General features: G+C 37.4%; 1 protein-coding gene across 1 annotated transcript; it reads left to right on the top strand.

Annotated features, from left to right (window-relative positions):
• The first annotated feature begins 41,088 nt into the window (after positions 1 to 41,088).
• LOC124155984 lies at positions 41,089 to 65,260 on the top strand. The gene is made up of 9 exons (XM_046530236.1): positions 41,089 to 41,512; positions 42,168 to 42,350; positions 43,304 to 43,719; positions 48,933 to 49,209; positions 51,852 to 52,133; positions 59,853 to 60,034; positions 60,962 to 61,227; positions 63,023 to 63,288; positions 64,923 to 65,260. Exons 1-9 carry the CDS (start codon positions 41,270 to 41,272, stop codon positions 65,016 to 65,018), a joined length of 2,211 nt encoding a protein of 736 aa, XP_046386192.1. The 5' UTR covers positions 41,089 to 41,269; the 3' UTR covers positions 65,019 to 65,260.
• Positions 65,261 to 72,089: the final 6,829 nt, after the last annotated feature.

Here is a 72,089-nt window from a genome sequence, read left to right as displayed (position 1 = left end):
CCAAATCTCCTTCCATTGTACCGATGTGCACGAGTATGGAGGACCTTACCCTGTGTGAGACCCGAAAAATCTTCACTGCCATTGTTCGCCGGGAAAAAAGATATTACAGCACATTGAAGGCCTTTACAAGAGGTGATTCTATGAGTCATCAACAATGTGTAATCACAAACCGATACCTCCACTGCAAATACGCTCAAAAAACGCCCACCGGATCAAATCCGCTCATCGAGTACTACCAGGGCTACTAGATGAGTGGATTTGATTCGGTGCGATGTCGGCGATTGCTGAGCGTTTGTGAAGTGGAGGAACAGAAACACCCTGGATAGGGGCAAGATACCCAGGCAGAACTCCGAATCCCCGACCTTTGGTTTGGTAGGCGAAGACTTTACGCCACTTCCACCGAGGCCAGCCTTTCACATTCACAATAAAACCTAATCTCATTCTATCAGTAAATCCTTCACATTCCCGGATTTCCTAAGATATTTCCCCCTAACATGGTCTCTAGCCTTCCCCATCTAGTACCTTGTACTTCTCCAACCAAATCCCCCAGCCTCTCGCTTGTCTCCTCGACCTTTCCTTTACTTTTCCTTCCCCTGCGTCCATTTCATGCATATCAAATAGTTGTAATGAGCGATAATGATCACGATACTACAGTAAGAGAGGGTACTACAGTCTAAGCGTAATAATGGAAAGTAGTGAGTGAAATAGTTTCATTGTTGATGCTTGTAAATGACCTTGCCTTAAAATAGAGACATCGTGTGATCGATGCAAATACATGCTAGTCCACTAGCATCAAAATAAGGCAGAGAACTGCATTGAAGGGCAGAATGGCAGGAAAATGTCAGAAAAACGAAGTCTACTAGCAAAAAAATTACCAATGGATTAGGGATTCTTATTCATACTTAGCGGAGGTAAGTCGCTTTTCGACTCACAATTTTGCAATCCAAGTGGTAATCTGAAATGCCGAAACTTACATTTTTGCAACACTGTCCAGTCATCAACCTCCTTCCTTTATCGGCATGTGTGAATTACTTCGCATTAGCAAAAATGGCTTTCCTACCAAAAAAGGATGCTTGTTTTTCGATTTTTCAATACTTTAATAAAACTTCAAACTATGGGGAACCCTGAAATAAATTCTCCACCAAGTGCTGACATGTAAATAAATTAAATATGTTTACTCAGTTTGATAATGAGATAATTAAGTCATAAATTTTATTTTCCCACCTCTGTTTCGACAGGAAAAATTAGAGTCGATTTGATCTCAAGAATGAAAGAAAAAAAACTGAAAAATTTGCAACGCACGAGGCTTGAGAAGATCGGTATCCTCGAAACCGGTTATTGATAGAAGCTTTAAGGTGAGGATCAGGTGTTGTGTCAGCAACTCCCTCATCGAAGCGCTTGCCTGCTAGCTTCATCGTGCGAAGCAAAGTAAACGCTTTAATCCTGTGTCGCTTGCGAGCAAACGACGCTCCATTTCGCCTCGCTTAGCTATCTGGGATTTCAGCAACAGCCTATCCAAACGTCGACACTTGCTCGCGCGGGATGACGTGGTTTTTTTGTGCCTCTCATCCTTATGGGGTGCTTAAACACATAGTTTCCCCTAGAGGATCTTCCGATGTTCACGTACGGAATGTATTTTATTCCGTACCTCGATTGGCTCTCATATTTCTTGATTTCTGCACCTGAAGATTTTAAATATGGTTCTGTAATTATAATAGATTTTATTTGCTATGTGTGCGAATAATGCAAAGATTTTACCATATTTTTCTTTTCATTATAAATAAATGATATAGGTTTTCTTTAGTATTTCTGGTTGAGGCGCGATAACCAAACTTGTGAGGGTGCAAGAGCAGTAACTCAAACAAGACTTTAGCATATATTTCATATGCTATTCTTTTCATAGAATACTTTCCTTTTTTAATTACTTTTTCAATCATTTTAACCATTTTCCAAGGACTTCGCTTAATTTACTGGGTCAATTGATCAGAGATTTTAAGTGTAATTTCTTTTATTAACAAGAATTATAAAAACTAGTTTATCATTAAACATTACTGATTATGACGTGATACGTGCTTATAATTAAGAGTTAAAAATATCTCGCAAAGAAATTATAAAAAGGGTTTTTTTAAGTTTTTGTATGTTGGACTAAATTTTTATTCAAAACATTTTCCAGTTCTTTTAAACCTCATCTTCTCGTACTTTGATTAATTTAATAGGACTATTTTCTATTTTTAAGGCTATGCCCATTGATCTTCAGCTACTCCTCCATCATTTAAGAAAAGCTTTTATAATTTTGAGCGTAGTTCTCCAGTGATTAGAGTAGAACACTAGACAAAAGTGGAGAACGATTACATCTGTGCGTAAAATGAGAATCGTGGTGAGATATGCTTCGGATCATCAATTTCTCTGAATAAACAAGTAAAGCATGAAAAAGAACTGAGCCTCTTGCTCTAGTTCATGAGACGTTCTCGCTCCAATTACTTTAATAATTCATAACCTACCATACAATTATAAATGAGCATTATTATGCATCTCCTCTATATTACGAGTATTTGTACAGAGCTTAAAGGTTTCAGTCACGGATTCTGTTCTTATGGATTAAATTCATAAACAGCGTTTTTGCTGTTCTGTGGCAACTTTGTAGGCAACTAGGCAATTTCTTCAAATCGTTAGTGGAATGAGTATTTTGCTATGTACAGGTAGCTAATTAATTTCCAATTTTAACAAACAACATCTCGAATTTTATAAAATATAAAATAAACTGAATGATTTTCTTCTCGCTCTTCCAGATAATAATGCACATCACATTAAAGTAAAGAATGTTAATACGTTACTTTTGTTAGGCGTTGATGGTTGAAATTTGGTAAATATCTTTCAAGCATACAATCATTAGTTAATTCAATAGATTGATGCGTGAATGAAAGGTTTCAAAAATCGTTACAGGGAATATTTGAGAATATTTCCTCGAATTCTTCTGTGTAAATGTGGATACACAAAGTCAATTACATACTTCAACGACTCTTACAAGTACTTTCATTAATAAATTCATTAATATGTTACCCAAGTGATTTTAAATCGTGTTTATCTTCATCTTGTTTGTGTTTTTCCATAAATAGGTTTTGATTTCCCAAGTGTTCATGGATTCACATTACGTTTTCAAGAGTTTTACTGCACTTTTGATGGCCATCACTTTATCAGAAGGCTTTCTAGACGCTTACATCTGATGTTATTTTCGATTTCCCGATACTTAATGCTTTAATAAAGCCTCAAATTATGGGGATCCCTGAAATAAATTCTCCACCATATTACTGATATTGAAATAAATGAAATATGTTTTCTCTATTTGATTATAAATTGCAGGAATGCCCAGTTGGTACACATAATTTCCGAGATATATAGACATCTAAAATGAATTCACGACTCCGAACTCGTCATTAAAATCATCAGTATAAAGAGTGGGGTAAGCGACCATATTGAGAGACAAATGGATTCTTTAATGCTGGATATTACCAGATAACTTGATGAATGCTTCAAATCCTGGGCATCAAAGCTCGCCTTCACTAATGAGTGTTTAAGGGTACCTTCAATTACAGAGAAGGAATAATGAATGCCTCACAAAGTTGCTTTTTTCCCAACTAAAAACCATTCCGCATATCCATCAAGACAAGTTCCTCAACTCTATCTTCTTCAAAATTTTGATCGCGTAAGATATTGCAAGGTATTATGAGTAGAGCAGCCAACCACCGGGGCAAAAAAACAACAAACCTCGTTGATATCCTCCCTTACGGGATAAAATCGCGGGAAATACTCTAAAAATTAATTAAAGCCTCCGCACTGAGGCAGTCGGGCCAAGGATACGCCCTCATTTTGCATTTTCTGGAAGGACCAAGGGATGAATGATAGGAAGGTCCTTCGGCGAGACGATTAATAACGAGCGCTATTCGCCTCTTCCGCTTCCACCGGGGCATTAAGAGAGCAAAGTTAGCGATGAAATAGCAGGGGAAAGAATATATATATGTATATGTGCAAAAAAATAAGTAGGTACTCATACATATATGTATTAACTGAACACCGTCGGAGTTCGATCTTCCTTTTTTTGGTGGAATCATGCAAGCGACATCGTCTTGGAAGGAGGGAAAAATCTTCCTCCCTCGTTTCCAAAAAGAGGCGGTCGTTAATCACTGTCGTGCATAACATCTTTAACGAAGGATTTTTATATTTTCGTGGAAAAAATGCCAGCTCCTCCGACGAGACATCCCTTTTTCGCCCGGAAGGAAAAAATAAGCTCTTCATGTTTTTATTTATATCCGGTCTTCACTTATCCTTCTTGTCTCCTTCCAGATCTCATACGACAAACCCGTCTTCCGTAGGAAGGTCCAGAATTTTAGTCCTGAGGGAATAACGCGATCTATAAATTTTATGGAATTCTCTACGATGTTATATAATTATGCCGGTTGTCACCAGCAATGATTGATGGAATAAACAGGCGAGTTTTTTTTTAGGAATAAATATTTTCCGAGAAGAAATTTTACACCAAAATAGGATTTTTCCATTTATTTATATAGGTGTACTTTTTATTTTTCAGCTAAGCTGTGTGAAAACAGTGTCAAAGAGATAAGGAAGTGGTGAAACCAACCAACAGATTTTTTTTTACTAATTCATACCTAAATTTTAATTGAAAAATGGAAATTTGAATTACAAAAAAACCTTGATTTTTATTTGAACATTACAGCAGGAACACTTCTGTTATCTCCAGTTTCAGGGAAAATATGGATTACTTCCTTTTATCCAGGTAAACATGTTATTCTGAGTTTAAAACAGAAATTAATATTTAAGGTAGATTTTTTGCCACTCAGTAGTTTCTTGTCTATGGATTTCTTAAGAAATGACTCTGACTTATCTGATTCTTTGTTTAGGCGACGTTTGCATTTTAGCCCGAAATATCTTAAAACACTGTGGTGACGCAGTTCAGAGGTTGGGCTTAGTTCAGACAGCTTAGTCATATCATTTAGGAATAATTTATTAAGGGGCCTGCTAAAACCTATCGGTGACCTCCATGACCACCATTAAATATATATTTTTGATTGGCATAAACTTTTGCCAACATTAATGGCTATGCATCGGGATATTGGTACTCTTCACTTCATTTTACTCGTATTTAACTGATTTATTCCTCTGCGGGTTTTCAGTTCCCCAGTAATACTCATGGCAAATTTTCTACACCGAGCTAAAGGTGAATTATGTGCATATATATCTCCGTTTAGTCCGATACGACTGTAGTTATATGAATTCTCGTTCATTAATACTCTCCCCTAAATTTCTCCTCTTTTACCATATTTATCAACTAATTTGATTGATAATACTTAATTAGCCGTCTCTCCATACGTGTAAGAGAAGGAGTACATTTAACCCACCACGAATCATGTTGCAATACTCATTGTTTTGTATCCTTTCATTCAGTAGTGAAACCTTTGGTTTCCTCATGTAATTGCAAAGAATTTTGAGAAGATTTAAATATTTTAACGAGACATTGTGGAAAAAGGGAAGTGCGGTTGCCTAGTTGGTATGTTCTTAGCCATTTATCTGTGAGTCCCGGGTTGAAATCCTAGATGAAACCTTCGGACTATGCCCACATATATACTCGACGTGCGAGGTGGCCCAAGGAATGGAATCGGTCTCCTTGCCGAGGATATGTGTAATTTACAAGCCTGAAGAAAATCCTCAGGTGAGCTCTGCCCTAACCTATCCAAACCAAAGTTTGAATTGGAACACTGAGTGAGTGATGGTTGTGAGGTGAAAGTTTTAATTTATCATTGACATCATTGATTGCATTTCATTTTTTGTTCAAGAGGAATAATTAACCCCTTCATTCTTCAAAAGCCGTTCCCCATCATCTTACCTCCCTCCACCGGTCACTGTTGTGTCCTTAAAGAAATTGATGCACCCAAATTGCATTTCCAAACTCGTTATATGATGATCCCAATCGTCAAAAAAATTTCGTGGGAATAGGCGTGAATATAGTTCTATACCGCGACACCCCGTGGGGGAAAATACCCTGTCCAGTGAAAGATCAATCAACGACGGGCATGTCTTGAGTTTTTGGAACAGGCGCGATCCCCAATACCGATGCCTGGATAAAGAAAAGCAATGCATCCGACGCTAATGAGCCGACAGTTAAAATCCCCATATCACGGTGTACCGTAACAACTTTGAGGAAATTTATCGCCTTCATCTCGGCCGGCATCCTCTGCAGAATTCAGGGCAGCGGAGAAAAATATAGGAGAGTTGTCTTCGGTTCCATAGATGGTTTTTTTTAAGCGGTGGACGAAGACGAATTAGATTTTCATCGAGTATCCTTACCGAGGCGGCTGCAATATCCTGATCCTCAAGTGTAATCCTCCAGTATCACTGCAGTGTGGACGAGATTACCCTAATGCATCTCACAGTGGTGGTTGATCGCTCTTCACCCCTTTTATAGGTCATTGAAGCTGGGAGTAAAGTAAAGAGAATTCTACCACTAAAAACTGGAGGCACCCCTGCATAAATTATTCTCGGGCCGAGGAGAGGTTGAAGATATCAAATTTTAAATGCAAAATTTCGGATATTGATGGTGATAAATAGCATCGAGGCATTTGATATTCATCTTTTTCACTTAATTTCCTGCTCCGTCTTTTTTTAAGTTAAGGATGGAAATTTATCTCCCAGTTTTAGCGAGCACCGCACTTATTTTGAAATGAGCTCGTAATCTATGAAATGGTTTCTGTAAATTTAAACCATTTTAAAGCGTTATTCAGTTGAAATGAGAAGCTTTTGTACAGCAAGAAATGAACAAAATACGTCAAAGACATTATAAATGGTACTAAAAATCCGCTGAATAAAAGTAATTTATCAAAATAAGTTGGTCCAAGTGAAAATGAAAAGCAAATTGTAAAATTTAATTGATTATAAGAATCCTCAAAGTTCGATAATTTGATTCGAAGTTCAATCGATTTACATACCATCCAAATCAAAAATATTTTTCAATTTCCTCTGACTTATCCTTTTCCAACGCTCATGTCACTCTGATGTTCCATCAAGCATTGAAAATAGGGCGAAAAAATAAGCTGAGAACAGAAGAACCACTTTCTTTGACAAAAATGAAAATAATTTTTACGCAATTAGTATGCACTGAAAAATGTTTGTCTCCGTCTTATCTTTTTCACACCTTTGACATTATCAGAAAATATAAATTCTACGTTAATTAAGTCAGGCGATATCGAATAAAACAAAAACGTATTCACGGCATCGTGGTTTTTAATTATCAATAGTATTTTCTACAAATATAAGTGGCAAATGGCCCGATATATTTACATAACAGCTTTTTACGCCGTGCAAGCAAATCTTTGAGCCGTGGATTGACACATAAATTTTAATCGTTATCTACCATTGTGGCATATACTTATTTCAACTCATCGGAGTAATCGTATCGTTTTCATTTCATTAAATAATATGATTATTATTTGATTTAAATCTTGAAATACTATATAAACTATAGTTCTCCTAATCCTTAATTTAAAAACTATATTAGTCATTAATACTTCCATTCGAATGTTCATCTAAGCTCCTTCATGATGCAGGTATTTGTGAATCGTTTAATATATTATGTAATTTTTAATGCAACCTATATTATTTTTCCATGGAAAATAAGTTTCATTGTGACATTTTACTAAGTATAACAACAAAAATGAGTGAGTTAAGGTATTAATATTTATACAAAGATAGGAAGTCCCTTAAATTAAAAATGGCAAATAATTGGAACTTCCAACATAAAACTGCATTCTATTATTTTTTGGTTCAACTTTGAAAAGACATTAGCTCATTTGACTGCCAAATGAAAAGGAGAAGAGCTTAAACTGTGAAATCAATTTTTAACGGAAAATAATGGAATGATAAAATAATATTATATTATATAATGATAGAATATATAAAAAATTGTACTCTAAATTAACCTCAAATGCCCAAAACTGGGTTATGGGGTAGGAATCATGCAAGTCCGTATGTTAATATTTATCTGGTAGCCGAACATAAGGTCCAGCATCTCCAATACCTCACTTATTGCGATAAAACATGGTGTTTCCAAAAAAAATCTCCCAGCAAAATACTAGACTCTTTCTCACGCTGCCCCCACCATGTTTTAGTTTCTCAAGGCTTGAATGTCGATCGCTGCTCGTGGGAAAGATGTATTACCACCATAAGCGCTGATCTGGGCCCACAATTTAAGCCCATCATTCTCGCAATAAAAACTGGCTAGCATTGCTAAATATATGGCGATAACCTAATGATAGGGTAGATTTTTATGTTCTGGTAAAAAATTACTGAAATAAATACACATAATAATTTTTAAATGTAGTATAATAAATAAACAGATAATGATAAAATCCAAGAGTTAATACGACCAAAACTAAGATAGATATCAATGTTACACATGTGATATAAAATATGTGAAATATTTAAGGGTTTATTTTAATTTATAGTTGGATATCACTACTTGCTGCTATTTAATAATAGATTAATTACAGTGTTCGAAAGTATAGGAATCCTTTAAATGGCTGGTGCTTCTGTTTTCAGCTCCCTGATACGATGTATAATTGAAAATGAAGTGCTTAACTAAGGATACTCCAACACTAAGGATAGCAAATTTAATGCCGAATTTTAATACAGTTGAAATCATCGGAAAAGAGAATCAATATATTTCTTAAAAGACATGTCACTCATGAAGACGATTGAGGGAAGACACATCCATGCCAGAAGTTTTTGTAGAACCACTAGGCGAGTGGCGTTGGAAGAAAAGTCAACGTCGCCAACTCCAGCAGTGGAAAACTACCGATAACACACTATTTCGAGACAACGGAGACGCACTGAGGCGTGGAAAATCCTTTCAACTCCCCCGATATATAATTTTTCGAATCCCACAAAAAAAATTGAGTCATCGAAGTAGCGGCTATGGAATAGGTGGAGAACAAAAGTGCGTCATCTATAAATAGAGACAAGCGTTGTTAAGGCTGGGGGGGGGGGGGGGAAGACTGGCGTGGAGGTAATAGAGAGGAACCCTAGCGGGGTGAGGGGAGCGGTGGAGAGGAGCAGAGGCGCCATTTTGGTGCTCAGCCGAGCTGAAATAAGGCGAGAGGGAAAAAAAGGAGAGAATGAAGAGATGGATAATGTGTGCGACGGGCGTGGGTGGGAGGGTGGACGCAGGATGACGCTTCGAGATGGATGGTGAGTGGCAGGGAGTGGGGGAGGTTCCGATCGGGAACGGATTGGGGGTGGGGGAAGAAGGGAAGACCCCGGCGCCTGTGAAGAAGACTCCTTTACAGCAGAGACGGAGGAGAGCCACTGTAGGAATGTTATGATGCTTGCCCATCTTAATATCCTGTTTACAGAATCGCATTGGCTATTTCAGCTACAAAACATTCCGAGCCATAAAAGAATGTGCTTCAGGAGATATATTAACTCCTACGATGTAAAATAGGTACTAAGCTCAAATAACGGAAGAAAATGAGTGAGCATTCCCTGTACTTTTCTGCCGAAAAGAAATAATCACGGTTAGAGTAGGGAGAGAGGGATACAGGTGGCATTTGCGATTGCAGGCTTGCCTAAGAATAGTTATTTCCAAAATGTTGTAAGTGCATTGAAGCTAAATATTAATCTCTCAAAATGCTATGAAAATATATGAAATCAGTTCAGATATATTTATGAATGGATTTTAATAATTTTACGTGTTAGCTACAAAATATTTCGGACCATAAAAGAATGTCCTGGAGAAAATATTGTTGCTCCTACCATGCGAAATTGGTAAAAAGCTCAAATAATGGAAGAAAAAAGTGAATAACCTCTATGCCTTTTCCATTCTTGCCTTCCACTTGTCCGTCGACGATTGCCTTCATCAGGTCATCATGTCTCAAGATGTGGCCTACAAGGTTGTTTCGTCTTCTTATTAAGGTTTTCATGAGGCTTCTCTTCTCTCCTACCCTTCTTAGGACTTCCTCGTTACTAACTCAGTCGATCCATTTGATTTTCATCATTCTTCTGTAGCACCACATTTCAAAGGCCTCTATCCTTGCTTTCTCCGCTGCGGTCATTGTCCATGCCTCACTTCCGTATAGGAGCATACTTCAGATGTAGGTTCTTATAAATTGTTTCTTTACTTCCATATTTAAGTTTCCCGCTGTAAGCAGGTCCCTCTTTTGGTGGAATGCTCTCTTCGCCTGGGCTATTCTGCTGATAATTTCTTTCTTGCTTCTCCCGTCACTAGTTATCTAGTATCAAAACTATGATGGATTTTTTCGTGATCATTTGATTCCTGTATAAGTGATTTCTGGGCAAGAAATTGTAATACGCTGGTTTATGTATCATATATGATGAAAAATTTCGTTCCCGTTGGCCATTCAAGACAATTTTGAAGCAAGCTGATTCAGCAGTTGCCAACTTATTTCCGAAAATCACCGACACCGATTGACTATTTCGAGGAGAAAGCCTCGTGATCAACACATTATAAATCGGATTAATCACTGAGATGGAAAAAGTGCATGAGAGGAAGTGCGAAACTCAACCTTTTTCGTGAAGACATTTGCTCAGATGGATGAGTCAAGTCGTTAGGGAAGATTTATTCGGGAACTCGACCGTCGATGACTTCTCAGCTGGAAAAAGATCCGAGAACCATTGTCATCTGTCACCGACTTTAGGTTTCCCGACCTAGAAAAAATTTCGCAACATGAGTATTTCCACTTTGATATTCCCAAAGCGGGAAATCAATTCCTTCATCTTTTTCGCCTTATTCTTCTCTAGTCTTCAATCCATAGATGAGATAGTAGCAGCTCTTCATACAAGTAGTTGTTCCGTGAATTTTTGTAACAACCGCTTCAATTCTGCATTGGACTGAAGTGTACGACATACTAGGGATTGGATATGTAAACTAGATTCGATTTTAGATTAATCGACTTTCAATTTTGCCATTTAGATACGATTTTCTGAAATTTTAAATTTTTTGTCCAAATTAGTCAAAAAATCGAACTCGATTCTTTAAATAGAAAAAGTAATTGCCCGCTGGAATACGGAAGTGCTGTTGTAACAAAATGCAAAATATGGGTTAATTGAAGCACTAAAAATAAGAACTGAATACAGTTAATTTTATTAGTCCAGTATATTATTTTATAAATATTAACCCGAGGTAGCATCTCACAGTAAAAAATAAAATATTTTCAAAATTTTTATCTTTCAACTTAGCGAATAAAGTAGTTGTTATCTCACACTTATCTAACTCGCTGTCATTACTGTTCCTTATCTCTGCGATGTTCAGCCAGTAATTACTTCCATGTTGGCCATGATTTTATCGGCATAGGTATTGCCCATGTATAATATTTCGGCTCAGCAGCAAGCCAATATTCTGATCCCATACTTAGGTTGTTATAGGCGTATGAAAACGGAATCTGCATCTACTATGCAATTGCACAATACCTTACACTTAAACTACTTTGCTCTTACCTTCCTGAAAACTAGAAAATCAAATTGTATGGAAATTATGTAAATACCTAAGCGGGAAGAGTTTGTTTTTGTCTTGGACTCGTAGCATTCTTGAATGTTTTCAAATTTGGGATTCGTTGAAAAAAATTGAACCTACTTTCGCCCGTCAATTCCCAAATATTCATATCCCCATTATCTGCTGCACAAAGATCAAAAACAATTATGGCTTAATGTTTTACTCCACCTAAATGTGATAACCCCGAAAAGTTAAGTGAGGTATATTTTCCTAACGCAGAAAACCATTTTTCATTAAATCTAATTTATTGATCATCAGGGAGACAGTTTACCCAAGAACACAAAATATCAGTTATATTTCGTGTATTACCGATTATTTCGTGCGTTATCGTCAGCATGTCCAGGAGAATGTTTCAAAAAATTGCATATTTTTATCATGAGACCTATTTGACGTCTTCACAGATGGCAACTCTAATATTACGATTTTCCTGAGTAAGAAGCTTCTGCTGTGGCCGTATCCTACGAGTTTCGAAAATCGATTTGTGGACTGAATGGTATATAGGTAATTTACACACCTCATTTTCACTCACCGAAATCCTAAAATTCTTCTTCTTCTCACTTCGAGGCATTTTTGAGTATTTTCGGTCTTTATTTGTATTGCATTCGGTCTCAGTCTCACTATTATCGGCAAAGGAATGCTTATGTTTCAACTCCTTATCAAAAAAAAGATAAGACCAAACTATAGCCAACCTATAAATACTCGTATAGAGGAAGCAAACAATACAATGCGAGGTGGCAAAATTCAAATGCTGTACAAAGCCTAAAATCGAAAATAGATCGGTCAGAATCATTAGGTCAGTTCAATTTTGATCGATTTTAAAAAACAGACAGTCGACTTCGGTTAAATCTATAATTCGAGTGAGGTAATCGATTTCTGAATTCGTTTTAGACTTCACGTGGTGGAAATGCGATATATTCATGATAAAATATAAACAACAAATGGTAATTTCCACATCCACACTTTAATATAAGACTCCACTACCGAGCATGGTTTTCCACACACCATACCATTTGCAAGGCCTTGTATATTAATGATATTATATATTAGTGGAGTTATATATATTTAAGTGTAGAAATTATCATATGCTGGTAATATATTATCATGGATAATCACTTTTTATTACAATCTAAATAGATTTTCCAATCCCTTCCACTTAGTCGACTAGTATCTCCATTTATTACAATAAATACATCTGCTTTATATCTGATAATTATTATCTGCCTTGTGAATTGCAACCTTGACCTACCTCAACTTCTTCTTCCCGTCATGAAGCCCTCCCGTGTATTTTTTACGGCTCTCTCTTGTTGCAGGCTTTGACCGATAAGTGAGCTTCTTCTTTTTCACAATTCTTCCCTATTTTTCTCAATGAACAGGTTGTTTCTTGAGAACCTCATTATTACCTTCTTTGGTTCGTGATATTTCCTCCATTTCCCTAAAATAACTCACATCAAATGATTCAATCATTTTCTTCTCTTCTAATCTTATGGGTCATGCCTCACTGTGATGTTACAAAATGAGGAGGATACAAGCTGCCAGATATCCTAGCCATATCGCAAATTTCTGAAACCTATTTCTAAGTTCGGAACCCAGATAAATTCATAGCTGTCATCCGCAATCAGCACCAACAGTCGTAATAATTCACCATCAGTGGCAAACAATTAAGGAAAGTTTACGCAGCTCATGGACGATTGCCAAGAGGCATGGGCCAACTTCCCCGGTGCTGAATAGGTTGGAAAAATAAGCTTACCATCCAAAATTTTTCAGCATTTAGAAAATTTGTAGTGAAGCCGTAAGTCATATTAGCCGTTACCATCTGACTTATTTTCACTTTATTTTTCTATTTTTGCCGTCTATGTTCATCGTAAGTAGTGAATAGTGCTGAAGTAACTTAAGTTTACTTTTGGAAAATACATATGAGAACAAATTTTCGCAATATTAACATTCATAAAATAATTCTTTTTAGCTGTAGCGTAACTGGTGTGTCATTTAAGGGGAAATACAAAACTAATTCATAACACATGTTTAGATTCAATATAATTCAGGGCGTAAATTTATATTATATTTTAACAATTTGAAATACATTATTTAGTTCATACTAAGCACGTACAGAAGTCCTGCATTAACGTGGTAACCGAGGAATAGGCTTACTAATCGCGCAAAAAAATGGTTCCTGTGGCCTTCCTCAATAGCTCTCCTTCACTGCCTCCCAATTAAAATGGGTAGAATATATTATAGATGGATGGAATTTTCACATAGTACAATTCTGCCTTTCATTTCATAATTCTAGGTCAAAGTCCAAACTAACTCTCTCGTCCACTCTCTTCATTTACCCAACATCCACCATGGCTAATGAGCTGGTACCCATGGGGCTTCTAAGCAGTTTACGGTAATTTTCCTAAACTTGAGGGAGCCGATACTATCACAGAAGAAAAAAACAGGTTTTCGGAAGGATTAAGAAATAGATCTTGCTGGTTCAATCCATGAATTATTAGGGCGAATAATTCATCCATAATAGTGGAACCCACCTTCACATTCCACGAAACAAATCCTATCATGAATATTACATATCCGTAATACGTATAAGCCCAACCAAATTAGAAATGGCACAGATAATGCCATAGTTTTACTCGGCCATAAATGAATGGATAGAGCGAGATTTTTGCATCTGTGAGCTAATTTCCAATATCATTTTAATATTCCCAAACTTTTTAAGAATGCCATCTTTTTTAACTGGTAGCTTCAGACCTAACTGTTTGAAACCTTTCCATTTTGGAATTTAAAAGAATAAAACATTTAAAGGCTCACTGAAAATATTATAATTGGCACGATGCGGGTTTCATAACTTATTTACATAGGTGACCGATCATGCTTACATTCAAACACATTCTGACTCAGTCCGATTAGATAATCCTTCAAACCTTGATTCGCCTCTTCGATTTTAAGATTATTCCTCTGTATATGTAAGACATTAACCTACGAAAGCATAAACTTGACGAGGTGAAAGTTTTCTTACGTGGGAAGCCGAATTACCAACGATGGACGAAGCAAGAAAGAAATAGTCGGTAGGATAGTGCAGGCGAAGAGGGCTTTCTACAAAAAGAACAATATTCTTGCAGCTGAGAATGCAAGCATAGAGTAAGGAAACAATTCATTACATGCTACATATGGAGTATGCTTCTCTATGGAAGCGAGGCTTGGACGTTCACAGCAGCAGAGAAGTCAAGAATGGAAGCATTCGAAATGTAGTGCTACCGCAGAATGATGAAGATGAAATTGATCGAAGGTGTAAGTAACGAGGGAGTGCAAAGAAGAGTGCGAGAAAAGAGAAGCCTCCTAAAAACCTTGAGCAGAAGACGGGACAAGTTAATTGGCCACATTCTGAGGCATAATGGCCTGATGAAGACAATCGTAGAAGGACAGGTGGAAGGGAAGATGGGCAAGGGACGGCCCCGAATGAATTACGTAGGACAGGTAATAAATGATGTGAAAGATAATAAATACGTCGCTATGAAAAGGCTAGCGGGTAGGAGAGTGGAATGGAGAGTTGCGTAAAATTAATCTTAGGATTGTTGAGTAATGATGATTATGATGTATAAGACAATTATTTTTCGGTGTCGACAATTATACATTTTACGTCTCATGTTTTCCTTATGCGCACAACCCTCTGAAAGTATAATTGCTATCCATTTGTTCAAGGTACGAGCTTAAAACCGTCGGCCCGTTTTTGGTTCGCGATGCTCAATTTGGAAGAGAAGATGCTCACGCACATTTCCCTTACTTGCGATGGTCTCACGATTTTGCACGCGTATATTCGCGTGTCGTCCGATATCCGAAAGGGTCGGAAATAAAAGACGAAATTAGACCTAGCGGGAAAGTTGCAAACACATTGGGCAGGGCGGGAATGGGTCGAGAGGAGGTGGAGGAAAAACTTGGCGGAGCCAATGGGGATTGGACGAAGGGGCGAAAGGTTGGATATCGCAGCGTGTGAGAGGGAGAAGAGCATGAGGAGACAGTTGGCGAGGGACCGATAGGGAAGTTTCAGCAAGAGTTGTCCTTTTGGGGTGGTTGGGAGAGAGAAATTCGGACGAGAGAGACGAAGGATAGGAGAGAAACGGGGAAACGAAAGATGAGAAGCGGAAAGGAAGTGAGAATGGCTTCGAGCTAAAGAGAGAAAAATTATTTTCGCCCTAAGAGCGTAACAGGGAAAAGGATGAGGAAAAATGAAAAATGTTTACTTGGCAAACACGGAGTCTCTCCCGTCACCCCTTTCCAAATAAATGTTTATGTTTACTGTCTTCCTTCGATTTTTTCTTCGATACGAGCATCATGTGTCCATAAATTTCTTTTTTGCGGAAAATGGATGGCTTCCAATAACATCAGCAGTATCCATTGAGTATATAAAAGTCTTTCGAAAAATTTGTCCTTTAAAGCTGATTATTGCAGATGGTACTTAGGTATTTTAGGTATGACATTAAAAGGCGTCACACTTTTGTTTCCGGTGATCACTTTGGCCTTGAAATTTGAAGTGTTTTTTAAGTCCAGGATTTGTGTATTATCTGCTTTTCATTCACTCGAGATCAATTTCTTACGTGACAAAGTTAATTTTAAAAACTGATCCTTACCGTCTCGGAATCTTTTTTTTTTTTAATTGGCAGAGTAGAAATTACATATCCTATCAAAACTGAGAGGTAATATTTTTGCTTGGCATTAGCAGTTTTTAATGATGACATTTCAAAAGATTTAATGCAAATGAGAAGGGATATTTATAAGAATTGAGATTAAAATCTTCCGAGAAAATGGATAATCAGCGAAAACTGGAAGTGAATGAACATTAAAATTCTTGCTCCAGTTTTGATAACCGAAAAAATTAAAATTTAGCTTTACTGGGAGAAGATATAAGGCACGGATAATCATCCATAATTCTAATAAAACTCATTTCAAATTACACCTTAGCCATCAATTGGCGTTCAAGTAAAATCTTTAAAAATGCACACATATATGAACCTCTAAAAAGGAAAAAAACAATATTCCCTTGAAAAAACGAATAGCCTGTCCGAGCTGACGTCGAGAATTCATAACTCGCCCTTGATCCACCGAACTGTATGCCAAACTCCTCCGCCGGCTGGGTATTCCCCGAATTCGAGCAGCGCAGCGCCGTTTTCCACGTGTTTGGCGTGCACTCGAGGGAAAAAAGTTTGCCGAAGCGGTAGAGTGTGGTTGGAGCCAGCTTCCGATATCCGGAGAACACTTAAAACAAGTCCCCGTGGAGAGGTGGCGGTGAGCGGAGTGGACCCAACCGACAAATAGGCATGGGTCTGCCGGGAGCGGTGCTGAGTGGCGATGCGTCGCCATGCAGTCACGAGTCATCTCCAGAATTTGAAGCGCGAGCGTTTCACCACCAATCCACCCTTCTATGTCCATGGTTGGGCGCCACGCTTTCCCGCCGCCGGTATCCGAACCACTCCATTGAGAGGAATACGCTCTAGCCATATCTTCCATGCATTGAGGATTTTGCTACGGTACGGGGATATTTTTGTATCTAGATAGACGTCATCATCAAAGTCTTTCGAAGCGTTTCTTACTGGTTTCGCGGAAGTGTTTGACCGTGAAAGCTATGAAACAGAATACTGCCTTTGCCTGCTTTATAATTCATGCTTTTAGACAGTGAAGATTTTTTTACTTCGCCATACTGGCATACTTGCGAATTCCTGGCGTGTCAAATATGAGGCGGAATTATAAGTCGAGGTTAATTGAAACCGTTTATGCGCGCAAAGATTCATTGTTGGAATGTTTGGATAAAACTGAAAATAGCAGTAGACCAAGTAGTTTCATTGCTCAAGCAAGAGGATTACGCCTTAAGATTGAACAGCTAGTGTTTATGTTTTGGCTTAAAGTCTTCCATAGAGTAATGCCACACGTGAGTATACTCTACGATCAGCTACAGAGTAAATTGATAGACACAGTGTCAGTAAAGGCAGCCATTAAGGATTTCGAATACGCAGTAATGAATGTCAGGGAGAGCATTGACAGTATTTGCAATTACTCAGAGCCAAGACATAAGAAGAGAAGACGTGAGGACACTTTCATCTCAAGAAACCTAGCGGCAAAAGAGGTGTGTAATGTAATAATCCGTCAGGCTAAGGAGCTATTCTCTTTTACTCTTACTCTTAATCTTATGGCATCGGTCCGAAAATTTCCCGAAATTCTACGTATATAATCGTTTCAGGCTTAATTTTTTGGAATAATGCTATATCCATTATTAAAACACAAAATGGTAGTTTCCACACTATTTAATTTTACACTTAAGGACCGACCATGGTTCCGACACTTTGTGTCATTTTCAAGGTTTCAAGGGACCTTGAAAATGACACAAAGTGTCGAAACCATGGTCGGTAGTTAAGTGTAAAATTTAATAGTGTGGAAATTACCATTTTGTGTTTTAATCATGGATATTCACGAAATTCAACCAGGTATTCCGAGGAAAGTATTTGCATAATTTGCGCGATTCATACCCATTCATAGAACAAGATCGTCCACGGACTGAGCTTGAAATAATTTACATGCGCGAGGACTTCCGGAAAGTCTCCAGTGTCATTGCCCTACTAGGATTCATCGTCGGCAATAACATTCAAAACACATTCAGTGAAACAACTAAACTACTGATAATTCTTGCGACAATTCCAATGACAACTAGTGAAGCAGATAGAAGTTTTTCAACCCTTAAACGTGTTTAAACGTTCTTACGTAGCCATATTGACAAGGACAGGCTCCTTTGACGATGTTGTAAATTGTAAAAAAAAAAAAGTTCCAGGATGGTATCGAAGGTTTCAATGACAAGGTGATAGACAATTTCGCTCAGAAGAAGGAAAGGAGAGTGAATTTCACCTACCGCAACTTGTTAAAGTGTGGTTAGAATAAGTTTTTTCATTAGCATGATTATATTATTTCTTTACATGCAGTTTTAAGGGTAGAAAGTACTAGTGGTATGTCTTGCATGCTATGTATTCTATCACGACAAAATATGATTCCCATGAATTAGAATTAGCATAATATAAGTAAGTCATCCTGTATCTGCTCTTAATGCATACCCTGGATAAATTACCACCAGCCGCCACCAAATCATACCAAAATTTATCAACGCGGCTCCATCTCACCAAAAAACTTCTATGAGTACTTTATCCTTCAATTTACCTTCCATTTATTCCATACTCTTTAAAATATGTAGCTCTACGATATACGACTGCTCTACGTCAAAAATATCGTCACCATCTCGTATCCGCGGAATTTCACAAACCATCGCAGACCTTCTCTTTTCTTAAGTAGTGCCTGAAATTTTCTCACAAGTCTGAAGTCAGAGTGCTGTCTTATATGATGGGTTAACGAGGGTAGCATGCCTCCTCAATTTTTTAATTCGGCACACGTTTAGTACGATATAAAAACACAAACTTATTTCGCACTTCATGTCAGCCAGTTTTACAGAATATTAAGTATCAATTAATAATAAGGAAGAATAATTGGTCTTAATAATTTGAATTAACTAACATTTTGGGGCAAACCTAATTCTTTGGCGTCTATAATATGAAAATTTTTATTAGTAATTTTCTCTGTGCCAAAAATTTTAAAACATGCAAATTATAGGTAAATGTTAGCAAGAAAAGTTTCTACATCTTAAAAATTTCAAAATGAAAGCGAGGTTTTTTATGCTTGTCATATTATAGGAAAGAAAGTAAAATAAGACCGGTGGGAGCAGGAGTGATGAATCTTAAGGGGGCTCAATACCTCAGCAAGAAGCGTCGCTGCACACCATAATAATTTCTATTTCCTTACTTAACCTTGGCTATGGAGCTTTAACTTTTAAGTATATTCTGAGCCCAGGACAATTATTTTGCACTTTTGCACAATACGAAACATTGCTCACTTTGGCATCAAATCAAAGGAAAAATACACTTACAATTGACGTGATGCTCCGGTGTTACAGCAGATATTCATCCAATGTCGGCCTGAAAATTAAAAATTCACGTGATAATTGCAAATATTGGTCTTTTATCGTCGAGTGTAAATAGCGGGAATACATAAATTATGATTAAAGCTTTTTAATGTAAAATGCTTTCTTACATATTTGATTTTCTGATGATTATTGCTCGACGTTATAGGCAAAACTTAAAATTGTCGTCAGAATATTCTATATCGTACAGTTATGTTAAACATCTAAACCTACGACCGTGTACCGTGCAAGTCACCACCAGGGTGTGTGGCACGGGATGATTCCACACCAGGCACGCAGCACTCATCCTAGCCTTAATCAGACATAATCAGACAATGCCGGCCTGAATAGCGTTTTTATAAAAAAAAAATAACCAATGGGGTGTTTGCATGGATTTTTTTTAGCGATATATGCGGAAACTTCACTTCATCCTAGATACGGAAATGCTATTTAAACTTAAATTTAGGGTAATTTTGGCCATTTCTGGCTGCGTTAAAAATTACCCGGTTTGAACGTCCGCGAAAACAAGAAAAATGAACATGGCCGCCGGTGACGTCACGTGCCCGTAACTTCGAGTACTTGCCGTACGGGTATGCTGTAGTTAATGGTTACGCGCTCTCTTTCGAACGAAAGTCAGAGATAAACTGTGCGCAATGTCGGCATATAAATGATGTTTTGTACCAGAGTGTACAAATACAAGCAGCAGGAACCCTAGCAAAGTGTTTTTCGCGGTTCCGAAGGAAGAGAAACGGAGGAAGAAATGGTTTAGAGCTGCAAGAAGGGACTTCAATGTCTCTCTGAAATCAACCCTTTATTGCTGCGAGGACCATTTTAAGGTATTTTAATATTTATTGCTGACGCTAATTGAATAGAAGCTAATGTATGTATATGACACGTAAATTATTCATGATGAAGAGCCTTTAACATCTGCTGAATGAATCCATTAATCGTACAAAATAGCCAACGTAATGAAATGGAAAATAGATGCTTCCAAAAAACTGCAATGCAAAGGATGTAAATTGTTGACGAAGAAAACCTTGGAAGAAGCATCTAGTAGATCAGAAGTAAACAGTTTGAGCTATGATTTTGGTATCATCATCATCATCATCATCACTGGTCAACAATCCTAGGATTGGTTTGACGCAGCTCTCCACTCAGTTCTCCTATCAGCTAATCTTTTCACTCCTACGTATTTCTTCTCTTTCACATCTCTCTTTGCGTATTCGATTTTGTTCGATTCGATATTAATGTGCTAGATTTTTAATACGGTCCCATTATCATTTCGTTCGTTTTGTATGACGAGGTATCCTTGTGCCCCCCCCCCCCCCCTGCAAAAAATCCTGGATCTGCCCCTGTGCAACATTGAAGCCTAATAACAACAGAACAGTTAATATTTCTGAAAAATATTTCATATTAAAATGTGGCATCCATACTCTTGGCTTCTAACTATTGGCTACACTTGGATTCTAACCCCATCATATCTGAAATAAAATGGGCAAAATAATAAGCTTGAAAGTGAAATAAAATGTTGTTTATCATATATTTGATTCTATACTTATATGCCCAGTAAGAGTTTGAATATTTTCATATAAGCTCAAGTGATTATTGAAAATTTGAAGTGAAGAGTTTGGTGCTGCTCAGGTACTCAAATTTTTAAAAAATCAACTTGGTAATATGGAGATAAGGGTCTCGTTAAATGTATGTCAGTTACTTGTAAATTATTGCCTGAATTATACAACTCATAAAATATATGCTTTTCTTTTAGGTTGATAAACATATCCCTCCCCATATAACCAGTCATGATTTGGATGAGGAGTCAGTGGACATAGAACTAGACTGCTCTGAAGCTCATGAGGGTGGAAATGCTGCATCCAACTATGAGCCATTCACTCTTACTAAGACATTTAGTGATGGTAGTGTCCAAACTTCTGTTTCTCACAGGAGTAAGGGTATTAATTGCAATATGACAGAAAAGGAAGTACTTAACATTACCACATCACCCATCAAGTTACAGAGAGATGTGTCGACATCTCCACTGAAGAGAATAGGTGGGGCTGTGGATGAAGAGGAATTGGAGTCTGTCACAACAACTGAGGGTGTGGAAAATGGCAGTGGGAGTGAATATGAGCCATGCTCATCTGAGAGTGATGAGTCTGCTCATGAATTTCAGGACCCTGATGCAATTCTCTCTTGTGTAAATAGGAAATCCAAAATGTATATTGGCGTGCCAGATGAGTGGTTTCCTCATGCAATGTCTTTGATTATGAAATACACTAAACTTGGCCAGAGAGACATTGTACTTACTCTCATGAAAATCAAGGTAAATGATTCTTTTGAAAGGCTCGCGGATCAATTTTGCATATCATGTGGCCATGCATGTAAATTTTTTAACAGAACTGTGCCAATCCTGGCACACACATTGAAGGAACTGATCTATTGCCTTAAAGGGTGACTATAAAAAGGCAGCTTCCCATACCTTTCATTGAACTATGGAGATGAAATCATCAGGTAACTTACCGAAGTGCCTTCGTTCCTCTAACGTCCGGAATGCTGAAGCAGTCATTTCCCTTCAAATACTCCGCCACCATAAATACATCTACTTTTGGTAGATTATTTGTATTTCCTTTATCAAAATTTACCTCTAATGCCATGTTTTCGACAGTTTTCCCAGTCGCAATGAGGCCTCATACCGGTAACTACGGGCAAGTGACGTCACCAACCGTATCTTCTCCCGCTGATTTCCTTGGAATTTTAGCGATTTTATTATTCATTTAATAATATATTTCTCCATTTTACTGCATTTAAACCTATGTTTTCTTCATCTACTTCCTTTCCTCTATACGATGAAGAAATATTTAAGCGCAAAAAATTTTTATGCAAACACCCCATTGGTGCTGTCACTTTTCAAATGTTTCTCTTTCCCCCAAGGTTGTGTGCTCCCTTTAGTGGTGGATTGCAGACTGGGGAGGAATAAGCCCAGACCAAACAACCTTTATGTGACCACACATATCCCGGGTTGTACTCTATGAGAAGCCCGCTCACGGCCTTTCTTACGGTTATCGTCCTTTGGTCGGCCTTCCTCTTTCTCGCATCCCACGGCAGAGGATCGGAAAATGCCCGTGGACGTTCGGATGGGGGAGGCGAGCTACCTTGAGCCCTAGTCACCCTGCTTATGTCCACACAAACACGCCCTCGCCTTTTCGGGCCGTTTGCCTTTAATCGCGGCCCGTCAAATCCTTCGCTCCATCGCAAGCGCGACCCATTTTCCTTCCCAACATCACGTGACACATTCTCAACGCGCGCCTCATCGCTATATCACCTCTGTGGGGGTCTCCAAGGGGACCGCTCCCACGTTTACCTCATCCCATCGGCTCAAAACGATTTTCGTCATCCCTCGCCAAGGTTCCAGATCTGTACACAGTCCGATTCATACCAAAGGGAGAGACGAGTTCAAGTCTTTGCCATCGTCAAATGAGCTGGAAGGTGAGGTTGTTTTTATTTTAGTCTCAAATACTGCATGTAAGCAGCGTCTATTCCATTAACTAACTTCTCTTTTTAAATCTCTAATGATTATGAACCCCTTCATCTTTAAATTATATCCTGAATATCGTGCTCCTATCTTTTATTCATTTTTTCTGTGGTTCTTTTTACATGGAATGCCAGGTAATGATATGTATTTTTGTAGTTTGTAATCCAAGTATAACAGTGAAATAAAATGTGATTATTATTTCACATTGGTCATGAACTCTTGCCGTAAGAACATCGAGAACGCAGCTATCGCTAGTCGTATAAAACTATTTTATTCCTTCCAATACATCATATTAGATAATAAACGAGTTATTTATGAACATTATGAATGTTTTAACATTGTTGAACATCCAAAATATTTATGTTGTTTCCCTAAATAATGCTGAAATCATGATAATCTGATGACGAACTACGCTACGCATTGCGAGATTTGGCATCAGAAGTTCATGAGGAGCTAGACTCGTCATTTCAGCGCAAGGGGTTGAATAAGTAACATACAGTTTGAGGTAGCTTTACATGAATAATTTTGACATGCACAGTAGACTGTCTGCCCTCAAAAATTGGACTTCCGCGGTCAATTCACAATTTCACCCCATTCCTTTCACTTTTACTATAAATCACCATCTATATAAACTATCATACCCTCCCTCGCCTAAAATTCTGCAACATCTGGATATCGTTGGAAAATAAATGATCGAACACGCATATGATCTTCATTTTAATGCCGGAATATGAATTTTTATAATTTTCCGGAATTCATTCCGGTTTCGATTAGGAAACTGAATTTTTAATATATCACCCGGCCTAAGTGCCTGACTTATACCTTTACATCAGACTGCGCTTCATGCATCCACACTTGAACTAGATCTGGAACATATTGAATATGATCTAATTATTTTCAGCAGTATTATCGTCATACTATCCGGCATTGAACAATAGTCAATATAAGGGTTGATCTCTCTGTTTTATTATCTACACTTTTTAACCGCAATCAGTGTATGAAAGTTATCGCAGTATGATTTTCTGACTGCCCAGAGCTACGAAAGAAATTACTGTACCACAAGCCTTCTATCATAGTTAGCCTAGCATTACCCTTGATACCTTCAATGTACCTATAGGCAGTATTGGAAGTGGTATGAGAATTCACCTTACACTAAAACTATAAAATGGCATTAAAAAATTGAACTCTATAACTTTACATAATTCTTTAGTATAAGCCTAATTTTGCGGTAGCGTACCACCATCATATCAAGACAGGGTATAAATAGAATAAAATTCTACTTGATGAACCTTTTCTTGAATATTCTGCACCTAAACGTACACTTAAGCCTGATGAAGTTATTATCAGTTTTAATTCCAAAGTTCATTTTTTAAATTCATCATGTAGTGATTTTGTGAAATTTCATAAAAAACGTAGAGCTATTCTTCAAGCGGTTTTTGGATAGAAATATTCTAATTTCAGGTAATTTAGCTCATAATATCATGTCTCTTATTCATTTACCTTTGCTTTAGGAACTGTTATTTTTATTTAGAATTACGTTGAGGCAGCATTAAACTAGAACCACATACAATTAAATAATGACTTATAACGACTACGCTTTCAGCTTAGTCCGGCAAAAAGTTTTAGCTGCAGACATGATTCAAACCTGCGCGGGTAACATACATTGTATCTCAAGTCCAACTCCTTAACCACTCGGAAACCACAATTTTATGTATCGCTAATTTTATATATCCCTAAATACAATCGCAGAGTTTGATCCTCGCGTTTAACCTCATATGAACCTCAAAACAGTGTACTACAAGCCCTCTAATCGACGGATAGTGTTTAAAAATCAAAGACACAAAATAAGAATGTCTAAGATATAAGGAAATACAATTATGTGTTATATTTTCCGAAAATTCCACACGAAGAAAAATAATTTGCCTTGAACGTGCACGGTTTTTCTCCTGAAAAATCATTTCATATCGTGTGCACTAATGGGTGGCTGTACAGGCAGGCCGTTGGGCAATCTATTGTTATTTCCATGAAATAAATCCATACTCAAACACAAAGTTAACTCCCACTCAATATCTTTATTTAATCCCCCATACGACGCGTTTCAATGCTTTCACATAATTATTAAGTTAGCATTGTCGAGCATATTGGGTATCGAGGAGTAAATAAAAATATTTAATTGAACTCCCAAGATCTCACTTATTAATTACGGAAAGGCTCCAGAAAATCTTGCCTGAAACATCCAGTTTCACACGTAGCTCAAAAAGAAATGAATTTCTGCAAAATATAATTGAATTCCTCTCATGGAGAGAAAATATGTTGAAAATAACAAACATACACCCTGAATTCCTACGCCACGGTCACATCCACAGTCGTTTTTTTTTATTTGTTGACAGCAACATAAAAGTCAAGAGGGGTATCGATCAAAATACGGTGCTACCGCAGAATGATGGACTTTAAATGGATCGACCGAGAAAGTACTGAGGAAGTGCTAAGGAGAGTGGGAGAAAAGAGAACTCTTCTAAAAACCTTAATGAGAAGACGGATCAAGTCATTTGGCCACATTGTGAGGCATGAAGGCCTGATGAAAAAAATCGCTGAAGGACAGGTGGAAGAGAATAAGGGCAATGGACGGTTCCGAATACGTTACATAGGACAGGTTATAAAAGATGTTAAACAGAAAAAATACGTCACCAAGAAAGATTGGCGGAATGGACTGCTGCGTCAAACCAATCTTAAGATTGTTGACTAATGATGATGATGATTTATTTTTTGCTTTAAGTTCATAATTTAACATAAATCTGCTACACATTCAAGTCATGAATGTCATAGTGCCTCATCTTTGACATGAATATGTCTCTTCTTGATAAAGGTCTTCATAAAGCCGAACTACCCTGAATGAACCAAAGACTGGTTACCCTCGATTCCAGAAAAAAAGCTGAGTTAGCGGAAACTTTTTTCCGGGTCGAGCTAATGGTGGTGGGTACGAAAGAAGAGTCCGACAAGATCGTGTCCAAGGCCTCACGGATTTTGAGCCCGACGTGACAGGCGAAGTAAATGGGCCAGAGGGACAGGCAAGGACGGGGGCAGAAGGAGAAATCTTTACGTGCGACGGCTGCGAAACGGTGCTCACGAAGAATAATTTCAGTGGATAACAGCCTGGGAGTAATAGAACTGATTGAGTCCTCGGCAGTAAAAAAAATATCGACGCAGACTCGTAACGAAGGGGACAGTGAGGGAAAGTGGATTGAAGTGAGAGGATTGGATTTTTGTTGACGCACGGGGACAAGTATACGGGGTAACTTGCGGTTTTCAGTCCCCCTTAAGCGTAGCGTCCTTGCTATTCCCTCCCCTCGGTTTTCGAAAGAAATTAGTTTCAGGATTTTAAGGCATAAAATCTTCCTTAACATCCAACTTTCGTCATAAACGAAACGAAGTGATCATAAAATGATACATTTATTTAGAATCATAACATCCAACGGATTTAAAAGAAATTTTGTGTCTCTTTTGACCGATTGGTTATTCGCTAGAGCGAAAATGCTTATAAAATCAGTTTTAAACGATCGTTAAATAGTTTTCAGAGTAAATTCTAAGGAAAGCTAAAATCCAAAGAAAGAAGCTTCTTCCGGCTCATGTCAATAAAAAATCTCACGATACTATGCATAGTTTGAGTATCCCAACAACATAGGTAAACATCCACATGATTCTAATCATCATTCCTACGTAACCATTGACCCAACTCTTCCACCTTCGATAGTAATAAATACTCCGTGTTTTTTTCTAATTCCATGGCTGTGCATTCATTACAAAGGAATTAAAATTCTGAACCATTTCCATGTTATTTAATATATCCAAAGCATTTTTTACATGGAAGAAATTAAACTATATTCAAATACTCGTATTAATTGCATTGCTTGAGTTTAGTGGAATATCCTCGTAAACCTTACCGAAGATTTTTAAATGACTATTCAAAGTAATTTTCCCATACCTAGCGTAAAATACAGCAAATACTCATCGTGGTATTTATAAAAAATGCATGTTAATCTCTAAGTTTAAATAAATAAATTATTAAAAGGTAAATAATTAAAATTCGTTTGAAACTTTGAAAATTATAGCAAAACCTTAAGGTGCTAAACAAAGCCGTTTCCTCGAAAATTTCCCGTTTCGGGCGTGGCTAAGGTTATCGGGAGGTTCCGACAATTCCTATTGACAACACTTATTAAGGCTGCCAAGAAAAAAAACGATTGTCGCATTTATAGCTTGCTGTGTGCTAAAAAAACGTATCAACGCCGATAAGACTCAATAACGAATTCTTAGTTATTACTGAGCGAAAGTGAAATAAAATTACCGATGTGATTAATGAAAAATAATTACACTAAATTCTCTCATAAATAAATGAAGGAGGATGAATTTTTGTCATGCAATTACTTCCTCCGCGAAAATAACCACACATTCATTATATTTTCTCGAAAAATGGGCCAGAAATTAAAAGCAATAAAAACCTAAAATTAAAGTGGTTTTTCCCAATTTTATTTATCCCCACAACATGTTCATCTAAGAAAGCCTGCTCTTTGTTTCCTCAATTTAATTATAAGCGAAATGAGAAATGATTAATTATCTAATAATGGGCCCGAAACACATTAGAGCAAATAAAGTGAGTGTTCTCCTTGAATGTCTCTCCACTATCAATTAAATAGAGATGTTCCCCAGGGGGACAGAGGAATTTCGTCCACATTGTGAGGCTCTCACCAGCTTCATAACTTTATCAGATATTCGTAGCCACTGCTCCGCCCACGAGGTCAACACGGATGAAAACGTTAACATGCTTGCCTTTTCGTTCTTTCGGACCAATATGGTCGCAGTCGGCAACTCTGACCTTTGTAACTGTCACTAAACAACGTATTTTAAACGTAATTGCCACTGTCCGGCGATATCTTGTGGAAATGTTTTATCTCCGTGAGAATAAACTAAAATGGTAAACTTCCACACTATTTTAAACGTCCGATTGATTGGTTCCTAATTAATTTTGATACGATATCTTTAATGTACTGTAAGAGGTCAATGGTTTTCAGCGAGTATTTAAATGACGAATTTTCAATCCTTGCAAAAAGTCAAGATACCGATTATGAAAATTTAGTATCTCGGTGACTAGGTATCTCAGTAATCATTACAATTTGCTACTCTGGAATGTAAATGATAAGAGCTCGCTCTTCCATTGCATGGACACAAATATCCGTGCAAGGAGTTGTCGCAGCGTTCTAAGTGGTGATGCCGTTTTCCGATATTTCAAAACACCTCCTTTTCATGCAAAGGCGATTAAAAAATAATTTATTTTAAGATAATAGTTGGCGATGATGTAGAGAAAACGTACAATTTTTTGTCTTAAGCTCACTTCATTGCGACTGATCGAGCAGTTACCAAAAAATACTTCAAATTCGACTGTTGGCAAGAGCAGTAATTTCATTGTTTTTTCATTATTAATAATTTTATTTCATTTCATCAATATTCATTTATATGAGTACCATATCTATTGCTGTATTAATTTAAAATGGCATGATAATGAATAGAAATGTTTTCTGTATGCGATAAATTAATTTCAAGAAAAGAGTTGGAATATATACATACGGAATGCACTCTCACTGAATGCTTCCCCATTGCAACAGTAGAATGAGCATTCTCGGTATAAAATGATAATCAGCTTTTAAGAAATTGATACAGTGTTGTCTTCACGAAGCCCTGAGGCCGATTTCACACTTGTGTGGTTGCATTTTGAAGGATAATTTTCAGCGAGGCGAAAATTAAGTAGTTCACGCTAACGAACAAGAGGAAAAGACTGCTTGAGAGAAAAAAATGAATAAACGCCTTTGGCTCAATAAGTGAAGAACGTCAAAAAAAAACTCTCCGATGGGTCTACGAGACTAACATGTCCCCTTTGTTTCCATACGCAAACCCTTCCGCCTGCTTCAAGTAAATCGGGCAAGTGGAGCAGCTAATTTTAGGGAGAATAATGCAGAGTTCGTTGAACTGGCTGAGACCGAAAACATGGTATGAGGGAATGGAGAAACACCAGTGGCTGAGATTGTTTCAACAACCAACTCCTGCCGGGGAAATCCTTTTTTGAAAACTGTTTTTTCCTAAAAAGAAGGAGGCCCGTGAGCGTTTGCACCTTTTCAAATTTTGCTGTTAACTTTAATATTCGGGCATGGCCACCGAATACCCGAGTAATTTCAATAGGGTAGTTTCCTTCATCATAGAAAACGAAAGGCATTGATTGCGATTCGTTACCCACCACTAGTGTATTCATAATATACAAATTATTTCGTTTTAGAAATACCGGTTTAGACGAAAGGCAATGGTCCAATTTTATCCTTATTTGAAAAGGGCCAGATTGGCGCCCATGCGATGCCACTCCACGTGACGTCACAGGGACCTAGTTTCTATAGGAGAAGATAGGAGTTATACATCGTCTGAGGTAACCATTGCATGCATGAGGCGCAGAGTTCAGGGAAACATGTCTTAATAATCACTTATGAAAACTGGCTAAGGTCGGAAAGTTTTCTTCGTTTGATAAGGTATTAATTATCCTTATTTAAGCCAAGCGCTACCAGCTAGCAGGGTACTCAGCTACCCGCTAGCAGCCTGCGTCGTATCAGCGCTAAGCCTCGCCTCAAGGTCACCTCACAGGGCGGCAGCGGGAACCAGAAATACGTCACACGGAGAGATTTCCCGGCATTCATACTTACGCGTCGCGTTTTCGCGCGCTGTAAAATTTTCACTTTTCATTTAATCGCGAAAAATAGATATCGTCATTTAAAAATCAAAAAGCGTGAAATACGTACTCCAGGAGTAATAATCTTTCGATTTAGTGAATAAAAAAATAATTGGAAACCACCCTATTACAAGCCAAGCGTAGGTGCGGTAAGTTTAAGGAAGGGGAAATAATTTTGGTAAGTTGGCAGTTTTTTTTTCGAGAGTTAAAGTATTAAATTCATTTTAAAGTATGACTCCATTTTTTCAGGGCTCCACCTCGTATGTGAGGTGTGTTAAAAAAGTTAAGGGATTTTTTAAAATTCCGTGGGTTTGCAGAATCCGATTGTCAATATTCTATTATGCTGGAATAGATGCCCATGAAATATGATAATATTTTCAGCTGTACTTATCATATATTTTGTCTGTGGCAGCGGCTAAGTTAGACGTGTTTTTATGGACCCGGCGATTTTAGTTTGTTACAAGAAATAGATAAAATAATGATTGCAAGGCAAAGAGTTATCAGCATAATAGAAAATAGAAAGAATAGCTAACTAACCCCTCGTTCATGCATTTTCCTTAAAAAATATATATGGCACGTATTCGGTCTATAATTCAGGTTTTCGCTTCAATTGAACTGTGTCACAGGTATTTTGCTGTTAAAATAAAAACAATTTAAGAGTAAAATAACTCCGCTTTTGCAAAACATAACATCACTTTCAACCTTTTGCATACCTCTAGCCATGTCTATGTATTGAACCAGCAGGAAAGGGTACTTTTGAATGGTATGAACCTGATTCATATAATTGTAAATTTTGAATATATTTATGGAAGCGTTGGCGGAAAATCATAGTGTACCATTTTATATGAACACAAATTGTACGTATTCACTTCTTTACCAACATTTTAGCAAGATTGACGCACGGAATTCCTAAGGACGCGGCACTTATTTATAATGGAAAGTCACTGCAATCTATCTGATGAGTTGTAAGTCGGGAGAGTAGTGGGTATACCGACATCCTTGTTCAATGCAATTCATTACTATGCAGAGCGCTGTATTGTTGCATGTAGTACGTGTGGGGCTATTGTCGGCTTACATCAAGCATGCATCGTCGCGTGAACCCTATGTAACTGCACGGGACATAAACTGCTCGCGGTTGAGAAGATAAATCTTCTCTAACATAAAGCTTTTACGTGACTAGAATTCCGTATTATGAATAACATTAATGGTTTATCTTTCTCGCATAATAGCCTCGGTCGAAGGTAAATCCTGTTGAGTATATGCATGCAGAAGTGTTGTGGCGGTAGTGATGTGACCACTCACCACTGTTAAGGTAAAATCGAAGTAGTTATCTCGGACTCTGAAGATACCGCCCGGGGCCAATTGCATAGCAGCCCATGGCTGTAGTAATGGAGCAAGAGTGCTTCACTTACCAGTCATTACCCTAATGAATCAACTAATTAATCTTCTAAGCTTAAATTAATTTATGAACCCAAATTTAATAATAAGAATGAAGTACGACAGCAAAATTTATCAGATGACAAAGCGAAAGACACACATTTCAAGCCTTACATACAGAATATCAGATTTATAGCAGAAAATTTTGTCTTAAACTGGCTATATTGGTCGCTTTTGGTAAATTTTTATTCGAATATTCAATGGTATTTCGTTAAATTATCAATTTTTGAAGAGAAAATATACTTAGGCTAGGAGTTAAAAAAATTAGTAGTCCGTTAGGTAAAACCTAATACAAGTTAGTCGGGTTTTTAATACTCATAATCGCGGTTTTCTGTGTTGAGGCTGAAAGGGTCATGTGAGTTATTAGATGCCTCTTGGGTATAAAACACAGTACATTGCGCAGTTTCTGCTTGTAAAACTCATTCCTCGCCTACCATTCCACATACTACTCGTAGATAAATGAAGGTGACCAATGACGTTGTATACGTTTCGTAATCTATACAATCGACTACCCTAAGAAAACAGCTCACTTCCCCTCAGCATTTTCTCAAATTCAAAGCTATAATTCTGAGTTCGTTTGCGGTTAAACTGTCATATTGAAGGATGAAAAAAATGTTACACTTATCTATCACATATTTTCATGGAATGTTTGACCAAAAACGGCCGATGATCTTTCTTTCTCATAATTGTTACTTTTAATTTGTTATAACAGCGCGTTATCTCTAAAAAAGAATAAACAATAATAATTTTCATATTTAAACCATGCACATGTATTGAAGATGCATAAAACGTAGCTTTTGAGCCTTCAAAGTCAGTATCCATGCATTTTCCATAGATTTAAGGAAGCCAGCAGCAAAATCACTCTTTATGTTTTTTTTATAGGCAACTATATATTTTTTTTTTAATTTTGATGAAAGACGGAGAGTGTATACACAACGCCATTTCAAAGGCGGGAGTACTTTCAAAACTTCCTTGCAATTAAAAGCAAGGATCGGACCAGCTTTGTTTGGTTTAAAGGCAAAGTTTTGTCACCAGCTCCCCTCTTGTAAAAATTGTAATTTGACTTCAGCCACAATGACGGTTTTTTCACATATATCGGCATTTGTATGAATCAACGGATACCCTTAGGGTCCCCAGTAATGGCCACCGTGCCCGAATGGCACCGCAGTTGTATTCATGTTATCGAGCGAGGCAATAAAAAATATATGCCACGGAAACGAAAGTTCTCCAAAAGCCCTTGCAGAGGTCAATCGGATTTATATTATCTCGCCTTCCAGGGAGCAACCAACAATGCATTTGCTGAACACCAACGTTCCCTGAATTTTAACCAGTGGAGGTTATCAGTTAAAGGTTTTTTTTGCCATTCAAGCTTACATCATATTTAGCTCATAAATTACGCCAAATAGAATTCAAATGTAACTTACTAAGTTGTTTCAAACTGGGCTTTACTCTTAAGTACTTATTCCCAATGGTAAGTTCAACTTTATTTCTATCCCGCCTCTCACTTATGCTTCTCATTGTTACTACATTAGTCTATTTACCCTCAAGACAAATAATCCTTAGATTATTATTACTACATTTGTCTATTTACCCTCAAGACACATAATCCTTAAATAATGAGGGAAGCTAAAACTTCTCAGGCCGTGATTTTCACAGTAGCCAACAAAATCGACGTAATTATTTGTAAAAAATGAAACGAGTTCTGAAGAAAGGTGTGAAATAAATGAATATGCTTACAAACTTGAAAAGGTGTTCAATAAGAAAACAATTTTTCTATTTTACGTCGTTGAATTTTCATATTTTAATTGATAATGACATAATTTTCTGATTACATTTAGTATTACTGAATAATATATCAATGTGTCTTTTCTAATGAACATTACATTTACTTATCATATTCTTCTAATAGTTTTCAGGAAAAACAAAACAAAACTATAGCCATAAATAGAGGTTGTAACCAAATGCCTATTAATTTCTATATTCTCAGGCTCAACTTTGTGGAAGTTCATTTCAGCAATTAAAAAGAACAAACTTTGTATTTATCCCCCAATTTATTTTCGTGGTACAACTAGTTTCGACGCAGCGGCGTCATCCTCAGGTACGCCGCTGCGTCGAAACTAGTTGTACCACGAAAATAAATTGGTGGACAAATACAAAGTTTGTTCTTTTTAATTGTTGCATACCTATTACATAATACAAATTGAAACTTTTCCGTATTTTAATTTGCCTTTTTATTTATTTAAAATAATTGCTGAACAGTAGTAAATTAAGGCCATCAGACGTAATTAAGACCCTTCATTTTGTTCAAATACACGATGTGGATGTTTGTTACTCTGGTTTACATTCAAAATATAACTGCTTGGGAATTTTTATTGACATGAATCGAAAGAAACTTCCTCCTTTGGCTTTTCGTCCTCCTTAGAATTGACTCTGAAATCTATGTAACGGTCATGTAAAACTGATTTCATATGCATTTGCGCTCAATCATCATATTTATGTATGCCAATACGAAGTGCATTGGCTTTCTTGGGACACTTTTGCGCTCATAACAGAAGCAAGATATCGTTCCTGCGCCTTTGCAATGGCGGTCTTCTTCGATGTGTAAACCTGGCTCTAGAGACCATCTAGGAGAGTTGAAGAGCGTCCCGGCTGCGACGGAAAACTGGCGTCGATCCCAAGCAGCTGACGCATCCACACGAGCATAAGCCACCTCTTCAACACCCTCTCTACCTCTTCCTTTATCCAACTCAACCAGGCGTAATACTCCAATATCACCCCCACTTTTCCTTTCTCCTGCCTTCGCTCTTCCGTCCCCTTCCCTCGTCTGTGGGTCCCATCCTAGTCTTCCCTTTAATTTGTTCGATTTTTCAGGGGTACTAGCCCGCCCATAAAAATCACAAAGCCTCTTGTGTGTACTCGGCGACACTGCTTTCATTAGATGGGAGGACGAGAGTCCCTCTTGGTGTCCTTGGCACATACTCTGTGTGATTTAGCCTAACGTGAGGAAAACGACTGCGGTAAGCGATTTAAGTACTCAGCGGAGTAAAATAGGAGCTTACCCAAGGGTCTATTTTATATACACCCCGGCGAGCGATGGCATTTTTTTCGGCAAGTGCAAATTTGTATGTGCCCAGATATCGTGTAGTGGAAAATTCCGATTTGGTCAGATTTGATTTCAGGTAATACTGGCTACATAGCTAGGTAAATACTGAAGCTATGGACACAGTAATCGGTTTGTTGTTTTCATTTTGTTGCTGTTTGATTTTTAATTTTAATTGGCTTATTTGTTTATTTTTTATTTGTTATATTTACGTTTTAAATTGGCAACCATGCTGTTTGTGCACCATTTTATTTTTAAGTAAAATAAAAATTATATTTAGAATATTTCTGAAGTGGGTGTCTCACAAGTCCTTGAAGTTACAATATCTGACGGAATAATCGATTTCTTGGAGAAACATGGCTCAGTAAAAAGAAGTTGTAAAACTAGTCTCAAAACATACCCAACAAAAATTTCTCTTAATCTATGACCTTTCCTGTAAAATAGAGTTAAAAAAAATAAAAATACACAATTTTATGGTGATTCACATACGATTCACTCGGGAACAAAACTATTGCCTATGTTGTCGTATCTGAGGCCGTTTTTACCCTATTTTTAATTTGCTTGATTTTCAAATATATTAATTATTTTCATTAGGGTACTATGAAAATTGCCAAAAATAATTGAATAGGTTATTTCAAAAGTGATCGGGTCCGTAATGTCATTCTATTTAAATTATGTAATTGAAATTGAACCCGATAATAGTTTTACAGATCGGTTTTTCGCAGTTTACTCTGGTACCGAATCGTTTGGAATCGGTTGCGATTCCGATTATAAGCTCAGGCGCTGTTGGAACGCAAGATCCGGTCTCTAACAAGGCCACATCATAGAATAAAAATACCTGTAAATTATCCATCAGGACCTCTGAACGATAGATTCCAGCATCCATGGGTCAGTGCGCGATCTCTCACCTCAATCCTTCAAGCTTACGTGTCTGCGCTGATAAGCGAATCCGGACTAATGGCTTTTGTGTTCATGACGCCAACTTCAATTGAGATTTTTTCTTCCGTTGAAATTAACACTCGCGATAGGAGAGGTTCCAGGAATAAAATCAAATCCATTTATTGTCATTTAAGATAGGTATTCTAAAGGTGAAGGTAGATTTAAATATCATGCATCTTGCCAATCGCCCTAGAATATCCCCTCCTCCTAATTGCACTTCCATATTTAATTCACATTAAGGCCTATTCCATGGCCACCTATAATACAGGCCGGAACATGGAATTTTGGCAACGCTGTGCCGGGGTGCGATTGTGTTTGCTTAAGAGCATGGCGACTTATGCGTGAAGAGTGTCCGTGTGACCAAAGAAGCATTAAATCTCTTGTTAAAAAGGCAGAACTGGACTTATTTTGTGGATATCCCATTGGCTAAAGGTACGTACAATAGTTTAAAGATAATTTTTGGGAGCTGAAGGAGGAAAATCACGTTTATTACTTCAAAAGTGTTGTGATCACATGCCGGCCGGCCATTAATGGAGGGGAATTGAGAGTGCAACAATACTGGTTTTAAATGGGGAAAAAGAATTATTTTTCTGTACTGTGTTTTGCCTTACGGCAAGTAAAATAGTTAAAAGATATTCTCAGTGTATTGTGAGTGGATATTCAGCAGTATTTCATCCAAAGCATTGCGTCTCTTGGCGGCCGGCCACGAAGGAACATTAAGAGAACACAAATGAAACGAAGTGTATTTGTCGGGTATTTAAATGCTGCGTTGTTTTTTATAATATTATTATTCTTGGGTTAACAGTGATTGCTATATTTGGTTGCCTTATGAATAACTATGTGTAGCTGTATCTATAATAACGTCGTATATTATTGAAGGAAGAATGGCTACTCATTAACTCTATTAATGTTTCTAGGTACTAATGTCATTCATATTTTCCAAACTAATCATGAATGCACTCCTTTTTTCTGTGATCAGCGAAACTATTTTTATTCATGAAACTTTCCATTGCTTTCATTTAAGGTGCCCAAACGTTATCGTGTGCCATATTGCAGAAGCAACTACCTATCCACCAAGAACAAGGGGTATGTGACTGTGTTCCTGTTCACCAAAGATGAACGCAGTAGACAGAAGTGGCTGAAGAATATCCCTCGGAAGGATTGGAATCTTTCTTCAAGCGCAATAGTTTGCGTCAAGCATTTTGCTGAGCAGGATATCCTACACCGTGTAACTTACATGAATAAGAACGTTGAAGTGAAAAGTTACGAGTTAGATCGCCTAAAGTTGTCCCCTGGTGCTACTCCCACAGTGTTTCAGGCCCTCTCCTCTTCTTAAAACTTCTTATTGTGATCAGTGAACCATGAAAATCTGTGAAAATAAGTAGATGAGTTGTACTTCTAAGAAATGAAATCAGGAAATATTGTATGAATCAGTGGAACAGGAAAAGACTGCTGATGAAATGATAATATTTATCATTATTTCCGAAATACATGCTAATTTGACATCTGGCCGCCTTCTACTACTGAAGGTACAGTGGAAAATCAATTGCTACTAAGTGATACGGAATATATAAGTGGTATTTTGAACTAATTCATCTTTCCCTTGCAGGTAGAACTTCTTGTTGTGATCAGTGAACTATGATAACCTTTGAACATAAGTAGATGTAAATCTTGGAAATGAGATCAACAAATATTTTATGAATCAGTGGAACATGAAAGAACATTGATGAAATGTCAATATTTGTTCTCGTATCGATAAGGGCACCTTAATTGATAAATATCCGCCTTACAATAGTCTAGGTATATTGAAAATCCAAGGGTACTGCGTGATATATCTATACGTGGTATTTTTGAACTAATCCATCTTTCTCTTGCAGGTAAAACTCCTTATTGTGATCAGTGAAGCATGAAAATCTGTGGAAATAATTAAAGATGAAATGAACGAATATTGTATGAATTAGTGGAACATGAAAGAACTTCTGAGGAAATGACTATATAAGTTTTCATATTGAAAATACTTAGTAAATTGACGTCAAGCCGCCTTCCAATACAGTAGGTATATTGGAAAATCCATGAGTGCTGAGTGAAAATACATATATGTATGTAGTATTTAGAACAATATAATAATTTTCTCTGCAGCTTAAACTCCCTTTTGAGTGAACGTTTGTTAGTGAACCTTGAAAATTTGGTCATATAATCAATTATGAAGAACCTGTTGTGGCTACCATTATCGAGATTAACTCAATAATTTCCTCTCGTTTGTAAAATTTGATTTTCTTTTAATAAGTATTGAGTTAAATGTTAGTATAATGTTATTTGTTGAGACATTTTTCCAATTCGGAAGTCGTTAATATTTCATTATACTGATCTTGTTGTTAAGAAATATTAGATTGAATATATATTTATCTTCCTTGTGGCTTCATATTTTTTAAACGTTGTCCAATTTATATAATGCTAAGACTAGTTTTTTTATATCACATAGTTTTCTAATTAGCCCTAACATTTGTACTGATCATTTTTTTTCCATCAGGTAATGTGGTGCCTGTGAAACTGATAGCTGTTGCTGGTGACGGTTCATCGGTGAGCTTCAAATGGCAAGATCTATGGAGGTTGTTTCCAGCTGAAATTGAAATTAAGAACCTGTGGCAGCTTTTATTTATTCCACTTTCTGGAGTAATATTTATGCTTTTATGGCCATGTCTTGTGACATTGTGAGGTTGTTTGACCTCTTCAATATGAAATGTTTACCGGAAAATGTATATATCTGATTTTTATTTTAAATAAATGTTGTTGAACTTCATAAATTATTTTTCTCTCCTGAAATACCGCGACGAAAGGTGCTAGAAAATAACGCATTACTTTTTAACATGTTAATTTTATAGGTTATGCAGGGAGGTGAAATGATGTTTATTTAAAAGCCGCTCTTTATTTCTAAGTCAATAAATTTTATAGGGTGTTCTTCCATATTAACAACCAATGGGTTAAGTAGTAAACTAAACGATATTTCCTTCTTGGTCTGAACTTCTGGGACGTCGATCGCAGTACTTAAATATATTTCCGTGCATAATCTCCCGTATCCCTTGGCTTGTTATTAGTTCTCACGATTACTTTTAATAAATAGCTGTTAAAATACGAAATATAACTACTCGAATAGCTCAACCCTACCGTAATTTTTAGCTTAACTTTAGGGAAGGCGAACGGAGGTCCAACCGTCCTATTCCCTTTCATCCAATAAATATTCGTAATTCGTCAAAAACTGCTACGGGCGTACAGACATTGTCACCCAGATGTTAAGCGCATTAGGTTGACAGCCGCCAGAGACTCGGAGGCGGCGCGCTAGGTTTAGATTGATTGAACAATTGAGAATAGATATCTTCAGGAGCGATACTTGTCCCATATCTGTTCCGTGCGAGTTCACTTTACCGTTTTCTTAAAGATTACATGCATCCCCATTCAGTTACCGACTGTTTCAATGCCAGTTCCACAGTTCCTACGTCCAGGCGCTTAGCCAGGGGAACCTTTGAACATGGCTCTTATGGGCCATGCCTTTGAATAAACGTTGCCGCGAGACGAGAGGACACTTAGCTAGTCTCGTTTTCCGCACTCGGGTATCGTCTCGAGTCTCGTCTCGTGAACCCGTCTCGTCTCGTTTCCCCCAAAATAAATTTAGCACCATATAAAGCCGTTTCCTTTGCGTGCTTAATCGCTGAATCCGTACGCTGCGAAATCCATTAATATAAGTTGTAAATATATATTTATCTGGACACCAATTACATCAAACTGGTGCTAAAATCATTTTTTTATTGATACTCAATGAATAAACTAGTAACATAAAAACAATGATTATCTAAAATGGAATATATACACAAATTTAGCGCAGAGAAATCCACAGAATATTTAAGAAAATAATCGCAAAGATAATGTAATTGGTATAAGAGATTATTTTTCGCTTTAATGACGCAGTTAAAATAATTTTCAGATTTATAAAAGTTTAATAAACGTAAAATTCTTATTTAACTTAAGCCATTTGAGATAAAGAACTAGACCGCAAATCGAGGCATCCGAGTTCGAATCACGGTCAAGGGGAATGAGTTTTCCTCTCGGGAATTTTTCACTAGTCTGCATATAGGTTTTCCGAGAGGTTTCTGGCCCCTAGTAGAACGGACTGCATGCTTCTTAAATAAGGTAACCTGCCGCTAACATTTGCTTCTCGAGAAAATAAGCGAGAGGTGTGGGGGCCCTCCCCAGACATTTTTAGGATAAAAGGTTCAAAATGGTAGGTTTTGCGGCTGTGTGAACAGTTAAATATTTTGTGACTCATCCGTCCCCCTAATATTAATAACCAAATGTTTTATAAAAAGATTCTCTGAGCTTTTGGGGGGTTTTAACCCCCAAAAACCCCCCTCGCTGCGTCCGTGCTTCGCTTCGCTATTTTTATTTAGCTTCATTCGCTTTATCTTGCGCCTGATAACAAAACAAAAACTGTTGTTTATCAGAAGGCGCTTGACGCAAGACATTAAACCCGAATGTGTAGGGAACACCGTGGTGCGTTTACGCATGCAGCACGTTTATGCAGTGCATTTTTTCCAAACATTTTTTATAACTGGCGCGCCTAAAGTCATTTGATACGAATGCTGCTTCATAGGGGCTTTTCTTACACTTTTTTTTAATATCAGTCAAGCGCCGGTCTAACGTTGCGTTAACTTGCCCCGTGAACAAGCCAAGTTTACGCTACGGACTTAGACCTAAAAACATTTCTTTACGGTTAATAACACAAATAGCCAACAACTGAATGCGTATAATTATTTCATCAATATTTTCTCATTTAATTTATAATAAATCAAATATGATTAAAACGATACAGCCGCTCTTTATTTATACATGGTGCACCAAACCATAAGTTCATTGAATGTTAGGCGGTACGAAGTTCGCCGGGTCAGCTAGTGTAAGTTTAATCCAAGATATTTTTGTCGTAGAAGTATGTACTGAAAATTGCCACTTTAAAAAATAGTCCAATTTTTGCTGAATGAATTTTCTAAGGTTATTATCGCAGGAAACAAGGAAACGTAGCCAGCGTTTAACCTCTCAAGAGCGGCAAGCATTTAATTAAATCCCATTCCAGCGGGCGGATGACATTGAAATGACTTCGCCTTTTCGGCATGCTATCTTTCTTTTAACTTGCGTAAAGTAATGTGTTACTATATGACAATTTTTCAAACAATTTGAATAAATATTTATTGATTAATGTATCTCAATCTCGGAACACAATGGATAAATCTCCAGTTTTTCTATTTTAAATTTTGTTTCCATTAATCAGCGAGGTCTTCAGTGTGCCATGCAATGCCATCCAATTTAAAATAATTGCATGATATAGCTTAAGGTTGTACGATTGAAAATTTCATAACCAATTGGATATTTTTGATAGGATTACCCGTTTCGCCTAAATAAAAATTCATGACTTCACCTAATTCTTTGACTTCGCTCTATATTTACCGAATCATTTCATAAAGGCACTATTTGTATCTATTTGTATTACGCGCCGCGGCGTAATACAAATAGATTTTGAAGTTCGAAGGTTGATCACGATATATTCATTTGACTTCTTGAATTTATTTTTCCAAGGGTTGATTTTACTCGTAAATTTCTTTCTGTGACCCCAGTTATATTAATGATATTGGTGCAATGGATCCATGCGCAATCGATCTTCATGATTGATAAATAGTACAAAATATGTAACCATGATGACGGTTATTTATCATAATGATTGTATGAAGAAACAGAAAGAACACGATTTAAAAACAAATGTGGCTATAACAACTTCCTAGTGGCATTTGTATCAGATGTTTGAGGAATCATTTGCCCTCATCATTAATTCCATTGAGAAGGCGAAATTATATGGAAGTTGAGTTTTCATTGGCACCTTGTAAAACGTCTTAATCAAAATGGCACCGACAAAGTCGAAAACGAAGGCTGAGGAAGAGGTTCCAGTGAAAAAATTCAGGAGGAGAAAATGGAGAATGCCATCAATGCCTGAAAATGCCTCTACGTTTTTGTATGACATGGGAATGAAGTTGAAGATCAGAGGAGATTATGATCTAGCCATTGAAGCATTTGACCAAGCACTCAAGTTGAACCCAAACCAGAGGCTTTTTGGAAAAATCCTGCTAGCCCGAGGAGAATGTATGGTAAGTCAGCATGGGCGTACCCAGTGGGGGGCAGGAAGATGTAGAAGCAAAAATCGCAAAAGTCTTTAAGGAAAATCAGGTCTGGATTGAAACGAATGTTTTCCACAATTTTTCTGTAACCCCATGAAAAATTATATTAGTGTAAGGCATGCAACTAAAATATGTTTTCAAGCAAATGATTTAAAAAAGTAATAAATTGCTGTAATAATTTCTTAAAATATTGGTTGCTTTCACCTTTTCCAAGCTAAAATGTTAAAACTTTATTGACCATGGTTTCCCCCCCCTCCTAGTTTTGATCCTGGGTACGCCCTCGTAAGCTAGATATAACGCGGGTGAATCAGTTTCTTAAATGCTACATGTCAATGATTTTTTTCCAAAAACCTTGCATAATTTTAGAATTTGAGTTAAAGTGCTACATATTTTCAGGTTTCTCCTTCGCTTTCTGTTTTCTTTCCACTAATTTATCCTGTTGAATATGAATTTTAGCAAAAGCTTTAGCTCATAGAAGCCTCAGTATTTCATAACTTTCCCACTCATGTGTTGAGAAGATAAAAAATTCAAAATACATAAAATGTGTGTAACTTGCATTGAAAATGAAGGAATCTCCACTGTATTTAAGAATCTAAAAGTGACGATACAATGATTTTTTTCACAGGGCATAAAAGGGTACTTCTTTGGAAGCTTATTTTCAATCACCAAGGCTAAAAAAAACGATGCGTGGCAAAGTGATTGCCTTTACAACGAAGCAAGGATTATGTACGAAATGTGCGAGTACGAAAATGCCATGACGAAATTCTACCAGGGCCGCCTTCAGTTCCCAAATGATAAGAGATTTAAGGTAAGAATTCTTTCAAGCCTTTTTATTTAAAAGCTTTTGTCTCTCGATTTTCATATCAGGGATCGAAAGTGCAAAGTCTGGAACAAAATCACAGGAAGATAATCCTTGGGACTATGGGTTCTTTGGGGTATAAGAATTTGGAATATTTAAAGCAAATTGAAGAGTTTTTAAGCTCCCATGAAGTGATATTATCACTCGGCTTGAATATAACTTTTTTCTTGCATTTGTCCACGAAGAAATTTACTGTCAAACGTTTAACGCTACAATGTAGGGGAGAAAGAAATTTCGGTGGTCAACATTTTCCTGCCCTAATTCGATAACATAAGACCAGAAAAATTTTGTTTTCCAAGTATCTGCTAACTGCATACTACAGAAGCCGCACTGCACGAACTCCCACAAGAGTTTATCTATGTCGTCTTCAACATCTTCTTTCATATCTCACTGCTAATTGAAAACTAAGTAGGAACACATGAAGTATTTACAGCTGCAAATATACCCTAAAAAGTTCTCCTCGAGAAATATTAATGGCCTGTGATAGTTATTCTAATCAAGGAAATCGAGGAGATAAGAAGATCTTTTTCCTTCGATGTCAAAATAAAAACGATTCGCCCATGATAGGTAATTATTTTTTTCTCCGGAAAGTAAATATATGAATGTAGCTCTCCATGTTTTTTTTCGGGTTAGATGCGTCGAAGTCGTTAACCAGGATGACGTTTTTCGGGCCTATGCTGGACTCATCTTCAGATCAGCCATGAGATAAAGAGACTCAGACTCAGAAGATGCGGCGAGCATAGGACACGAAACGTCATCCTGGTAAACAACTTCGACGCAACTAACCCGAAAAAAATAAGGAGAAAACTGCAATCCAGCGCTGTGAAAGCCTCAAGCAGAAATAAGAAAGTATATCACCAGATCCATTGCAAACTCCACTGTTCATTTTTTCCGCTCCAAAGGCTGGAGTGCACCAGTGCCGGCGGACGATCCAGGAGTGCATCGGCGATCAAGCGGGCCCGGTCCTCGTCGACCTGATGCGATGGATCCGCATAGTGGAGGACGATCGGCAGCGCATCCTCAGCGGCACTTCCTACGGCTCCTCCCCGGGAGCGAAGGAGTACTTGAGGCCCATCTCGCGCACCATCATCGCCGCTTTCGTGGCCTCTGGGGACATTTCAACGGCTCCGCTCACAGGCAAGGAGGGCGGCGTCGTGATCGAAGACGGAGGCAGCCGAAGCAGCGGGACGGTCCTTCCCGACCAGGACATCGTGGGCGTCCTCACCCGGGGAATCCACAAGAGAATGACCCGTCACTATCTCGGCAGGTTTACGAATGACTTACGGTTCCTCGAGAAGCTGGTCTCAGCCACTTCCAGGTATGAAATCATAGGCGGACTTAGGAGGGAGGGCATGGGGGCACGTGCCGGCCCCCTAGATGCTTAAAAAATAGACAAGATTTTTAATACGCTTATGATTACATTGGTTTTGTTCCGTGTATTACGGAGCCTCAATCACTTAATTGTATATTTATAACTACCTTATTAAAATAAAAAGAATATTTCGTTCAGTAAATTACAAAATTTATTGTTGTTTTCAGTCTCAAATATGAGAAGACCGTTTGCCTGTCAGACCTTTGTGCTCCCCCCAGAAAAAATCCTGGATCTGCCCTTGTATGAAATCATTTCATCCTGGGCTTCAACCAGGCGGTCAGATCCGTTTTCCCCACATTTTATGACGGTCAAAAAGGTCCACTAATCCGTAAGTCCGTATTTCGCAAATTAACAGTAGCCAGTTGCAGTGGCGGATCCAGGATAGGGAAAAGGGAGGGACTAAGATTACGATTCTTTCTTAAGTAAATTGAATACCCAAGAGGGGGAAGGGCAATAGCCCCCCTTTCCCCTCTCTGGATCTACCATTGGATTCTAACACGCTAAAAGCGTGTAAAATAGCCCCCAAGTTAGAGCTAATTTGTCTTTTAATTCGTTAAAGCAGGTACATTTGTTGGAAAATATAACTAAACACTTTTGTACGAAGTGGTAACCCCCAAATACTTCCCCGATTTTACTTAGTGTGTGTTTCAGCCCAATTTCAGTTGAAGGCCCCTTTAGATCCGCCATTGGCTTCTGGTTCCGAGCAGGTTTCGCGACTGTGTGTGGGATATTCCTGTGAGATGTGCGAGACATTTACATGTATGACTTATTACCTATTGAACATCTGAAAGACGACCTATTTCCGTTGGCATAGCAGCAATACCCGAAGATCGAACGCTTCAAGAAATTTGGGTAAGGGGTAATGTGTGGAGAAAAGACGTTCTTATCTACCGAGACAGGTAAAATATACGGAGTACAGATGAGCAGAACCAGGTTCGTAGCCAGGGGGAGACTTTGGGGACCTATATTCTACCCACTCCCGACCATTCCAATGTTTCCTACCAGTTTTGTTTTTCCATATCTGTTCCATACAAGTTCATTTTGCTGTTCCCTAAAGATTCCATGCATCCCCGTTCAGTTACTGACTGTTTCCAGGCCACTTCTAATTTCTATGTCCAGGGGAACCTTTGGAACCCCTCTCTCCTCCCTCCCCCGAAATGCTTTTCCCTTGAGATGACTACCCCCAACACATCTGCTGAGGACATAACTAGCCAAAAGATACATCTACATAATACCCCCGCAAGCCACCTGAAAGGCGTATGGCAGGTGGTGTTATGACACCAGCCGTTCTTACATAAAAAGGAGGTGCTCTAAGAAATTTACGACTAGTATCTATTAAAGTCCTTTATGGCTCGGGGGAAAAACAAATTCCCATGTCTATCTTTTCAGCAAAACATTTCTCTTAATTTATTTGATCTGCCGGACCTGGAATTATAGTGCGGCTCTAATATTATGCTCTCCGTGTCACTCTTTAAGATCTCCATTCTCAATTGTTCATGCAATCTAAGCCCAGCGCACAGCCTCCCAATCTCCAGGGTCTCCCAGCCTAATTTGCTTAGCATCTGGGCAATGCTGTGTATACGCCCGTAGCAATTTATGACGAACCACGCAGCCTTCCTTTGTATTTTGTTCAGTTTGCAAATTAAATCTTTCTACACCGGATCCCATACGCTCGTTGCATATTCAAGGTGCGGCAAGACGAGTCTGAAATAATACCTTCCTTTTACTTTTTCATCCAAAAATCTTCCCACAATACGCTTGACGAATCCTGATTTCTTCAGAGCAATGCAGCAAATATTTCTGTGTTCCCCACAATAAGTTCGAGGTTATCGTAACTCCTAGGAACTTCACTTCGTCTGTTGCCTTTATTTTAATACCATCCACAGCATTAACATGGTTAAAATTGGATGAACTCTGCAAAAAATGTACCGACATGCATTTGCTCAGATTAAGGTCGAGTCCCCACTCTTAGCTCCACAAATAAATGCTGTTCAAATCCTATACCTATCCTTAAAAACTCCATTTTATAATATAGTTACATATGCCTATAACCAGTGATAAAAAGTCAACTTTCAGCACAATGAAAACTAAATTGTGTATACAAATTTAGTTTATTTAATGCAATGTATGGTTTTCCAATACGTGCATATCGAATAGTGTATGACACACAACTAACACCCAGGCCCACCCTCAAACCTAATTTCTGGCTATGTACCCGAAGTAAACCTTGTAGTAGTAAACCTTGTCCACCCAATGAAGATTGAATTAAGGCTTGAAATATATACGTTACTTCAATGGAATACACAGGCTAAAGTCCAACTTCTTTGACCAAGTCTCTTTTTAACATAATTAACATACCATTCCTAGGCATAGCTAAAAATCTAGCAATTACACTCAAATTTAAATCCAAAACATCTTCCATTAGAATCAATATACGTACCCAAATTTTATCAACCCAAATTAGAAGTGTACATCGAAGGTAAAAATTTGTTGCGATGTCATCTGCTTGCAATTTTATATTCATTGAAATATTCTAATAATTAATGTAGGTTAATTTATGTGGAGCATTTTTAACTCAGCTCAGCCTTCCTAAATTAAACTTCTCTCTTCAATTCGCAACAAGGCCGACTCCCAGTCATCCTGCCAATAAATCCTATACATTTACTTCCACTCCCTAGCTTACCTAACATTCTTCCTTCTTGCATAGACTTTTTAACATCGCCTCCCTGCTTAGCACTTCCTCAATTCAAAGATGTGTATCTCATCTACTAAAAACTCCTATCAGCTAATCTTCATTCTTACTTACACAGTTAATCTTAGACACCTAAATAATTCTTCTGTTTTATGTCCTTCTTAGCCGCCTCTGTGTATCTGATCTGTGATATTACCTCTGCCATTCTTCCCGTACATCTGACCCACAATGATAAGTTTCATTAAACCACCAACTCTTATCATTTGGCTGATAAAATTCTCTTGACTTCAACCACAGATTTTCAAAAAACTTCTTCTATCCCCAATTCCTCTTAGACTTCTGCAGTACTCAGAGGATCTATCCATTTAATCTTCATCATTTTTTACTACACCATTTTGAAAACATAATATGTAACTGGAATTATTAACTGCTATCATCATCCACGTCCCATGACCACAAAAAAGTGTGCTCGAATGTAAGTTCATGTACATTGCTTCCTAAATTTAACACTTATATTCTCAGCTGTTAGAAGACTCCTTTTTTTAGGAAATCACCCTTTTCTTGGCTATTTTACTAAATCCATCTTGCTTTACTCATCATTGGTAACTCAGTTACCCACCATGCAAATTCTGTCATGTGAATAAGCCTGAACCAAATGATTTTCCATAGCAAAATTTCATCTTATACATTTTTTGCATTGGCTCTCCATGGTCCAATGCCTAGGGGCTAACACCTCATAAAAAAGTATCTCTTATTTCTGCTACATGATGATGCTCTGAGGTCAATGACCACTTCAAGTTATCTAGAGAAAAATCTCTGGATCATTCTCTCACTGGATGATCTTTCATTTCTCTTCTTCTTCTTCTTTCTCTGCATCTTAATTCCGATTAGGGGTAACTGTTCTTAACTAGTCTCGTCCAAGTCGCTTCTTCAAATCATTCTCGACACAGTCCCTTCGTCTTCTCTTTGTCCTTTCCCTCATTCTCTTCCCTTGGTTAATTTTGAAATCTGTTCCCCACATACTCCTAATCCCTTCTTAAAATGTGTCTGAACCATTGCATCCTTCCCTCTTGCACCATTCTTGAGATCTCAGTAGCTTCAGACATAATTCCTTGTTCTCTTATTCCTATTCTTATCTCTTCTTCTTTTTCCCATCATCCATCTCAGCATTCTCATCTCAGTCACATCCATTTTTCACAAACACACATGATCTTCCATATCTCTAGGAACAGTATAGTACATATCTGGTTTTGCTAGTGGTGAACCACATCACCATAATGCCAGCTCAAGTTTCTTCCATCCTTTCCCTTCCTTCCTAATCCCTTCCCTGGAGGCATCATTGGGCTCCTAAATCACAGTGGAAGTGGCAAAGCGAGGGGGGGTCGGAACCCCCTGAACCCATAAATATTAAGTATAAAAAAATTAATTAATGGATGGGCAGGGGAAAGTCTGCAAATAATAAATTATCATAGCATTATTAAAAAAGGGTTGTCCTTTGAAAAATAAAGTTTTTTTATAATGAAAATTTTTAAATTAGTTTAAAACCCTATACCTACCCGAAAATACATGCCCTGTTTTTCAAAATTTTCCTCTGGACCGTTTCCACCGGTAAGGTTTTGCACCCTGCCAAATAAAATTCCTGGCTACACCACTGCATGGTGGTGCCTTCTTCCTTTTTCCTTCCCTGTGCTCTTAAGGGAAAAGTGTCAAGAATAGAGTAGAGCCCTGACTCAAGGGTGTACCCTACAGGATCTGTCCAAGATCTTGATACAACAGCCACTTTGATTAAAGAGATAGGATGGTAGAATGGAAGGAAAACACCACCTATAGAAGTCTAGTCTGACTGCATTAGGCTATGGGGTCTGTGGCGTGACCACTCATCCAATGGAAGAAGTAGTGCACTTTGATTGTCCAGCATTTAATACAGCACCCAACTAGGGGTTGCCAAAAAAATTACTTAAATCTATACTCACCAGTTTTTTACTTCTTCATTTCTTAATGAAAGAATAGAAAGTATGGATTCAGTTAAGATTCCAAAGTTCATTTAAAATTAAAAAACTTGGTTTTTAAGAGTTGAATGCCATCATATGATACACGTTCTGGCTTACACCAGCCACTCAATAACTATTTTAGCGAGTTCAGCAAAACACAGGGCATGAACTCAGCATTCAAGATCAGGACAGTCAGATGTTTTTATCAAATTTGAACAAGTAAAACCACAGCGTAAGCCTCACAACAACATGTATCTGGTGGTAACGCAAGGTGCCGAAACCTAACTCATCGGTTTCAGTTGTGTATGAAGTCTCAACTCAGTACATAGAGGTATTTTATTCTTTCATTATTAACGAGTTCAACAATATAATACCACAAATGCTTATCTACATTACTTTTTATCATTTATAAAATTCATTTCTTTTGCTCTTTATATACATCCTATTTTGAAAAAAAATCTTGTAAAATTTTTCAGGGTGGATGAGACAAGACCTGAACAGGACTATGGCTTCTGGTCTGCACAAGATCCAGCTGCTGCCCTCATGTGTCCCGGAAACAGGAAAGGATCCTTCTCAATGCTCAACAAGGTCCGAGATATGCTGGCACTGATCAAGAGCTTAAGGGAGAGCTTGCGGTGCAGGGAACCATACCACAACTTGCTTGCTCGCGACAAGATGCACGCGGAACGAGAGATGCGTCAGGAGTTGCAGAGGAGGCTTAAGAAGGGAGAAGTGATTGAAGACCGCAAAGAGGTATTAAGAATGAGTGTGGCTGTAAACAAATGCTTTAACCCAAGTATTGTTGAACTCAGAAAAATCTCATGAAGAACATACTTATTTCATTCCATGCGTCTATGCCAAATTGGCCATGTATCAAGCAGACAGAAAAGTTACAGATATACGTACGGGTATGCATATATGCAGGTATGTGAATTGCCATGAGAAAAAATTCCTCTGGGCCGGGAATCGAACCATGGACCTTTGGCTTTCTGGGTCACTGTGCTGACCACCATACTATCCAGGTTCCTTAATTCCCATGTATGGGTGTACCCAGCAGAGGGCAGAAGGGGGGCATCTGCCCTTCCCCCCCCCCCCTCCCCCATAGAAGCCAAAATAAATTTAGCTAAAAACAAAAGTTTTGAACCAAACTTTTGAAGAAAAGTGATATGTATTAGTATAAGACAGGAAACTAAAGTAAAAACAATTATTTTTTCAGGCAAGTAATTATAAAAACTAATAAATTGCTGTCATAATTTTCTTAAAACTTTGGTTTCATTAACCATTTCTGTGCTTAAATGTTACAATTTGAATGACCATGGCTTTTCCCCCGTTTTGATTCTGGGTATGTCCTTGTTCCCTTGGCAATTGTGTTGAGGCTCATGGTACTAGATGTTAGGCCCTCGCGGTCCATCAACGATGGCAATGCAAGGGATAAAGGACTTCCAAGAAGCCACAACCAGTTGAGGGCCTCAAACCTGCACCAAAGCTATGCAAAGCATGTAAACCGTATGTATGTATTTAACTTACATATACCACTTTGTACAGCTTGAGCACAGAGCAGCTCGATTCTGTAAATGTGATATGGCCGTCACAAGCGGATTTCGTCAATGTATTCACGGCTTTGACGCTGGAGCAATTCTGAAACTTTTTAGTGACGTCACTCACGATCCAGAGGAATTTTTTCTCAGTGCAATTCATGTATATTTTACCGCCGTTCATTCAGCAGTGTTTGAAATATTACAAGGCTACAAATGCCTGATATATGTAAATGATTATTTTCTTGAATAAATTTTTCTCATTTTTGCCAAATTGGATGATTTTCACCCATAATTTGGCTCTCAGGATTCCAAAACATTGAGCTGAATTCACATTGAAGTGATGAAATCCCTGAAGGTACTCGAGGATTATGTTCTTACTAATCTTTGGGACTAACAGAACAAATCTCTGTAAATCTGCACTTACCATTCTCATAGATACTCGCACCCCTTAATTAAAGTAATACCGCTCAAGCTTCTTCCGGTATAGGACTTTAAAATCCTGGATAATGCCTTGGTCCAAGGGCTGGGACTTGCTAGTTGAGTTCGGGGGTAAAAAGAGGACTCGAACATTAGCCAATTTTAGATCTTCCACGTATTTATGAACGGTGGCATTATCCATTATTAAAACAATTTTGCTGTTCTCTCCAGCAATTTTTCTCTGTAGACGTATAACCGTTTGCTGGAAAATTTCTCGGGTCATCCAGCTGTTTTTATTTGCATGGTAAAAAGCGGGGAGGGCTTCCAATTTTACATGTTTTAAGCACCGTGGCCTTTCAAATTTCCCAATGACAACGGGCTTATTTTGTCCGTGCCCGTTTGGTTGACGCACAGCCCCACAGTAACACGCACTTTACTCTTTTTCCCCCCATGGCACCTTTGCCCTTTGAAACCCAGGGTTGCGTCAGGTAATGCATTAAAAAATAGCCCAGTTTCAGGGGCCAGCGAGGGTGAGCTCGTCGAGGAAAGGGTCCCGGATTAGGGACCCTTCGAAGTGCTTCGGCGAAAAGTAGTCAAGTAGTCTTCGAAGTACGTTCACAGCAGTGCAAAGGGTTAATTAGGGGTGTACGAAATACTCCGCACGACCTTCCCGACATGTTAAACTACGAATTATTGTCGATGCTATGTTTACGAACAGGCACGTAAATAGGGGCATAATGTCAGCCGCGATATTTTAACTCTACTCCCCCTAAATTCCCACAGTGAGGTTTTTGGCGACCCATTTCTCTCCAAAGTTGCATTATCATTTACGATTTCGCACTTTTGATGGACCACAGTTGGAAGCGCTGATTTTTTAGCTACTTACGCCGGCGTAACTAGTTTTGTTGACAAATTTTTCGCCGTAGTTCGTATAAACGAATGCCATTTGCTCCTAGGGACCGAGCCGAGGTTCGTAAATTCAAAAAATTTCGTATAATCGAAACTTCGTATAATCGAATAGCGCCATGTATTTAGCATAGGCTTTTCACCGGGACCGCAATATCACTTCGCATAATCGAAAACTTCGTAAAATCCTGCTTCGTAAAATCAAGAGTTTACTGTAATCATAGATGAAGCCCAAAGGTAAGTTTTCAAACTGGGTTTCCGGCTATCAAAATATATTTTATATATTTTGATAGCCGGAATATATATATTTTTATATATTTTATAATATAAATATATATCATGACAGCGATGATATATCAAGAATGGAATAAAATTGTGGTATTCATATTAAATATGATATGCCTGATAATTATTCAGTGACATACCTTGCAATTTTGATACTTTATCAGGAAAATTTCAAAATTTTCCATTATTCAATGCAACTTTCAAATAAGTTTTCTGAGCCACTACTAAAAAATATTTTGCTTTGTGCAGGAGGGTCACCTAATAACATGGGCAAAACTGGAGCAAGCACGTAAGAAAGCTTGGTATCACCTAGATGCCATGCGGAATGCACTGAAGGAACGAGATTTTGCCAAATGTCTGTCATGCGGAGAAAGGGCAAGAGATGTAGCTGATAGTCTTCCACGCCAGGCTTTTGCTTTGGGCCGCAGAAAAACACTTTATTCTGGCAAAAGTGCCTATGTTAGGGCTATTGCTTACGAAATTGGAAGAGCCTACTTAATGAAGAAAGTTGTTGACAAGACATTATCTGGGGTAGGTTCAAAATTCACTTGATTCTTAAATCTAGTCATCATGGTATGACCTTGGTAAAATATATTAGTTGTGTGCGTTGAATGTTTCCAGCAAATATTATATTTTTAAACTGCTAAAATAACCAACAAACTGGAGCTAAAAGGGGATAGAGACTCAATCCCAGTTACAAGAGAATAGGCTTGCTGAGCCTGAGTTGGGTGCATATCTGTTGCAATTTTAAGGGGCTTAACTCAGGGGCAGATCAAGAAAGAGAGAGGGAGGGGGGAAATTAATGTAGGGGTTGATGTAGACATCATGGAGATCGTATAGTTGGTACAACATTTTACTATTACTAATCATTTACCAACCATTGTACTTCAGATATCCTACCTAACGTCCCTACCCACGCCTTTTCCCATAATTTAGAATTTGATGACTGCTTTCACATAGGAATACTTGCCTCTCTCCCACCCTCCGCCTCACCGCTAGAATTAAAAACTCTTGAATTGTCTTCCATTTGGCTACACCAAGCATTCAACCCGCCTGGCCTTAACAGGGCCCACTGATCTCCATAGCCTTCTCCTCTTTCCCACCCCCCATTCCCCATCCTCTCCCTTCCCCTATCTTATCCTAATCTCCTCAGCCTTTAGGCATCCTCTGTCCTTCTCCTCAGTCTCTTCTTGCCTCCCTCCCGACGAAGACCCTAAGAGGTCGAAAATTTGAAAGAAACTAACGTGTGAGTCCTCTTTTATTTGTGTCTGTGTTTTTGTGGCCTATCATGGCATTTATTTATATTCATATCACCTGTGGTGTCTTTCATAAGTAACATATATAGATATATATATATATTAAGGGCTCATTTACCAATTGTATTTTGTGGTTGATTATGATTAGAGCGCGGAAAAAAGTCTCCAATTTTTCAAAAAAAGTCGCCTAAAAAGTCGTCAATATTTTTTTAAAAAGTCTCTTTAAAAGTCTGTGTTATTTCCATGATAAAGTGGCTGAATTTAACTCAATTGATGGAGAAAAGAGGGTAGAGATGCGGATTCGTGGGTTTACGTGTTATTTTATGGGCTTTTAAGACAGGAGATCACCATAATTTACAAAATATTTTTTTTAATTCTTCTGAATAACACTTTCTTTGATGATCAGCATTTATTTAAGATGATAGTTGACCCCTGTATTTTTTTTTAGTTGATCAATATCTATCTTTATTTTGAAATAGGGAAATTAAAGTCAAATTAAAGGTTATGGACATCAGATTTTATTTATTAATTGTATGATATAAAATTAAGGAAAAAAAAACGTTTTTTCATTCTTTTTGAGTTGTATTGCCAAAAAAATATTTAATGAAGTAGTGACAGATAAGTAATTTTTTATGTTTTCTAAGATAAATGTGCGACGTTCGGTCAAAATAAGTTTATACGTCAAAAACGATCGCTCAACTCCACATGTTGTAATAGGAGCATATCGCAGCGTAGCCACTTAAGGTGAGTTTTTCTAAAACATTAAATGTCTGCCCCTTGACCTCTCTGTTGAGAATCTGAGCTATATCAGTCATTAACTTGTAGCCTTCGTTTTCATCCAAAACTTTGCACAATTTGCCATAAACACTTACGGCTTGTTCACCCTTTACACATTCAAGTTTCTTCTTCACGTCCATTATTGTCGACACCGAATCACTGAGGCTCAGGATGAAAGATTCAAGATATATGATTTTTTCTACCAAAAACCTAAAGGATGCTGAAATACATATCATTTCCAGTGGGAGTGTGCTATCTTCCAAGAGTTCTCGAGCATTTTCTGTACATTCTGCATCGTCTCCAGGGTCAATATTCTGTATAACCTGAAGTAAAAAATTAAAATACTGTTTTCTTCTTTAATTTAGAACGTGCAGTTGTAGCTATTTTTAACTGAGTAAAATTGCAGGGATTCCATTTCATATAATGAAATTGATTCATCAGTCACAATCATAACTACAAATAATTATGTACTTACATTCTTAATTTTCTCGAAGTGTTGTGCATTGAACACGCAAGCTTCCAGCCATGTTCCAAATTTCGTGAGGACTGGATCCGGAGGTAATGGCAGATCACAGCAAAATTTTTTATTTCCACGCGCGATGGTGCTTTCAAAAATACCTACAAAAATATTCAATATTAGTTCTATTGTAATATATTGGAAAATTTATTTTTAGTTTTATTAACGGCAAGTACCTACCTTCTTAATGGTAGAGACCCGCTTATTTGCAGTGGGAAATCTTTTGCGAATTTCTTCGCATACTGTGAAGAGCATGCACCGTCCTTCTTAATTATTTTTCCATGTGAGTAGAGGGTGTTTTGATTTGTGAGTAGGAATGTTCAATGCCATAAATAGCTCGCACAAGTACAAAGCAAACTCATCGCCGGTGGCTGCAAACGATAGTTGGCTCTGTCGTAAACTCTGCAAGCTCACGGTCCCCTTAAATTCACTTGAGATAGATGCGATGAGCTGTCAATGTGCTGTTTTACATGTGACTTTTTGTCCGATGATATCTTGAAAAATAATGAGAAAGATAAATTATCATGAGAATTACTTTTAAAGTTAATTATTAAGCATAGTTCAAAATAGGTCTTTGTATTTTTATAAAGAATTAAAATTAAAAACACACACAATGTACAGTTAAAGATATATCTCACAATTTTGACTTACTCGGGAATGCCAAAAAATTCTTAAGATAATAATTATAATTATTAAAGTCGTCAGATTCAAAAGTTTTATTGATACTCACAGTTTTTTCACAAGCATTGTAGTAAATACTGTTGCTAAGTACTTGCAGGTACTTGCATAGTGAAGCATACGCAGTCAGCTTGGCTTCTGAAGATGCCTGTCCTTTCACCTTGTACAATTTCTTGGGCTGGGCTGCACAAACGAGCGGACGATAGTCTTGCGACACTTGGGGACCTCAGCAAATGACTGAAACTTTACCCGGCTTACTCGAATATATAGAATTGTGTTCATACAATGTGTATACATTCACCAGTCCTTGTTGAGCCTTCAATTTTCCTCTTCGACCGAGTGCCAAGAGCGCATTGTTTGCCACTCTACAATGTAGGCTCATTTCGTAACCATCTACACTCAACGTGATACATTCACTTCGTCGGAAATTCTAGATAACCTTTCATATATTTGTATCATTTTTCCACTAATCTCCCGAAAAAAAAGCTGAGTGCTAGCATACAGTGTAGCGCTGTCCCCTTGTCAGCAGACCACCCGGGTTCAAATAAGTTGGTTCATAATGTCCCTTTGTGAAGTCTTTGGACACCCTTAGCAAAAAAAGGGTAAGCTCTACCCTCACATATCCAAACCACCTTCGAGTTGAAGTACTGCATGGGTTTACTTCATGAACGGTGGAGTAATCGAAAGAATTAATTGCATTTTCCGGAGCTATTAATAAAATTCCGCGTTAGCAATTGTTAGTAGCTTACATTTTACGTTAATATCTGCTCCGTGTAGTATGCACAGCATAAAAAATAAGATTTGTCCAACACAAAAATAAACAAGTGTGGTCACAACTGCCAAATATTAACTTAGGTAGGTATTTTCAATAAAAAGTCCCAGAAAAGTCGCTTTTAATCGAAAAAGTCCCGCCACAGCAAAAAAGTCCCAAAAAGTCTCTAAGAAAGTCATTAAAAACAGTTGTATTTGATGAGATTGGTGAAGATTTGTATTTAAAACCACAAAAGTCCCACTTTTACAAAAAGTCGAAAGACTTTTTTTCCGCGCTCTAATTATGATCATTCGAAAAATGTAGAGACCCATATATTTTTCCTTTTTCATGCATACCCTATTTATCCAAACATTCATGATGATAGCATGATGACCTTAATCCTTACGCAGATATGGTAATGACATCAAGAACTCCAGTCTTCCTTTTCACCGCTTTTCAGCCAATCCCTAGACTCACGCATGCCTCCAAGGGTTCATTCTTTTTTTACACTCATGTGAGTGATTCCTCTTAGCTGGGATTCAAACCTGGATCTGATTAAGTCAAATAATCCTGGCTGATTGTGGCTGACTTTGGTGTGGTATGATATTTAGAGGAGGAAACTGACAGCTAAGATCATTTGCACAATGAAGGAAAGGTAGAGAAGCAAGAGTGGAGAGTAACCTGGTATCAGCATTAGTCCACTGAAGTGTCCTTCACACAAGATTCAAGCAGGAAATGGCCAGTCTTGAAATTCTCTTCCACAGCTGAAATTTGAACCTTGGCCCACACGGTGTGAATCCAACTCTAGCCAATATACCAACCCAATCCCATCGGACTCTGCCATCATCCTTAGGGAATTGAGCCTAAACACCCTGAGGACAATGACAGAGTCGTCTATAGATGTGTTGGGTGTGCCTCAACATCACCCCTGGAGGCAAAGCCAAGACCAATCCACCAATATTATTAGCCAGGGAAATATGAGGTCTTTCATAATTTGCGTGGAATTGAATTCAACTTCGTATTTCATTCACACTCATTGATAGTGGAATTGCTTGTCAATTTTCTACAGCTAACATATAGTCCAGGAAATGAAGCTCATAAAAGTGAAAAACCTTGCAATTTTTTCAAACTGAATCGATTTGCACCAAAATTTGGGATTAGACTAATTATATCCCCTACTTCAAAATCTATATTATGCCGAAGGGCGCCTTTTATTTTTTAGGGGTAAAAACTACCCCTAAAAGCTGAAACTTAAAATATTATATTTTAAAGCTAAATACGGGTAAAATTTAGTTTAAATTATTTGTATAATTATTTTTTTTGTTTGGAAAATAATTTTAAGGCGTTTCAACCCATAATAATCAACCCTTATTGGGGGTTAATGTAAAAAAAAATATTTACCCTAAAAATAAAAATTATTTATCACATTGTATCTTCTTATTCACTTTCTAACTCCTTTTATTATGTATTCACTTTTTTCTCTCATGATTTTAATCACAGCACAGAAAAGATATAACAATAGGATAAACAGAAAAACTTCGTCATGGTAACATAAACAAATAAATGTACATTTATGTAGACATTACATGAAACACAATCAAACGGAGACTGTATGGCTTCCAGTCTTCCCACCACATGCATGCTCACAGGTCACTGTAAGCGAGAGCACACATACTCACATATGTGTGTGTATATATACATCTTATGGGTATGTGTGTTTATTTTGTAGCAAATTTGAGTGTATCGTTAGCTTCTAACGTAAAGTACACAAAGTATATGCTGATTATGAGGAATATTATGCTCTGAATTGTGGATTTCGAATTTTTCGAAAATAAATTTGATAGGTATTTCAAACATAGCTCCTTTATTTTTTATGATAGAAAGTTCATTTAAATTGTATTTTGTAGGGTTTTTACTGACTACAAGGTCATGTGAATTAAATTTTTTTCGGGTCATTTATTTTTAAAGGGGAGGGATTTAAGGGTTTAAATAAGGTGGAGCTCCCTTGGAAATAGAGGTTTTAATTATCAATATCTCACCAAATATTTATTGTTTAGAAAATTAAAACACACCAAAATATTTGAAAGTAAAAAAGCTACAATTTATTACTCCTGCATTTTTTTCATATCTCCAGTTTTTTTTTTGAGTTATTTTGAAAAAAAGAGCATTTTTAACGAAATTGTAGAAAATGACTTTTCACTTTTTCATCCATTTTTTTCAAAATTTAGAGCTATAAATTAAAACAACTTCTAGGATCAATTAACAATACTTAAATAAAGAGAAATACTGAAGGGCATTGATCAATTTTGTCTATTGTGGTAATAAGGAGTTGTTTTCACTGATTTTTTCGTACAAAAAAGTAGGGACTGATCTTATTTTTAATCATAACTCGCTCAAATTTCATGATAAAAAATATTTTTTTCTCATTTTAAGAAAGTTTTTTAAAAACACTTTTAAACAGATCACATACTTTTCCTCGAAAATTACATTTTTCCCGCTATTTGGCATTGAATCTTTCAAATTTAGCATATGACAAACAATAGATAACCATCAACAAGTTGTAGCTCGGTCCGAATTGGTCATAAAGGAAATATAAAATAAGATTGTTTTAAAATTTTTTACAAGCTACAGTTTTGTAATTCACAATTTTCTAATAAAATTAATACTTTTAAAGTTATTTGCCTATAATCGATTGAAATCGTTGATTTTTTCGTGAAAAAACTGTTACTTTCAATCGCAAATAACTCGAAAAATATTAATTTTACGCAAAAAATGGAAAGAACATTTTATTCTTAAAATTTATTTTTCTATCGATTCCTGTAGTCAAAATATAATTAATATTTTCCACCCCCGAGATGGGGTGGAAACCACCCCCAGGGTAAAAGCGCCCGTCGGCATGATATAGATTTTGATTCTTGGTATATTCCCTACTTATTGTGAAAATTTCAAGAAAATCGATTCAGTTTGAAAAAATTGCGAGCCAAAATGCTTCATTTCCTGGACTAATACTGCAGCGAATATTTAATAGTAGCCTGAGTACCTACCTATACTTCACAATTATTACTTCTATGATGTCTTTTCATTAGTTATTATAACAAAAGGAGGTGGCACCATTGCCATAACTTTATAGCCTTTGGAAATTAATGTCTTTATAATGGATGAAACTTTTTAATACTAATTTCTGGAAAAAAGTGCATCTTACAACTGTCAAATTAAGTATTTCATTTAGTCACTGCAGAAACTACCATTAAAGCTTCTTGAAATAACATCATGGTAGCTCATTTATAAATTTTTACCATAATTAATGCACATGCTCCATGATTTGGGCAGAACATGGAACACATTATGTGTAATATGTAAGAATGCATAATATCATAAGATATCCATCTTTTCTTTCTTACTGATTTGGATACACCAATAGGGTAGTTTCCTTCATCAAAGAAAACGAAAGGCATTGATTGCGATTCGTTACCCACCATTAGTGTATTCATAATATACAAATTATTTGGTTTTAGGAATCCCAGTTTAGACGAATGGCAATGGTCAATTTTATCCTCATTTGAAAAAGCGCTGATACGATGCAGGATGCTAGCTTGGCGCCCAAGCGATGCCACTCAACGTGACATCACAGGGACATAGTTTCTATACGAGTAGATAGGAGTTTTACATCATCTGAGGTTACCAATGCATGCATGAGGCACAGAGCTCAGGGAAACGTCTCTTAATAATCACCTATTAAAACTGTCTATGGTCAGAATGTTTCCTTCGTTTGACAAGGTATTCATAATAATCCTTATTTAAGCCAAGCGCTACCTGCTAGCAGGGTACTCTGCTACTTGCTAGCATCCTGCATCGTATCAGCGCTCAAAGCCTCGCCCCAAGGTCACCTCACTTGCGGCAGCGGGAACCAGAACGACGTCACACAGGGTTTTCCCAGCATTCATACTTAGCCGTCGCGTTTTCGCGTGCTTGAAAATTTTCACTTTTCATTTAATCGCAAAAAATAGATATCGTCATTTAAAAATCTAAAGGCGTGAAATGTGTACTCCAGAAGTAATAATCTTTCAATTTACGTGATGAAAAAATAATGGGAAACCACCCTATTATTCTAGATGTAATATCAAAGCAAATGTTAGCAAAGCTATCAACATAATTAAAACTGTATTCCATTTCATTCACATTGTGTAATATCTCACTGTCATTTCCATTAATGAAGCATTTAATAAAACTTTAAAGGGAATCACTACGTGTGTTAACATTTCTATTTTCAGGCTGAAAATCAACAAAAAGTTATAGAATTATTGGGGCATTCAAAAAAATCCTCATCATTCATATCAAATGAAATGATATCTGACTCAAAGTTTCCATTTCGTGATCCATATCACTTAATTAATAGAATAGAAAAGTGGTTGAAAATAAAAAGTAATGAACCAAAGGATGTTATAAAAGAGATGTAAGTTATGACAAATGATTTTATAGCATGTATTTTTATTTTGCTTTTACATATGGCGACAAGTAGACTCAAATTAAATACACACTATAGTAATGAAAGGGTTAATCCTTTTATGCTGAAGTCTTGTGGAGGAAAATGCTTTTCCCTTCACTAATGGTACATTAACTTTAATGTGTTAGCAGCTCTCTAGCAGCAAAAAAATAGCGTAGGTGTACTCATTGCCCATCGTAGGACTCAAAGAGGCATGTGGTTTATCTTTCCCTAACCACTGATCTCAGCTATTCAATGAATTAACAGCCATTATTTCTGTGGTAAGAAAATGTTAGGAACATACTGCATTTGGAGTTTGGCAAATTTTTCAATTTTATTAAGTTAAACTTAAAATCCTTAATTTTTCTTTCCTAGGCATAGTAATTTTGTTATGTAATGACACTGGAGGGGGGATGTGTTTTACTTCTTTCAATCAAAATGTTTTCCCAGATATGATTGCTGTCTGACAAAATGAGTATATTATGAAATTATTGCAATAGAAATACGGTAAACACAAAATTAACTGTTTAAACATTGCCTGAAAAAATCAATTTTTAAAGAACCTCTTTTTTCAGGGATCAGCTTTGGCAAAGGGTGAGATTCTAAACCCATATAACTCCAACCTTACAGAGTTCTTTGCTGGGCATCATATTTTTTACATAGACATCTGACATAAACATTAACATTTATTAGCAAAAAAGTTATGAAACTGCTTATATCATAAAACTTCCAAACGTTCAAATCTGCTCTCTCAAGCCTTTTAGCATTAAATCAAACATTATGTTAAAGATATGAAGTTAGTTGAGGGCTGAACATATTTGATATGATCACTCATTATAAATGAATTTGCTACATTTTTGAGAAGATGGGAAATATAGTTCTTTTATATCTTATCAGAACCCCTGTGGACGACAGTGAAATCAATCCTTGTGAAATGTATGAGCCAACAGGACCTAAGGTTCAATTCCTAGGTCCAAGCTGTGGAGGAGAACTAGAGAATGCATGGTTATTCCACGAAATGGGTCGTTGTCGTCTGGAAACAGGTCACTTAGAGCTGGCCAGGAAATGGTCAAGGCGTGCCTTGGCTGCCGCAAGAAGGGCATTGGCCCACGAAGATGCACACATCGTAAAGGAAGAGAATGAGTGGGGAGGAAAACCAGACGGTGTGTTATGAAATGATTCCTACCTTATTATTAGAGAATCTTCATGCATCCAAGAACATAATTGTTTCTTTTCAAATTTTTTTATGACCCATGAACATCAGTTGCAGTACATACATGTACTGCAACTATACTATAGTTGATACGAAACAACTGGAATGAGATGTAATCACAAAACATTAAAAATACACAACGTTAATGAAATTCAAGATCATTATCATGCATCAATACCAGAAGCACAGACTTTTTTGTGTAGCCTTATGCACAGCAGTGGTCATTTTGACCCCCTCATTACTTTTCTTACTTTTTCACCATTTTGCACGTTCATTAGCCTGGTCCTCAGTTTGATGAACTTTGATCGTCCCAGTTTACTATAGGTATATCATGTTTGTAAATAGTGTGTTTACAGTCACTCCATTTTTATGTATATTTGTTCTCAATTGACAGAAAAGGACAGAGAAAAGCACATTTCAAATGAAAGGGTCATTGTGTATCAGTAATACATAAGAGGTAATTTTCCATCTTATAGAAATTCTGTTTAATTGCAATTCATCTCTTACATATTCCATGTTTGTACTTCACAAAATATGGCTAATAATGCTATTCAGCCTCAATTATCTCTTATTCAATTAAATGCATGTTGTATGATTGTCCGATCACTTCCCTAACTAATCCACCTAAACTTTTCTCTACTCCAACTTCCCTACCCTTCTTTACCCTCCCTTTCTTAACATTACCCACCAATTAATCAACCATTTTCTTGAAGGAATGGTTAAAAAGTTGCAGAGCAGCCATGATGCCAAGACCAAAGTAAAATTTTGCAAAGAGAGCAATCATGAATGGACAACATAGGTGTGTGCTTTGTTTGTGGATCCAGGCTGTCCCCTCCATTGGAATGATAATTACAGTTGCCTAAGGTTTCAAAAGAAACCAGTCAATTTGGTGTTAGCACTCATTTATTTCATACAGTTAATTAAAAAGGGGCAGTCAATGCATTTATCCAAACGGAAAAAGTTGAAGCCAGTGATAACTGAAGTTCTACTCTATAACAATTAATAATAATAATTTAATTCACCTGTTTGATCATACAATTAAGTAGACATAGGCTTTGTCAAAAGCAATCACTTTAGTACATTTCAATCAATAATTAGAATTACAAAATAGGTTTTACAAAAACAACGTATACATATAAGATATGGCAAGTTATCACAGTAAAAACTAAAGGAATACATATTTCATAAAATTTACATTACATTCTTGTTGATCAGAGTAAGAGCAAACTCATCTATACAGTGTAGAACACTTTGCTCAGAAGTAATTGTCTCAGCTTGATTTTGAATAATTTCAAGGATTTATATTCCTTAAACTTCCAGGAAGAAGGTTATACAGTTTCACTCCTTTATGAAAAGGCCCTTCACTGCATCTTTTGGAGTTCCTATGTTAAACATGCAGTTTATCTCTAGATCGTGTTTCATACCTATGATACTCTTCATTTTTCACAAGAGTGTACATACATATATTCTTTTTTTTAAATACCATTAAATGTAGTATATAAAGAGATTCTATAGTTAAAATTCGAAGATTTGCAAAGTGCATTCGATAGGATTCTCTGTAAGGTAAATTTAGCATGATTCGAATAATTTTTTTTTATTAAAAATATGTCAGTGCTGTGGCTACTGTCACCCCAAAAAATAACACTCTAATGAAATGAGGGACTCTAATGTCTTTATTTTCATACAGGCTTTTATGAAAGTTAAGGTCAGTCATTTTAATGTTGGCACTCATTTATTTCATTCAGGTAATGAAAAGGGGGCAGCAATGTGGCTAGTCAATGCATTTATCCTAACTGCAAAAGTTGAAGCCATGGCTGGATCACTTGAAAATGCTGAAGCTGCGATGATTAATGCCTTGGATGAACTCCTAAAAAAACTTCCGGAAGAAAAGGATGCTGAAGAATGGATTCGATACATGATACATGGAATTAAATGGCTCTCAAGGGAACTGTCATTGCCAAAGTCTCGCTTAAAACGTGGATCCAATGTACACACTGGATCCATAGCACAGGTATGCTGCTATAGAAAGTAGATCAGTATGCCAATGAATCATTTATTCATATTTATTAATTTTTAATAGCTTAGCTATTATGTTTTCTATTTTTATTTTTAAACCATCATCAAAATGGAGTGATATAAGTAAATAACAGTGAAAGATAGAAGAAGACTGATTCAATGATAGATTTGAATACTATTATGTATTTTTCAATAGCCTTTTTTTTTTAGACCAAAAAAAATGACCATTGTATATACAATATATATATATATATATATGGTAGAGAGGAGTGGGGGGACGATGGACAACAGGAGGCGCGATGATTGTTAGATTGAGGGGGGTAGTGCATTGGCCAATATAGAAAGCGGGGCAGAAATTACAGTGAAGAAGGTAAATGATGTTGGTGGAAGTACAAGTAGTGGAGGGGAAAATCGGTAGGCATTTAAGCCTGGGGAGAAAAGAGGCAGGGGGTGGGGAGAATATCTTGCAAGTTTTACTCCTGGGACGATTGCAAGGTGAGGGTGTGGAGATAGTGACTGACTGCGACTTTTGAAGAGGGCGGGTGGCTTTAAATATGGTATTTAAATTCGGTGGTCTCTTAAATGTGATCCGAGGAGTGGAAGGGAAAATCTGATATGTGAACTTGTGTTTGGAAAGGATGGGGTACAAGTCCTTCAATATGTTTTGTAGCAAATGAGCACCAGGAAAGTAGGTAGTGAGCAGAGAGGGAGAGTAATGTTTGACTGTGCGGGGTTTATTGGAAATAGCCGGTTTTTTTCTTATTTTATTCTTCAAAAGTTTTTCGGGGTAGCTGCGGTGAAGAAGAGAGGTGTGAAGTTTGGAGAGGAACTTTTGAAGGTCTTCGGGATTATTACAAATTCTGTGTCCACGGGTAGAGAGGGAATAAGGGATGGAACGTTTGGTGTGTGGTGGATGGCAACTGCTGTAGTGGAAGTATTGCTGCTTGTTAGTGGCTTTGATGTGAACCAATGTTTTGAATTTGTTATTGTCTAAAAGGTGTATGTCCACATCTAAGAAGTTGATATTGGTTTTGGAGATGGAAGAGGTAAAAGAAACTGAGGCAGAAGCGTAAAGTGAAGAAACAAAGGTATTAAGAGAGTCGATGTCATGAGGCCAGAGAATGAAAATGTCGTCAATGTATCTGAGCCAAAGACGAGGTTTTAGAGGGTAATTGGTGAGGAAATTTTCTTCAAACAGGCCAAGGAAAAGATTTGCATAAGAAGGGCTAAACCTACTTCCCATGGTGCAGCCGGATATTTGCAAAGCATAATAACAAAAAAATTGTACTATGCTATTCAAAATCACTGAACAGTTCTCAAAATATGCTCTTTCATGAAATATACACTTTAGCACATATTTGAACGAAATATCAATGTACATATATTTTCCATTCCAAACTACCGATACCTCAAAAGCATGGTTTAACCATACTAATGTATTCATAATGATGATCATGTTTACCTTGTTCACCTTGAGTTTTCCATTTGGGCTTCCCCTCCATCAATGCAGATAACCAAAGCTTAGCTCTAATCACACTTTTCTATCATTTAGTATCATGGAGGTATGTACTCATAATTTAATTTATCATGGCCCCTCTTACTAAACTGCCCATCGACTCATTTCTTCAGATTTCTGCAGCCACGGGAATACCAGCAGCATCATTGAAGAACTTCCTTGAACCTGCTTGGTCAAAACAAAAAGCTAAGGAAAAAGATGGAGAGTGAATATGAAGAAATTGAGCCATAAACTGTCAAAATCTCAAAAATATTGACACTGCTCCCTTGTCAAAGTAATCTTTTTATCATCATTAAAGTGACATTCTCAAAATAATTAAAACAAAAGAAAAGAGATACAAAATTGATCACTTACATTGTCAGTGGCACTGAGTTCTTTACAGAGTTCGATTATGAATTGTATAATGGAAATTCACAGTCAATAAGTATATTATGGGTTTTCCCCAAACAAAGGATTCATAAGTACATATTTAAAAATACCTTAATTTATTTAGCTACTAATTGAATCGCATGTAGCCTTTAAAAAGGCTATAAAGTAAGCTTTGGCCATTATTGTTTCCTCATCCTTATAGGCTATCAAGACGTTCAATGTTTTGAGCAATCTCTTCACCCCTTTTCCAGTGTTATTTACTTTACTTCCAAACTCCACTTAAGTGTTCAATGAATGATTTATTGTAGCTAAAACAGTTATTTCTACTTTCATGCATTTTGTTTAACCATTCCAAATTGGTGTCCGTGAGACGCCATGCGACAAATAGAATTCCAAAAGGTGATGCGACTGATGGAGGGCTATGGATGTTCCTAGATTCTCACTTCAAGAGCCTCCAAGGATAAAAATGACAGGACCTGGCAATGAATCTCACTCATAGAGGTTTCTCACTTTTGCATTTCTTGCTTATCGAGGTTTGACTCTAAACAAATTTGAATTCCCCCACCACTCCAATCTTGGTAAGAGAGGAGACGGAATTATGGTCACTTTCTGACTGGCGAGCTCAATTTAATTTCCCGCACCTATAGTATGCAACATTTTTCTGGTGTGGTGGAAGGGCAATTACTAACCCAACCGCTAACTGGCACTAGTATGCAGTATTATTTTTTTTAACTAAAAGAAACAATCTTTAAAAAAGTGTGTGCATTGAAAAGCTATAAAAAATTATGATTGAGGGGGTAGGAATTTATCAATTTTTCATTAACTGCTTATTTGCTTTTAAAATTTAAATATTGAATTGATTGTAAATTGAACTCATAGATGCATTATGCACATATTTTTGTGCAATCATGAATAAAATTCACTAACTCTTGGTTAACTATGTGGTATTCCATTATTTCCTGGATATAGACAGTTACTTATACCACTTATTTTATAAGAGCGCGACCCGGGTTTCAATGAGTAATCATCATAATCAGGCGCTAATTAATTAATTAATTAATTAGCGCCTGATGATGATGATTACTCATTGAAACCCGGGTCGCGCTCTTATAAAATAAGTGGTATAAGTAACTGTCTATATCCAGGAAACAATCATGAATAATTTTCGCAAAGTTTATTATAAATCTGCTTCACTATAAAAAAGTACCTCCCATGAATTAGACTTATGAGCAAATATAATGAAGGTAAGCGAAAAATTCCCATTTAAGAGATTGCAGAATTAGTTAATACAAAATTTTCTCCATCTCTATGACAGTACAATTGGACGAAATATTTGCAATTATTCAAAACAATAAATATACCTATTTTGTCTCCTCTTTTTTATTATTATTACACACCAATAGTTTCATTTAATTACTAGCTTGTCAGGTGAAGAAACGATTCACTCCGGCAAAGGGCATAGCCGGATAAGAAGGTGAAAAGTCCCCCCTCCCGGATTTTTCCCGTACTTGGGGTATGCGATTTGGGATCAAATAGGACAAACCTCCCCATATTTCCAGCCCGCTATGTGCCCACCAGGGCCGGCTAGATCGAAAATACGATTTTCACTCTTTTTTAAATATCTCGGTCAAGAATGCATATTTTTTATTGCAGTTTGCGGCATTTGAAACCTTATTTAATGGCACATATTTCCAATTATTTTCAAGAACTTCGAGCGGGGAAAGAAGATATGGCGTCGATTTGAAAATTTCTAATGCATGTTTTCATAAAATTTTCTTGAGAGGGCCAAAAAGAAAAAACGTTTTCTGGAAGTGTTTTTTAATACCTTTCGGCTGGCGTATTGAAAATATAACTTTTAGGTGGTGGAACATCGCGAAAAATGCGATTGAAAATATGCGACTTTGGCCATTTGGCTCTATACTCTGGCCCTCCATAACACCCATTTTTAGTTATTATAGTATTGTACCGATTAAGGTGTTCACCACAGGGACAGAATTGTATTAATACTGGTTCCGAAAATGCCTTCAGGGCCCTTGAAAACGCCCGAGTAAGCTAAAAAGAATTTCCCGTCTTCCAACCCCCTCCGTCATTCCTTTCAATGAGAATTTGTTGAACTTCCTCAATGTCCTTATAAGATATAAATTCATTTAAATTACCTCACCTATGCTAAACTATGTGTATATCATGATAAGTTTACGATAGCTGTTTGCTGAAATGAAGAAAATTATGGGTTTCAGCTTTTTCCCAGTTGGCATACAAATAAAAAAAATCTGGTGAACAGTAACTAGCCGAACAGATGAATTTTCACCATACAATTTTATATTGACTCCAGGATGTCAATGAAAATCGCTCTTGAAATGTTATTCGTCATCCTCTGAATATTCATTGATGCATGTTACTACGTTGTCCGTCAAAACAAATGCTAGTTAAAATCTTATTTAATATTACTTAATAAAACCATGGTCTTGCGATTTTATCTTGGTACTGCCCGTAGGATAAATAATAAATTGTTGCTGCTATATGAGCGCAACACCCTATTCTTCTATTCCATTACCACAGTCACAGAAATATCTCAATATGCTGCCCCATACGATGCCATTCGCTGTAAGTATATTCTAAATAAAAATTATAGTTCGTTATATTTTAATGATATTTTCCTTATTGCTATCAATACCTACCCGTCTTAATTTAGCCACGAAATCACAATTTATTCAATTCTTTAGTCGTTAATTGAGCTTGCATGCCTTTCAGCGTCGGCATCAGCTCGCAGAACTCTAAATTATCTTCTAAATATGACACAACATCCCGAAATCCTCTATCCAGAATCAAAATGCCACCTTTTTTCATGAAATTATCACTGGATATGCCGATTGCAAGATTTATTTTAGAGAATCGGCATCATTTTGAATGGCCAAAAAGGGTCCGGGCATAACAATCACAACCCATCAAGGGTAAAAATAGGGAATGGTTTACAAAGAGGAGCTAGTACTGTTCATGTTTCCGGTTTGGAGCTTAAAAAGAAAAACTATCAGCCCTTGAGTGTCTGACTTAATATTCGAATTTCTCGTCAACGTTAACACACTAAGTAACTCTGTTACTTGGTCCCATGACAAACCGGTAAAAGTTCGCGGACAATCAGTTCTCTAGAAAAAGGAAGTCACTAAGTTTCGCCGTCAAACTGCGGTTAGATAAATATGCGACTTTGTCCACAAATAGACGAATTTTAGAAACATGCAAGGAAATACTTTTGCAGTAGATACGGAAAGTGGGAATTTCATAGGTAAAAACCGCTTATCATGTAGATAACCTTTACAGACTACATTTTTGAAAGAAATGATCAAACTCCACCCCCATCAATCTAGCTTATACGGGAACACGATGGAGGTAATTTGTAGCGCTATATCCACAAATGAAACAACACGCGTAGATAAAACGCGGGGTGAACTCAAATCGAGCTCATTTTCTTAATCTAAATTCTTACGTTCCGGCAGTTTTCGGAGGCCCTGAAGTCATTTACGGCACCAGTATCAATACAATTCTGTCCCTATGGTGAGCACCTTAATCGGTACAATACTATAATAACTAAAAATGGGTGTTATGGAGGGCCAGAGTATAGAGCCAAATGGCCAAAATCGCATATTTTCAATCGCATTTTTCGCGATGTTCCACCACCTAAAAGTTATATTTTCAATACGCCAGCCGAAAGGTATTAAAAAACACTTCCAGAAAACGTTTTTTCTTTTTGGCCCTCTCAAGAAAATTTTATGAAAACATGCATTAGAAATTTTCAAATCGACGCCATATCTTCTTTCCCCGCTCGAAGTTCTTGAAAATAATTGGAAATATGTGCCATTAAATAAGGTTTCAAATGCCGCAAACTGCAATAAAAAATATGCATTCTTGACCGAGATATTTAAAAAAGAGTGAAAATCGTATTTTCGATCTAGCCGGCCCTGGTGGGCACATAGCGGGCTGGAAATATGGGGAGGTTTGTCCTATTTGATCCCAAATCGCATACCCCAAGTACGGGAAAAATCCGGGAGGGGGGACTTCTCACCTTCTTATCCGGCTATGCCCTTTACTTTGCTAAGCACTTCATATGATCGCAGAGACTTCCCATGATGCAGTGACTAGGGCGTACTCAGGATCAAAACTAGAGGGGGACAAGCCATGGTCGTTCAAGTTGTAATACAGAAAAGGTTATGACACCAACATTTCAAGAAAATTATAAAAGCGATCAGAAAAAATAGTTTTATTTTAATTAAGTGTTTGTACTAACATCACTTTCGTTGGATTTAAAGAAAATTTGTCCAAAAATTTCGTTTTGAACTTAATTCACTTTTGATTCTAGGAGGGGGGGCAACGCCCCCCCTCCCTGACCTCCCCTGTGTACACCCACGGATTGAACTACTGCGACACTAAATACGAACTCGAATACTTAGGTTGTGAAAGAAAGGCCGAAGAAATAAAATTTTACGAGGGTGGGGATCTCGTTGTGATACACATGAAGGCCATTGCACACGGGGCACGTCATTGTGCAATCTGACGCAGTACCTCCGAAGGCGCAGTCAAAATTGCGTCGTGTACAGCAGTGAATTACCAGAGCGCATGCGAGAATGTATGAATGCGAGATTGCAAAATTGCCCCTGCTCTACTAGTAATTCGTATTTCGCATTCTCGCAATTTCTATAATGTTTTCGGTGCTAACCAGCGCAAAGATATCCTCCGTGTAAAACGGCTGTAAGACTATATTCTCACGTCAGATTTCCTGGGGAGGGTCTTGCACGCCTCGATCTTCACCTCCTCCCACCTGTTTGCTACAGCCGCGTGCACGCGTGCATAGGACTGAATTATCACTGCTCGCTAAGTACACTGCTTATGACGAGCTCCCGTGCAACTGCAGTGGGGCGCAATATATTAATAGACAAGCCGGCGACAAGGCTACATGTGGCGGACCAGCATGCAGACGATATGGCACCGAACCGAGGGTAAAGCGCGTAGAACGTCAGTCTGACTTCAACCGCCGACGACATCGACGACGTTCATTATCCATCTTGAACTGTAATCGTGCCTAAATAGTGCAAATTGCATTAAAAATAAATCCGTCCATTCGAAAGGTTCGCGCTCTATCGCTTTATTCATCATCGGTTTCATATGCCCTATTGGTTGCATCACCTATACCCTACATTATACAAATGGATATTTCATTTCGATGGCCTTGCCGGGGTACTTAGGGCGGGAAAGTAAATTTGTTGATGTATGTTAATGCATGATCAGGAAGCAGTCATACCGGCCCGTTCTGTCCGTGGGTTTCCATTTTTAAAAAATACGGACGTGATCCAGGAAAGGTCAAAATTGCATTGCATCGTAGGAGATGATGTATGTTTTTGTACTCGCAAATTTTCATACTTAATTCATTTTGAAATTTGAGTTCGGCAAAAAAATGTAACGCATAAGGGCAAATTCCAAAATATAAGTTTGTGCTATCGTATCCGACAGCCTGCAAGAAACTGCCGCAAGCAAAATGGAATTTTGAAATTGTGATTAGGTATTTAGAAGTGCACTGGGTCAGGGAAAGAATGGATTGACGTATTTCTTTATTTCATTAAAAACAAATTTTGAGAAAACCAATTCACTAAAAGTCATAAAAAACGTTTAAATGAAAAACATATATATAAATAAAAAAATAAATAGTAAAATTAAAGCGTAAAAATGTCAACTCACAAATGCAAAAAAAAATTAAGAAAGAGTTTTACTTTGGATTTATTTTTATGAGAAATCCAGCGTGAATTACGCTTTTGTCAAAGAAGGGTGAAGGGGAAACCCGGTGTCGGCATTAGCCTACTCTTAGCGAAAGACACCAAGGGGACCACGGCTTATAGTCCCATCCGACGGACTGTCTTGGTAACCCCAACGCGTCCTCCACTACGCGTGAGGCGTGGAGCCAGGGGCGGATTTGAACCCGCAACCCTCGGTTCGGAAAGCTGACGCTCTCACCACCGTGCCACGACTCCACGGGTAATTGGGATGGACTTTATGCTATTTGACGGTAAGGGAACGGTCGGGGATGGACCCAGGATCTCAAGGCCGAGTCCCCTTGCTGCCACGATGGGACCGAATTGTTTTGCCCATCAATACTGTATACGTATACATAGTAATACTATGGTTTAAAAAACCCTTGTGATTTCAAGGGCCATATTCCAGAAACTGACACAATCTGGAGTCTCTTAAAGTTACTAGTAAACACAATAAATGTTTTACATTCGTTTTTAGTCGCTAAACTGAGAAAGTAAATAAAAATAAATAATTAGTAGATTCATTCTTAAAATGCTATTGTTATCAAAAAGGTACCTATTAACTTTTTATCACAATTTTCTCACGCGCATCATGTTTATATTCATTCGGATAAATTAATTTTTTTTCCATTCAGGGGGGATGGCGGGCCCCCTGGAGCCCTCCTTCATATTCGCCCTTAGGGTGCGTATACCATTTCCATTATGGTTTCTAACTCTTCATAAACTAGGATTACTGAAGTGCAGTATAACACGTGAAGGTATTTTTACGAGAGATATCTCACTTTAAAAACGTGAGGCGTTGGCGGCGGACATCTAGAATTTCTGGAATACTAAGGCAACTGCCCTGCACTCAACGAATCCAGTGTTCAGTGTGTCCAGCTTGCGAGTACCTCTCGCACGTTTTTCCATGCATCCAACCTACAATTTCTCCTTGTTACGTGGTTAAAAAATTTTCTCAAGGCACTGGCGTTCGACGCATATAATTACTATGAAACCTCCGGTAATGGACACTTACGACTAGGGGGCACTCTTTTGATTCCCCGGCGACAGAATCTTCTATTGCGTAGCCACTTGACCTCTTATTTACCGTCATTCTCCCTTACAGACACCGACACA

The sequence above is a fragment of the Ischnura elegans genome, chromosome 3 (assembly GCF_921293095.1).
Source record: "Ischnura elegans chromosome 3, ioIscEleg1.1, whole genome shotgun sequence".
In the NCBI taxonomy this organism is placed as follows: Eukaryota; Metazoa; Arthropoda; class Insecta; order Odonata; family Coenagrionidae; genus Ischnura; species Ischnura elegans.
This window is presented reverse-complemented; position numbering and strand designations above follow the sequence as displayed.

Bases quoted from the DNA above. Each gene is read 5' to 3' on its own strand.
- LOC124155984 (XM_046530236.1), top strand. From the start codon at position 41,270: ATGGCACCGACAAAGTCGAAAACGAAGGCTGAGGAAGAGGTTCCAGTG. The intron at 52,134-59,852 runs GTAGGTTCAAAA...TTCTATTTTCAG, and splicing joins TTGACAAGACATTATCTGGG to GCTGAAAATCAACAAAAAGT. The intron at 60,035-60,961 runs GTAAGTTATGAC...ATATCTTATCAG, and splicing joins AAGGATGTTATAAAAGAGAT to AACCCCTGTGGACGACAGTG.